The sequence below is a fragment of the Hydra vulgaris genome, chromosome 12 (assembly GCF_038396675.1).
Source record: "Hydra vulgaris chromosome 12, alternate assembly HydraT2T_AEP".
NCBI classification, from domain to species: Eukaryota; Metazoa; Cnidaria; class Hydrozoa; order Anthoathecata; family Hydridae; genus Hydra; species Hydra vulgaris.
Window position 1 is genome coordinate 21,742,326 of NC_088931.1, and position 72,089 is coordinate 21,814,414.

General features: G+C 28.0%; 3 protein-coding genes and 3 long non-coding RNA genes across 6 annotated transcripts in view; 2 read left to right on the forward strand and 4 right to left on the reverse strand.

Moving 5' to 3' along the window:
• Positions 1 to 10,253: 10,253 nt before the first annotated feature.
• LOC136088011 (uncharacterized) lies at positions 10,254 to 13,662 on the reverse strand. Its single transcript, XM_065811648.1, has 2 exons — positions 12,936 to 13,662; positions 10,254 to 11,032 (listed from the first exon to the last, which is right to left on the reverse strand). Exons 1-2 carry the CDS (start codon positions 13,660 to 13,662, stop codon positions 10,254 to 10,256), a joined length of 1,506 nt encoding a protein of 501 aa, XP_065667720.1.
• Positions 13,663 to 19,924: 6,262 nt separating this feature from the next.
• On the reverse strand, positions 19,925 to 22,338 carry LOC136088578 (uncharacterized). Its single transcript, XR_010642277.1, has 2 exons — positions 21,994 to 22,338; positions 19,925 to 20,110 (listed from the first exon to the last, which is right to left on the reverse strand). It is a non-coding gene; the product is annotated as an uncharacterized LOC136088578 (long non-coding RNA).
• A 1,123-nt stretch (positions 22,339 to 23,461) lies between these two features.
• LOC136088579 (uncharacterized) lies at positions 23,462 to 24,103 on the forward strand. The gene is made up of 3 exons (XR_010642278.1): positions 23,462 to 23,594; positions 23,764 to 23,844; positions 23,961 to 24,103. It is a non-coding gene; the product is annotated as an uncharacterized LOC136088579 (long non-coding RNA).
• Positions 24,104 to 39,517: 15,414 nt separating this feature from the next.
• On the forward strand, positions 39,518 to 40,435 carry LOC136088012 (uncharacterized). Its single transcript, XM_065811649.1, has 2 exons — positions 39,518 to 39,604; positions 39,656 to 40,435. Exons 1-2 carry the CDS (start codon positions 39,518 to 39,520, stop codon positions 40,433 to 40,435), a joined length of 867 nt encoding a protein of 288 aa, XP_065667721.1.
• Positions 40,436 to 60,681: 20,246 nt separating this feature from the next.
• On the reverse strand, positions 60,682 to 67,967 carry LOC100200746 (uncharacterized). Its single transcript, XR_010642279.1, has 4 exons — positions 67,847 to 67,967; positions 64,801 to 64,856; positions 60,918 to 61,005; positions 60,682 to 60,843 (listed from the first exon to the last, which is right to left on the reverse strand). It is a non-coding gene; the product is annotated as an uncharacterized LOC100200746 (long non-coding RNA).
• A 671-nt stretch (positions 67,968 to 68,638) lies between these two features.
• Positions 68,639 to 72,089, reverse strand: part of LOC100201820 (interferon-related developmental regulator 2) — a 34,103-nt gene continuing 30,652 nt past the window's right edge. Inside the window, exons 7-13 of the mRNA XM_065812553.1 lie at positions 70,394 to 70,444; positions 70,131 to 70,285; positions 69,436 to 69,676; positions 69,286 to 69,353; positions 69,145 to 69,205; positions 68,968 to 69,054; positions 68,639 to 68,862 (exon numbers count right to left, since the gene is read on the reverse strand). Coding sequence (XP_065668625.1) covers positions 68,779 to 68,862; positions 68,968 to 69,054; positions 69,145 to 69,205; positions 69,286 to 69,353; positions 69,436 to 69,676; positions 70,131 to 70,285; positions 70,394 to 70,444 — 747 coding nt within the window. The 3' untranslated portion in view covers positions 68,639 to 68,778. The remainder of the gene's footprint in view (positions 68,863 to 68,967; positions 69,055 to 69,144; positions 69,206 to 69,285; positions 69,354 to 69,435; positions 69,677 to 70,130; positions 70,286 to 70,393; positions 70,445 to 72,089) is intronic.

Consider the following 72,089-nt stretch of genomic DNA (forward strand, 5'->3'; position numbering starts at 1 on the left):
TGTCAATTGCAACCAACTGAGTATTCTAAAAAGAGAAAAAGGTTTTGTTTTTCAAAGTGTATATAAACTAAAAAATATATAGCTGATAAAATCTTGTAAATAATGTATATTTATCAAATGCCAAATGTATCAAAAAAAATTTTTTATTTTTTTTATTTTGTTCTTTACTACATGATTTAAAATACAAACGTTTAAGATACCAATATAAAAAAGAAAAATTACGCTTGAAAAAGTTTAGGATAAATATAAAGAACGCGGACACTCTAACAAGACCTTAAGGTCTTGTCACAGAGAACCGCTGTTGAAACTTAGACATTTCTTTCGTTATAGTTTTAAGTTACTTGGTTTAAAGGTGCTTGCAACGAAATTAAATAGCTTTTCAAACGACTCATGCGACTTTTGTCTGTGATTTTTAGATAAATTTTACTTTCTCAAAATCAAAATAAATGGTCAAGTAATCATTCAATGATTATTATTTGATATTTCAATTGAGTTTTTCTACTCCGTTTTCTATATTTACGACTAATTTCTCTATGTGTTGCATTTTTTTTCTTCTTCTTCTTTAAAGTATATGTACAAAGTCAACAATTATGATGTTACTTTTTCCGTTTTATAGTATTGATCTTTATTGTACTGATAAATATTGATCAAATACTTGTAATTTATTTTTTTAATTAACTTATATTATTAATTAATTATTATATTAATTAACTTATTTTATTAATAAATTTATTGATAAATAACATTATTAAGGTGTCTCACATGTAAAAAAAATTTCGAATAAAATATATTTCAATAGGTCATTTTTTTTTAAACAATAATAAAAATAATATAAAAATGAAAAACAAAGTTTGAAATAAATTTGTCTCGACTATCCATACTTTTTGTGCAATTTTGTGTAAAAAGATGAAATGACTACTGAAAAAGTTCACGGCAGCTGTTACCTAAATTATGCATACTATATTAAACTAAAGTTATGATGTTCTGAATTTTTGAAAAATTGCAAAAAAACAGTTATTGAGTAAATCAACTTTTATAATTTTTTTTAAATTTAAACAACTAGAATAAACAAATCAAAATTTTGTTCCAATTTGTTCCTTTTGTAATTTTTTTAAGATCAAAGTACCCTATTTTTACTGTTTGTTGAACTTTCCTTTGTTTTTCAACAGGTTGTTGAGAACTGCGTTCAATACATGCTAATCGTATAATATCTTGTTTTTTGAATAATATTTTGCTCTAGCAGCTATTACAGAACTGTAACACTCAAATAACTTTTTCCTCCATTAAAATGTAAGAATACAGAGCAAACTGAGATTTTAAATTTTTTACTGGTAAAAAAATCTAGTTATACTTTTGCCACACATGAATTAAGAGATTAATCAACTTGCCATCAGAGCCAGATTAGCCATTTCGTAGGTCTGGATAAAAACATAATTCTAAAAACTAATACAAATTAATAATTGTGTTATTAATAATTGTATATGAAGCTTATATTTACATTTTTTATCAAATCGTGTTCAATGCAGAGAAGAGCAAGTTATTAAGTTTTTTTTTTTCTATGTCTTCACTTCCAAAAAGGCTGCAGGCAACCACTATTAGAGTTGGAGGTTACTGGAAGAGAAAGATGAAGTTTATAGAGCAAGATAACGATTGGCAGACAAATTAAAAGATTGCAAATTTTATGAATCAGGAAAGCAAGATGAAGAAAGCGAATTCCAAAGAACTGATGTTCGAGGAAAAAAATTAGACGAATAAGAATTTATGGAGCACTTAGGAATAGTCTCAGTAAAAGAATGAGACTTATTGAATGACGAGTAACACGAGAAATAATTCTAGTAGGTGGCACAAGAGATGCTAGATCTTTAGAGCAGTGCCCATTATAGTATTTATAGAAAAGAGAAAGAAAAGCAACATTACGGCAATGTGATAATGATCTGAGGTTGGCTGCAAGAGCAGTTCCAAATATGTTTATAATGCGTTTTTGCACCTTGTCTAAAAGAGAAAGAGCACCATTGGAAGATCCACCCCAGCTATGGCAACAGTATTCCATACAAGAGATAAAAAATAGAATCCGGAGTAAGAAAGTGGCAAGCACGATAAAGAGATGCAACTTTAGCAGATGCTAATTTTGCAATCGATTTGATATATGGTTTCCAAATAAAGATCGGAGGTTAGAGTTAATTCTAGAAGATGAAGGGAAGATGATTCATCGAGTACATTACCATTCATAAATATAGTAAGATCTAGATTATTGCGAAAACAATTGGCTAAAAAAAATTTGGTTTTATTGGAATTAAAATTCACCAGCCTCTGTAAGCCCCATGCTGTAACAGAAGTAAGATCTTTTTCATGCTCAAATTCCCCCTCCAAGTATTCAGAGAGTGTTGGCTTCTTATTAAGACAAGAATAAATGGTAGTACCATCAGCGAACAATGCCAACTTACATGTGATAATATTTAGAAGATCGTTAATGTAAATTAAAAACAGTATAGGGTCAAAGATAGAACTTTAAGGAGCCTCTAAATTTGCGAGGATTACAACCCATTGTTATCCTTTAACAATTTTCCACTCTTTCATTGTTGAAAAGGAACGTTCTCCTTCACAAGAAGTAGCCAAGATGCTCAAATAAACCCCAAGTGCAATGCATACATTTGGGAAAGCAGTAGTTAAGCTTTTTGAAATTTTATGCTGCAACATTCTGATTTTTCTCAATAATATTTCATGATTGACGTACTATTGACTTCTGTCAGTAAACTGAATCTACCTGACAATATCTGATATGCCTTGCTCCTTCTTTTCATCCCCTATAGAAACCTATCAACTATAACAAGAAAATTTCTAAATTGTTCGCTAGCTGTCTAAACTACATCTGTGCCACTGACTTTACCTTCATCAAAGAACCTTGTATGCTATATCATTCTTGCCTCTTTGTAGTCTCACGAAACAAGTTGTTTTGTATTCTCCTGAAACAAGTTGTTTTGCAGTCTCATGAAACAAGTTGTTTTGTAGTCTCATGAAATAAATTATTTTGTAGTCTCATGAAATAAGTTATTTTGTATTCAAAAGAATTACATATAGTTTTAAAAAGAATCATCAAGGAAAAAGTTTCTAAAAGTCAAACATATTTCTAAACCAGGTTCTTTGAGTGCCTTGCTGACAATTTTAACTTTAGTTAAAATGTTATTCGATAGTCATTTATTCGATTATTTATATTAACCAAGGACGTTCATTTATTTGGTTATTATCAAAACACTGCTGTGCTGTTTTGGTAATAACTGAATAAATGAACGTCCTTGGTTTTCTGCTTCTGGTTTTGTTGAAAGACACTTTTTAATTGTTGAAAATGTTTCCAACACTTCTGAGTAGTTCAGTGCAAAGGCTTTCAATGCATCTGCACGTAAGGACCACCTAGTCTGTGAAAGACCTTTAACAACATACACCTTGTTATTCATGCTTGCAATAAATTTTGCCCATCTTTGTGGAGACGCAGACAAAAAATGATATATTTTCTTGATTGCAACGAATAATTGTAATACAACATCCAGCTGAAACTGACCCAACTAGATTTAAACTATGTGCGATACGTTGAACATAACCTGCAAGTGGATTTACTTCTAACACTCAAGCTTGTAGACAAGTGTATTTACTAGCCATATTGTTAATATCAATATCTATTTCGATAAATACAATAAAACGTTCAAAAACTAAGCAACTGGGCAAAGCATAATATAAAATCAAGGTAAGCTGTTCCATATGAGCTAAGTCAGGAGTTGAGTTAACACTCAACCAAAAATCTTTTTCTGACTTTACTTCTAATAGAATTTTATATTTTACATTTTCGGCTAGTAATTGAACTAAATCACAAACTGTTGATGAAAGGTATGATACGTTTCCTCTCCTTGTATTACCTTGAAGACGAATATGCTCCGCTCTAAAAGTCATGGAACTACGCAATAAGTTTCAAGCAACCAAAATAGTTGCCACTGTTGTGTGATTCTAACAATTTCGTATATCTATAAAAGGCCAGTCCATTTTCTACTAAAAATTGAATCAAAATAACTGTCAAAACATTGATCCAGTACAAAAGTTCGCTTTATTGTTGTTTAAGTAGCGCTGAGTCAATTCAAAAGCTTTTTTACTTTTCAATAAATTTGCATATGTTTCGATGGTGGTCTTTGCTCTTTTCATAACCTTGGATTACCCTATCTGAATGTTTCCAGTCATTATATCCTTTTACAAAATCTATATCTTTATCAGTAGCAACAGGATTGGAACAAAATAGCTTACACACATAGCAATAAGTGGCACCTGTAGAAAAAGAATATATTAACGATTTTCTTTCTACTGCTTCGCCATTATTTTTTTCACCATTGTCCTGATGAAAAAAACGTTGTCGTACATATCATCTCTTTGAACCTCCAAAGTTTCTTTTTGATACATGATGATTGTCGGCAAGAATACTTTGAAAAAAAATCAATTAGATCAGGCGTTATCTCCCAATTTTGAAGGATCACTATCACACACCTGTTTGCTTGTTGGGTTTTGTTACTTTTTTAACACCTTGACTCCCCTAGTGTAACAATGCCAGTCGCAGTCCAAAAAACTGCACTTTACAACATTAGTAAATGATAATGTGTTATGCGCATTGTTAAAATTGTTTCAACATATAAAAATATGTTGCTTTCAAAGAGATTTAATATTTGAATTTCAATTAGTTTGCAATGTTATAATCCAAATTTTATCCAAAAAATGTGCAGTCACAGCGAAAAGTTTTTTGTTAAAACGGCTGGTAGCGAAAAAACAGCATAGGTATTTTATTTTGATCTATTGTTTTTTTAACTTTAAACATTTTTTTTCATAGGTTTTAAAAATAAAATTTCGTGTTTTGTAGGCTTACTGTTTTTTGTAGATTTGAGGCAAATGCCTCATCTGCCCCATAGGTAATCCGGCATTGCTTTGCAATAAATTATGATTAAGTAAGGTTATTGATAAAGTTCATAGTATTCATTGGTATTTTAGCAGTGATATACAATAGTTTAAATTGAAAAAGCTTACAAGACTCTCTAATCAAAGATATTAAAAAATATGTAACTAAATTTAATCATTATTAGTGAATATTGTGTGCTTAAATAAATACTACATTTAGACTACAAACATTTTTTTAAATATTTTTATTTGGGCAACAAGTTCAGAATTTAAAAAAAAAAGTTCTTACGAACCACGGTCTCCACTATTGGTTAAAATCAAATATTACGTATTAATGATGCGGGTTAAAAATTAAATAAAATATTAAGTGTTAATGATGCGGGTTAAAAATTAAATAATTAGAGTAAAGATTTTAATTGAACTTTAACGTTTTAAAGCTTTATAAAGTTTCTATTTGTATTATTATTATTAAATTGAGTATTATTTACAACACCTTTGTATATAGGTGAGTTAAAAAAAACAACAAACAAAACAAATTTGAATATAAAAATAAGTGGTTTTTTAAAAGCATCTGATCCACGAAGTATTAAAATTTGATAAATCAAGCTCCAGAAATTTTCCCAATTTTTCTAATTCTATTATGAGAGAAATATCTCAGATTATATATTTCATCCTAATGCAGCATATAAAACCACTATCTAACAACAACTATGATGGTGCCATTCTGTCTATTTCTTAAGATTGTTATATTTATTGTACCTACTATTCTAAATCTACTCTAATCACACTGCCAACTTATCTAATTACACTACCCACTACTCTAATCCCACTACCAACTATTCTACCAGTAAAAGTATCGATGTGGCTACTTCTGTGGCAACACTGCGGCCACTTCTGAAGAATCGGTCTTGTTTATGTATAACAAGAGTTTATTTTAATTTCAGAAAACAAAGACAAGTTTCCAATTTTAGCAGTGCTTGCTCGCAAGTGGCTTTGCATTTCTGCGTCGTCAACGCTCTCTGAGCATACTTTCAGTGCCTCAGCCGACGTTTGTCATGACAATGTTAAAGAATTTTGAAGTTTCTTATGCATAACATTTCTTTATAATAGCAAATTTTTTGTAATGGTTTTCGGAATTCGATACAATATGAAACGCCACAAGCTTCTTAGCCCTGATTTTAATGACGTTGATGATGATAAAGATAGAACTGCTCATACAACTGTTGAGCCTATGACTCCACCAAGAAGAAAACAACAAGCTCCACTGTCTCGCAGCATTATCAAATGTTCTAGCACTCTTACAAGCGACCGCCAGCATGACAATTCAAGGAACATCAAAACAAACAAGAGTATATGAGTATCTTGTAATTCAAAAGGAAACGTAAAGCGGCACCAACCATCAGCAACTATAATCTGAACATAATATTGAGCCTCATATCATCACTTTTGGAGACAAAGAAAATGGTGTATTTATAGTTACCGTCAAGGGTGCCAGGCCAAGTCAGTCTTAAGCTCCATTATCTGGTCAAGCTGGTTTAAGTTAACCAAGCCAACCAAGTCAAAATGCATACTCACTATCCAAAATGCCCAAACTGACTCTGCAAAGATATGATAGCTAAATTAATGACGTGGAATCAGTAGCAAGCAGGCAAGACTAATTGGTGTGGAAACCAGTTGTACTTAAATAAACTCTTACAATATTTGTAATTAAATTAAACTTTGATGCTTTTACTTTTCTATTAAAAATTATTTAAAAAATTTCATTAAAAACCATTTACTCTACTTAATTATTTCTAAATTAGGATCTTGCTCGTTAATCGTTAATCGTTAAATTTAAGTCAATAGTTTAATTTTCTTTCCAAATTCTAAAACCTTTAAAGAAGCCTTTAAAATTTCTTGTTTATTTTTGGAAAATACTTTCAACTTTTTTCCTTTTTATAGAAGAATTTAATTTCAATGAAAGTAAACCCTAATTTGAATTTGCGTTGTTTCTTTTTAGAATGCTTTGTTACGTTAAAAAATTAAATGCAGTAACAGGTGCAGACTAGTTTACAATAGTTAAATTAAATTTACAATGGTTTAAGCTTGTTTATGATGATTAAAACAACTTAATATTTTTAAATGGTACTTAAAACAAGTTTACACATGTTAAGCAAGTTGACTAACCTATGGAATTGCTATAATTAACAGTTTTAAAGTGTGTTATAACCTTTATATCATAATTAACAAATCAACGTACCTTCATTAAATGCTATTAAGTCTTAAAAATTAACGAGCAAGATAGAGTAAATGGTTTTTAATGAAATTTTTTAAATAATTTTTAATAGAAAAGTAAAAGTATCAAAGTTTAATTTAAAATAAAATTAAAAAATCATTTTTCATATTTGGTTCAAATCCAAGAAATGCAACAATAGCGCAGTAGTTAGCGCGCTTGCCTCCGAAGCTAAAGATCCGCGGTTCAACGCCACCTATGGGCAAGCTTTATAACGTCGGTAAGGAAGGAGGCGTGAACTTCCTTTCAAATATTCGTCCGCGGTGCTCTGTGATAATACCGTAAGGACTTTTTGGGGCACCTAAAATAAAAAGATAAAGTAAAGAAAAAAACCATTCATTGTCGTCATAAAAACTATAAAACAATAACAGTTATCGTTATTTATACGAAACATAAGTTAGGTTAGGCTTTGATGAGAGCAAACTACCAAACTAAAAAGTCATCAAGCTTTTTCAATCTGCCGATGGAGCCTGCAAAAAAATTGTGACCTAAAAAGTGCTCGAAACTATGTAAAACTTTATATCTGGGTAATCCTGACATTTTCAGGATTTCGACGATGTAATTTTTAAACTAAAGTTGGTAATATGGACAAATTTGATCAATTTTAATTTTTTTTTCATTTTTTTAGTTTTGAAAATCTTATTGAAAAATATGTGTTTTTAAGCAGGTTTTTACGAAAAGTTAAATGATTTAAAAGTTTGACAAAAGTCAACCTACAAAAAGTCAATCTACAAAAAATCACTCACAATCACAATTTTTACATTTTTGTTGTTTATAAACAACAAAAATGTAAAAATTAATTACAACTTAAGTAAGTTGTAAACATAAACTTTTTGATAATTTTCCAAGAAAAATCGTAAAAAATATAACAAGCGGAAACTCGCAAAAATAATTGCAAAACTTGAAATTAAAATTGAAATGCGAGAGAACTTTTGAAAAATCGAATTCCAACTATCGTTTGCGAGAGGGGTTTGGCTAAACTCAATCAAAATATCTCAATCAAAATTTTGCGAGAGTCTTATGTTTATTATAACATTTTTACCACCTCATACGCCCGTGGGCTAACAAGATGAATTTTCTATAAAAGCATTGAAATAGAATATTACAAAACCCATAAATATTAGTGATTTTATTTGAAAAACTTCCCCCAAAAAATATAAAAACTATTTTTTTTTTTAAATTTCATAATATAGTGTAACTAGATCAAATTATACTTTTGAATAAACAAAATTTTAAAATAATCAAGTGGCAATAATTGCAAAAGGGTAGGGGAGAGTCGGGTATTGGCAAACATCTAAGCTAGAATGCAAATTAAAGACACCAGTTATACAAAATTGATCATATTTATTGCTTATCAATTAGTTTAACTATTCAGTCACAAACCCTAAAAAGCAACTTTTATAAATCTTTTTATAAAATAAAAATTTATGACAAAAATAAATCAATTGGTGTTTGAAATTACCCTACGTACGTGGGGTAATTCCGAGCACACCGGGGGGACATCACAAACACTGTTGTGTAATAACGAATAAAATGCTAATTGTAATAACTAAGTGCCAAAATTATATTATGCAGCAACAACAACAAAAAAGGACTGGTTTTATATCCATAGAAGCTACAACAGAATGTTACTCAAGAAAAAAGTTGCATAAAGTTGTCAGAAAAAGTTACAATCAAACTATAGTGAACATCAACCGCAGCTTCATTACACTACTACAAGTCTGGAACTGAGCATGGGATCCCCTCTAAGCAGGTAAAAAAGAAATAGTCAAATTTATTTTTCTGTAAGGCTGTTTTGACCATGTTCGGAGTTACACCGTGTTCGCCATTACCCCACTCTCCCGTATACCCATAAAGTACGTGCACAGTAAATTACTAATTTATGACCCCTCCCCTACGTTGCAGTTTTCAACAATCTCTTCCTATCTGCATATGCAGGGCCGCCGAGAACTTTCATGACGTCCTGGGCATTGTAGCAATTAGGCGCCCCTATAAGCATGTTTTTTTTATTTATTAAAAACATCTACAGTTAACAACTGTGTTTTTATTTCCAATACTGTTAATTTACATCCATGTTTTTAAGAAAATCTAGATCTTATCTGGATTAAATAACACTATTGCAACACATTCACTATTTAGGATTAATTAAAAGATTCTTTAAAATTAATATTGAAAACACTCTTTTTTGATATAAAATGAAGATAAAAGTTAGATAAGTGTTTTCTACTAATTTATATATATATTTATATATATATATATATATATATATATATATATATATATATATATATATATATATATATATATATATATATATATATATATATATATATATATATATATATATATATATATATATATATATGACTTGACTGACTGTATATATATGACTACCGATGACTTGCCTCTGCAACTTCCTCAGTTAGTAATAAATAACAATATAGTAAACAGAGTTTCATCACTTAAAATCTTAGGAATAATATTTGATGAACATCTTAATTGAAAAAATCATATTACGCTAGTTGAAAACAAAATTTTTAAAACTATAGGCATTATGCATAAAACAAAACACCTACTAAGTAAAAAATGTTTAATACATTTATATTACTCTTTTATCCATAGCTACATAAGCTATTGAAATATTGCTTGGGCAAGTACATGCCCTTCAGCATTAAAAAAATATATATATTAAGCAAAAACAAGCCAGTAGAATTATATGTAACGTGCATAAATACGCCCACTCCAAGCCGTTACTCTGGGAAATTAAAGCTTTTAATGATGAGAAATTTGTAAAAAATATTTTACACTTACTATAGGGGCTTAACTTCTGTCTTCTTCTTGCTCCTGTCGTTATTAATTTTTTATTTAAATCTTATTGATAAAAATTGTAAAACAAGAACGTTGTAAAATGTTTAATGGATGACGAATAAATGCTTCTAAAGTTCTAAAGGTTTATATATATATATATATATATATATATATATATATATATATATATATATATATATATATATATATTAACTGGATATTTAAATGTTTCTATTTTATTATAATTTTATTTAGAAAGGTTGATTCTTTTCTGAATATAGTTCTTAGCAGTTGTTTCAAGCTTTAATCTATCGTGTCCATTTTCTGCAAACATGTTCACTAAAAACTGTATTTCATTATTAAGATATTTTTTGGAACAAATTTTAACGGCACGAGATACAAAACCTTTAAAAACACCCATAACTATTTTTGGATTAACGTTTGATGTAGGTTTTATTTGTATATTAGTGATAGCCGATTTTCGATGGATTTTGAAGTTATAGTATGAGTTATTAGTATTTGTTACAGTTATATCCAAGAAGTTTAATTCTTTTTTATTGTTTTCTTTTTCCGAAGTATATTTTATTGCTGGATCTTGTTCATTTAACAACTTTAGAAACTTATCATGATTTTGTATTGAGTCGAATCTTGCATGACTGTCATCTACATACCTTCTGTAAGTCTTTTGCGAAAAATGACCAATCTCGGCAATAATAAGAGCTTTTGTTTCCAAATGCTGTAAAAACGCTTCTGCAACTACGACCATTAAGGACAGACCTATAGATCCCGAATTCGGTATAGATCTTATCTCATTTTTGTATAAAAAATAACATTGCTTAAGGCAGAGTTCAATCATTTCATGTATATCACTAAGAGTTAGTTTGGTTCTTTTTTTAAGATTATCAATATCGTTGTTTAAAATATCGATAATCACAGGAATCGCTCTGTCAATTGGAATGGAGGGATATAACGCCACCACATCAAAAGAGATTTGAATTTCACTAGGATCGATTAACCAAGATTTTGCTTCGTTGACAAACGAGGAGGAGTTTAATAATCTTGTTTTTGTTTAAGGTTGGTTGTATAATTTTTACAAGATGCTCTGATGATCCATATGGTGGGGTACCTATAGTAGAAACGACTGGCCGCATTGGATAGTTCTTTTCTGGCTTGTGAGCTTTTATGACTCCATATAAACGTGGAGGTATTATTATTATTATTATTATTATTATTATTATTATTATTATTATGTATTTCGCCGATAAGAAAAGTTTACAAGTTTATGCAATACAAATATATAAATACATGGCTGGGGCAAGAAGAAGACAAGTTCTGTCTTATCACCAAGCCCCTTTAAATAAAAATGTCAATAATAAAAATACAAAACAAAGTAACTCGTTAAATAAACGTTAAACAAAACGTTGCGTTAAAATAAAATAACGATAAATAAAAACTAAAAAACATTTTACGCTATATTACAGTGTAATATATCCAAAAGTATACGAAGATTTTTTAATTAATTATTTTAATTAAATTATTTTTTTCCTAACTGGTTTTAGATTTATAAACCTTTTAAAATCATAAAATAACAGATAATTAAATCATAAAATAACAGATAATACACGAAAAACAAACAAACAAACAAAAAAAAACATTTTTAAAAACATTTTAGTATCTTAATGTGTCTTTTATATGTGTAAAGTTTATTATATCAGATAAAAAACAACGTCATAATGTACAAATTGAAATGTATATAGAATATATATTTAAACCATATTTATAAAGAAATAGACAAACGTGATTACTCCTAATCAAAGGTTTCAGAAAAATTTTAATTCGTTGTCATTTATTAAAAGCTTTTGCTTAAGTTTGTTTTTAAATTGTTTAATAGAAGAAATAGTTTTTAACTCATTATTTAATAGCGTGTTCCAAAGTTTAGGACCTCTGTTAGCAATTGAGAACTTAGTAACAGAGTAATAGATTTTAGGTTGAACATAATTGTTATCTGAAAATCGTGTTTGGTATAGATGATATATTTTTTCCAAAAAAAAGTTAAATAAAATAGGTGCTATTTTTTTATTAACTTTGAACATAAAAATAAGAATTTGATAAAGATTTAGTTGAAATACATTGAGAATATTAAATTTAATGAATAGAGGTTTAGTGTGTGAGAAACGATCTACATTTCCAATAATTCTTAAAGCATGCTTTTGTTTAATTAATAGTTTATTTATTTTAGTTACGTTAGTGCTACACCAGGCAACGTTTGCATAACTTAGGTAGCTATGAATAAATGAAAAATAAATGTATTTTAAACAGGTTTGATTTAATAACTGCTTAGCTTTGTAAAGTAGACCAATATTTTTCGAAATTTTATTTAGAATTATATTTATGTGCTCCTTCCTACTCACATTTTCATCAATAACAACACCAAGAAATAACAATGAACGCTCTCTTATTATACAAGAGTTATTTACAACTAAAATTAGAAGATTTAATGGGATGAGTCTCTTTTCATGAAGACGATGGAAGAAAGTATATTTTGTTTTTTTTATGTTTATGGATAATTTATTTGCTATAAACCATTCACTTAGTTTTGCAAGCTCTTTGTTTACTGTTTCAAATAAAGAATTAATATCCTTATCAGAATAAAATAAGTTGGTGTCGTCTGCAAATAGGATTGAATTTAGGATACTTGAAAATTTATTTAAGTCATTTATATAAATGAGGAATAAAAGGGGCCCTAAAATTGATCCTTGTGGGACGCCGCAGGAAATTGTCGCTAAATCCGTTTTACTATCATTAAACGAGATGTACTGTTTCCTGTTTGCTAGATAACTTCTTAACCATGCTAAGTTATAACTTATGATATCATAATTTTTAAGTTTGTGCAGGAGAATATTATGATCCACCGTATCAAAAGCCTTACTTAGATCAATAAAGACGCCTAAAGTAAATTTGTTTTCATCAAAAGCTTTAAATATTTCGTGTACTAGATGAATGATTGCACGATCGGTTGAATGGCCAGATTTAAACCCAAATTGTTTATCGTAAAGAATTTTATTATTAGTTAAAAAAGAAAACAGTCTGTTATACATAACACGTTCTAAAATCTTGGAAAAGCAGGTAAGAATTGAGATTGGTCTGTAGTTTGAGACATCAGAAGGATCACCTGTCTTATAGATTGGTGTAACCTTTGCACATTTTAAGTTTTCAGGAAAAACTCCGTGTTTTAAAGATAAATTAAAAAGTGGTATTTTTATAAAACTTATTGGTTTAATAATGACAATACTACTGACATCATCAGCACCCGAACTTTTATTAGGTTTTAGTAAAGAAACTGAGTTTAATAATTCATCTTCTGTAAGTTCATGATTAGACATGACAGATTTATTTGGTGTTAGGTATGAACGAAAGATTGTCTGAGATGGTCCTATTTTAGAGGCTAAATTCGAACCTACATTAACAAAAAAGTTATTAAGTGTTTCTGCAACTAATGATTTATTTACAATTAAGTTATTATTAATTTTAAGATTAGTTGGAAGTGCATTTCGGTCCAGATTTTTCTTGCCAATTACCTCTTTAATAATGTTCCATGTTTTTTGTGTACTGTTGTTTTTCTTTAATTTTTCAGAATAATAGTTTTTTTTGAGCATTTTAGAACAGATTCAAATAAACGTTTATAACTTTTATAAACGTTTATTTTATAACTTTTATAAACGTTTATAACTTTTATAAAGTAGTTTCATTTACCAAAGTTCTTTTTTTAAGAAACTTACAATATAATCGTTGTTTAATTTTGGAAGATTTAAGGATTCCCTTCGTTATCCATGGGTTTAAAAGCGTTTTCGATTTGACTAATTTAGTAATTTTAGGGAATGCTTCATTATGGTACGCAGTCAGAAGAGTATATTTGAAAATAAGTCTTGTTAGCTAACTTTTTTTGTTTTCGTAACCTGCATAATACTTTCTGGAATTTAGTCATATGGGTTTAAGTCGGGTCATAAGTGATAGTTACTGAGTGTTTAACTTCCTCTTCTAATTTATAAAAAGCGTCATCTTCGTTTATAAGTACAAATCCTGTTCCTTTATCAAATGGATAAACTGCTAAACCATTCATTTTTTTCCTCAAATTATTTAAAGATAATCTTTGTTCTTTTGATAAATTATCGGGTAATCTATGTTTTATATTTTTAATAAGAATTTTACTCAGTTTAGTCGAATCTTTTCTGCATCAGATTTTTTACTATTTTTTTCTAAATGTAAAGCAAAAGATTCGATCGGTGTTAAAATTTCTATACAAGGCAACTTTTTAAACGACGGTGCAAAATTTGGTCCAAGATTCAGGAGATTTATTGTGGAGATGTCTAACTGAGTTTGCGATAAATTTAAGATTCCAGATTTAACTATATTTTTATTCAATCCGTTTGATAGTTTTTGTTTAATGTAAGTCATTTTATAAAGATTTTTAAATTTTTCTAAATTATAACAAATATTTTTTATAACATTCTTACTTGTAAAAAATCTATATTTTGCTTCGTTTCAAGCGTGTATCAATAATTTTGTTTGATATTGTTTAGTAATATTTTCTGCTTTTTTCGATTTAATTGGTGATCTTACTTTTAACGATGGTGGAATTATATGATTGGAAACGCACCTTTGAAGAAAGATTAATTGGTTTTTCGATATTGCATTTCTAATTTTTTGTTCTGAAGTTTTACTGTAGAATTAAATATCTCCTTGCTGTAGGAATTAGTAATAAAATATTTCAATGTCATATCTTGTTGTACTTATATATATATATATATATATATATATATATATATATATATATATATGATTGGTCAAATCCGAAAACTCTAGCAATAAAATTAGAGTACGATGAACGTAAAGTTAGAGAATCACTTGAAATTAATTACGCCTCAACATATCAAGAAATATATATATATATATATATATATATATATATATATATATATATATATATATATATATATATATATATATATTTCTTATATATTTCTTTATATATTTATATATATATATATACAACAACGTGAAGGATTTTTTTGATGTTTCACACATTGTGAAACAACCCCCTTACTTTTGTAATTTATAATATTTTTCTACAAAATTTAAAATCTGTTGATAAATTTAAATTTAGATTAAGATAGTAAAGATGTTAAAACAAATAAAAAAAGAAGAAAAAAATTCAAAAATCTGAAAACAAATACTGGAAACTATAATATATATGTCAGGAATTAATAAGATGTACTTTAGTTTACTGTTTAAACGATGAAATCCTTTTAAGGTCTTTAATTTATTTTTTGGAAATGATTCCATGTTGATGGACCATGGTTTGTAATTAGAAAACTTGACTGCTGTGATTTAATTCTCCTTAGGTGATAGCTGTACCATTTGAACGCAGATTATATTTTTCAGAAAATGATATCAAGGAAATATCTAAAAAAAATATTTGGTAGTAGATACTTTACAGATTACAGATATTAATTTTCATGTATAAGTATTTGGTACTTATACATGAAAATTAATATCTGTAATGTGTTTAGCTTCTCAATATCTTGAACCACCATGCTTTTCATCACTGGGGCCGAGTTTACTAACCTATTCAAATAATTAATTGCTTTGCAAGCATGGTTTTGCAGACTTTGCAATTTTAGCAATTTGGTTTTATGGGTTTTGGCCCATACAATATTTGCGTACAAAAGCTGACTATGTACAAGACTAAAGTAAAGCATATTACGTGATTTACTATCGAGAAAAGGTCTTGACTTATACAAAACACCTATTACAGAGGACACATTTGTTTCAAGAAAAAAAGTACTCCCAAGTAGTACTTCATCAAAAAGTACTCCCAAAAATTTTGTGTATTTTTCACGTTTAATTTGATTTTTATTAATAAACAGTTTAGGCAGCTTTAACGGAAGATTAATTGATTTTTTTTTATGAAATAGAGTAAAGCTAGTTTTCTTACAATTTAGGGATAATTTGTTTGCTATAAACCAGAGGTTGAAATTTTTGAGTTCAATATTCATAGTTTCAAACAAAGTCTTTGCATCAGGATGATTAAAAAATAAATTTGTATCGTCAGCATACATAATTGTAGATATTTTTGGGGAAGCTTTATGCCTATCGTTAATATATATTTAAAACAATAATGGACCTAGGATTGAACCTTGAGGAACTCCACACATGATATCAAGGGCTCTTGACTTTTCTAGTAGTACAAATTGCTTTCTGTTAGACAATTAGCTTTGAATCCACTTAAATGTTGAGTCTATTATACCGAAATATTTTTGCTTGGAAAGTAAAATACTGTGATCAACTGTATCAAAGGCCTTGAAAAGATCAATAAAAACTCCTAATACCAGTTCATCACTATCAAATGACTTACATATTTTGTCAGCAAGTTTAATAACAGCATGTTCGGTAGAGCAATTGCTTTGAAATTCAAACTGATTTTCGTATAATAAATTGTTAAATGTAAAGTAATTATTGACTCTATTTTAAACTACTCTCTCAAATACTTTTGAAAATACTGGAAGTAGAGAAATAGGTCGATAGTTAGAAACGTTATTGCAAGCACCTTTTTTGAGAGTCGGATTAATTTTGACTAAAAGCGCTGTTAAAGAACTTAAACTTTGATGAGAAAGCGTAACGGTACCAACGTTTTTTAACTTGGTTTTAAACATCTTTTTAAGTTCTTTAACAGCGTTTTTCTTTATGTTCGGGGAACTCATGGAAAAAACTGCATACCCAGGTTGATTGGGATTTTTCTACCATCATTCGAATCATCTGCACATCATAAATTGATATTTGGTTGAAGCTAAAGCAACAGCTTTAGAGCAGCAGTAATTTTCTGTAGTCATTTTGCAATTAGTTTTATAGCGGCAATCTGAGCTGAACTTCTTATGCCCGAAAGCTAATAAAGCATGATCTTCTATCTGGCTGGACTGCAGCTAAAACAAAAAGGTCTTAGATTTTTATTTATTAAAATAATTAATGAAACTTATATGTAAAAAGTTTAGTATAGATGAAGGAAATCAAGGTGTTCATATGCTGACGATTGATGTTGTTGCAGCCGAACAAGCATCATAAAAACTTACTGTTTAAATTCCTTTTACTGTTAACTTTTAACTGTTTTTAAACTTTTACTGTTTAAGTTTCTTTTAAGTTCTTTAACAGCGCTTTTCTGTGACAAGACCTGATGGTTATTTTAAAATAATTTCTTTCTTTGACAATTTATTAAAGAATTAAACTATTTAAAACTATAACTCTTTGGTAAACAAAGCAAGTTAATTGCTATTCACATCACCAAGTAAATTTATTTTTTACCTCATCAATAAAAACAATTTTTTAACTTTTTGGTAATTAAAATCTCATTATAATTGTTTTTTGTCTGTCTTTCGTCTGCTGGCGCCCCTAATCTTGTTGCAAGGAGCATGTGTGCTCCCTCTCGGCGGCCATGTGCGTGCGTACGCATTATTTATTACAAAACCAACCTCCTCCCCAACAGAATTTAAAAAACGAAAAAAACTTTCAGTTAATTCGAAATTTCTCTGTTACATAACATGTTCATTTTTTAAGCTTGTGAAATTGAACCTGTCACTTCGAAAAGGACACAAGTCCAAAACTTTTACCAGTTAGTTTATAAATTTAAATTAAAAATTCCTGTATGATTCAAGTTTTTTTTTATAAAAGATAAAACGTAAGTTATATACGTTCTTTATTTATTTACTCCTATGTTTAGTTTCTTTATCAGCGTAGACATTATTTTAATAAAAATCATGTTTTTGTTGATCTTGAAAAATTTTAATAAATGGACTTGTGTCCTTTTTGAAATGACAAGTTCAATTCAATGCTTTTGTAAAAAAAAAATTAAAAAATCAAGTGTTAAGAGAGATAGAGATCAAGAGACGCCAAACCGCGTACGTACTCGCTGTCTTTAAACACCGCCTCATCCCTCTCCCCTTTATTTTTACATTCGTAAGTTTTTAAGCAACTCTTCCTCCCCCCTTATCAGTGTATGTACTTTATGGAAGACTTCAAATGTAATACTTTGTTACAAATGTAATTACTTGTTTGATGAAATAAACTTTAAATTGATTTATTCAGCATTATTACACTTAAATTCTTTGATGATTTCAATTGTTAGACGCAAATATTACTTATCAACGATATTTAGTCGATTATAACGATTATAGGTCATGCCGACTTGCTTGATTTTGAATAATCGCTTTGAAACGTTTTTTCATAATTAACTTTTATTTAAAACCCGTTTAATACATGTTTGTTTTTTTTAAATATTTTCTTGACTTTTATTAGCGTCCAACATTATTATAGTTTTTATATAAAAAATCATAATACTTGACTTACATTAACAGTTTATCGCGAAATAAAGTTTAACTAGCGCATTTTAATAAAGTAATTCAAAAATCAAAAGGTATCGACAACAACCCTAACATTAAAAAAAAAACTAAAAAAGATATCAACATTTGGTAAATTTGTCAAACAGAACTGTTAAATCTATTTTTTTGATCAAGTATTTATATTTTTACCTTGTAAACAGGTGAGTAATAACAATAACAAATAAGCTCAGACATGACAGACAATTAATATTTTATTATGAAATGAATATAACTAAAGCACTTAAAGAATTTGTAATAATTTTAATTCTCAGTGAAATAGTCTTTTACTTTCAATGGTTTTAAATCGCTCTCCATCTGTAAGATAGAAATAAAATACACTCACATATATTTTTTTAATCAACTCTGAGTTCAACTCAAGTTTTAAAAGAGTAGATCAAGTGTTATAACAACATTCTAAAAAGTTTCCGGTAATGAATTGTTTCCGTTGAAACAAAACTGCAATTGATTTTGATATTGCAATTGCAATTGATAACGCTTTGAAACAAAAACTCAAATGCTTTTTTATAATTATCAATCAGTTAGAATTCTTCCATTAACGCACCATTAAATTTATATGAGATCATTTGCTCTTTCGCGCGGCGATTTTATTGTTAAAGAGCTATTTTACTCAGCGAAGAAAAATAGTGATTTCTGTATAGCTAATAAATTAAATTTAGTGATGCGCAATTTATGGACGATTTTGGTAATTATTATGAATTCGTCTAGATACAAAGTCAAAATAATTATTTGTTATAACGACTCTAAAAACGTTTTTAGCCGTTTCGTTTCCTTAGACTTTCTGGAATGTTCTAGCGAGTGTTCAAATGACGCATCACTGCTAATTGGACTCATCTAACTTTACTAAGAATCGTGTACTTACCTAATAACCATGACAAAAAAGAGCCAATGTATATTTTTAAGGATAGATTTAACATGAAAACGAAAAGTATATACTAATCATGTATTTAATAATCGATATCAAGTATATATTTAAATTTTTTTATAATGAATTTTTAAAAGAAAAAAGTTTTAGTATTTCGTCTGAAAAGTGCATGTTAGCAATATGAAAATATCAATTCTAACTTGAAAAGATTTAATACAACTTTATATTCATAAATTCCTTAGTTAGCTACTTTGAAGCAAACGATTTAGTAGTTGTAGTTGCTAAGACCAAATATCTTTTCAAGTCGATTATTTTCATTTTTTTATAATTTGAATTTTTACAAAATAGATTTTCTAATTCTTTGCTTCGACCTCTACCAAAAAAATAGTTTTCCTAACTTTCTAGAACTGTAAATGTCTTTTTGAAAAAAAAAAAAAAAAATCACTTTACTATATTCTTATAAAGTATTTTTGTTATGATGTGTGTTGAGAGATTTTTATAAGAATATCATTTAAAATAAAAATGCACAGACTAAAAGACATTCTTTCCAATAATAAATTTTTCAGAACTTCGTTAATATCAAATGCTTAGAAAATATCACATCTATTTATCTAACGACTGCTTTATTGATTCTCCAACAAAATGCTTTAAAATGCATTTATATAACAACTAAGGACTATGAAAAATTTAAAAAATCAACATATTGTATTTGTACTGAAAAATGCTGCAGATTAGAACCTAGTCCGCTACTTCATCTATTCAATATCTTCAACGATACTTTGTTACAAGTTTCTGGAAGAAAAAAAACAGCATTATTTTAATCTGGGATATGTTTAAATATATCCCAGAACAAAATATATAAAAATTTTAAAATATACTCATATTTAAAGAGAAAGAAATGTGATATATACATACATACATATCAGCGATGGATCCAAAAAATTATTATAATTATTTTTTGATTTTTTGGGGGAAGGGGGGGGGGGGGTTGTTGATACCAAAGCTTGAATAAAAAAAGCTCATTAAATTGACAAAAGGGTCAATAAAATAAAAAAAGGGTTTTTTTTAATTTTGGTGTGTGGGTATGAAGTGTGGGTGGTTACTGATACATATACATACGTATATAGAAAATCTCAACTTGTTTCTCCATCAGTAGATTCATCATATCGTCATATATACATATATATATGTGTGTGTGTGTGTGTGTGTGTGTGTGTGTGTGTGTGTGTGTGTGTGTGTGTGTGGCCATTTTTCCCTATCATCAAAAAAATTGATGATAGGGAAAAATGGCCAGATATTGGCATTTACTAACTTAATTGACAAATGCGATCACCTAAAAAGGGCAGTTGTTAGTCTTAAACTATGCTTCATTCAGAGAAAAACTTATTTTAACAGAAATTTTTTTTTTTTTTAATTTTTGGTACCAATTAATGGGTGGGTAGAAGAAATAGTAGCCAGTAAATAAGGAAACAATATCTTTAAGAGTCACTTATATTACCTAAAATGGATACTAAATAGGTAATTCAAAAATAAAAATATTATTTAAGATATTTTTTTATCACTTTAAGTCAAAAACAAGTTTTAACTTGTTAAAACTTGTAACTTGCAAATAATAATATATTTGTCAATATATGGGTAATAAAAACTGCTATATTATAGCTGATTTTGTCAATGTATTGATAATAAATATTTATCTATAAAATTACTAGTAATATTATGAAATGAAAGAAAGATTTTCTGATACTATAATCCAGGTTCTTTGATTAATTGAGATTATAATTTTTAATAACTTTGAAATTGAATTGAACTAAATTTTTTAGTTAACTTGTGTATCTCTCAAAACTAAGTTTTGTTTCTCTATTTTTTTTAGATAAAATTTGTATCTTTTTTGCTTTTGTTAATGTGCTTTTTCTTCTTTAGCTTCTCTTTTTTTCTCTTCAGTTATTTTATCTTTTTTCCTTTTCCATTTAATTTAGATTGCATTACTTTTTTTGAAGTTAATAAAAAACAACATACCACTATCATACTACATATGACAATACCAATTGTGTGTATTATGCATCATATGTATAATATCAACTTATATCATTAATAACATACCATTCCAAGAAACTATACGTACACACACACACACACACACACATATATTATCTTATATCGTTAATAACATGCCATTCCAAGAAATTATACACATATACACACACACATATATATGAACATTATACTAATATTATATATATATATTATATGTTACACAAACATTATACAAACATTGTTAAACACATATTTTCATATTATGCAATACACCTATTTTCTAAATAAATTATTATTTTATTAACATAATAGTTTAGCTAATAAATATTAAAATCGTTTAAATATTTACTAGCTATATACAAAATTAATGTTACATTAATATTATAAGTTATGTATATACAAATAGTTATGTATATAAATTTGAAATAAAACAGAAATCAATTATACAGTATAAAATACACTATTTTCTAATAACAGTCACATTGATGCCAAATAAAACCCACACCTCATTTGGTTAAATGTCTGGGTCTTGCAATGATTATTTGACTACATTAATGCCTCCATCTATCACTATTAATACCAGCAGTTTAAATAATCATATTATAGTCTTATACAGATCAAAATATATCGCAAACCCATACCTGAAAGAATATTGCACTAAATGTATCTCAAAGTTGCTTGAAAGAAACATGACTACTTTCGGTATAAATATTTCCTTATACTAACCTTTAAAAAAATAAGATTTTAAAAAAATTAAGACTGTCAGAAACATTTATAAAAGATAAAATAAACTGTTGATATATTAAAAGAACATAAAAATAAATAAATAATTAATTAGATGTCTCCCCAAATAGATAAATGCAACAAAAATGGACTTAAACTCGGATCTAATAAGACCTGGCTATTAGTAGAGCACTTTGCCCTAAAAATGATAATTTTTTTGCTGAATTATCACTCCTTCATATTTAGATACAACCTGCAACAACTTAAACTTACTCTAATGCCAAATGATTTTTACATTTTTTAAATTCAAGATAAAAAGAGAGATTTAAATGATTGTGAACATCAAAAATTACAATTTACAGAATTTATAGTTCTATATTGAGTTAAATACACAGGTATATATCAAAAGTATACACAATATATATATATATATATATATATATATATATATATATATATATATATATATATATATATATATATATATATTTGTTAGAGATGATTTCAAAAATCCCTTTTAAAATCTATTTTTAGTTGTAGCCTAATTTTCTTAAACAGGTCTGATTTTAAAAGACCGTTTAAAAAACAAATTAAAAAAAAAAACTGAAAAAAAAAACACAATTATTGCTTTGTTTCAAAATCATCAAAAGTTGAAGACATCGTGTTCAAAAATTTAATTATCACATTATCAATGTCTTAGTTACATTTTGTCAAGAATACATAGATCTCATGAAATTATAGATGAATTAGATGAATAAAATAGCTTGTGAATTTGCTCTGCTGGACTATAAAAAATTAAAAAAAAAACTGCTTCAAACACTAAAGAATAATGAACTTATATAGTGAACATTTATTTTGTAATAGCGAACATTTAATTTGTAAAAGTTACTTAACTAGCATTAAGTTGCTAAATAAATAAATAAAAAATTGATTGTTATATAAAAGAAAGTTAAAAATAAACCAAAAATTTAAAAAACAAATTAAATTTTATGAAAAAATGAAAAATTAATAAAAATAAATTTTAAATACTTTGAGCGATTCAGGAAATGTACTCTCGCTTAGTTTAGAGGTGAATTATGGCGAAATACTGGTAACAACAAGGCCTTACTTAAATTATAAAATAGTTTTCACTTAATAGCAATTTATGATAACATTATAAAAGTTTTAGAATTTTAGTTCAAATAAAATATTGATTCTTTAATTCAATTAATAGGGTATGAGGTAGATTCCAACATTTAAAATTTCTTTATCTACTGTTAATTTATTAAGACCAATTTAATCGCTGAAATACGTACATTGTTTAATAATAGATAACTTTTTGAAATTTCCAGAATTATTTATCTCCAGGGAAAACCTGTTTTAAACTAGTTTTTATTCGGACTGTGGTGTGACTATATTTGAATGCTATAAACTTTGAATTTTTATCCGTTAACGCACAATAATCAAGTCTTCTTCTTCGACGCTTGCAATTCTTATATTCTATCTAGTTTTCACAAATAATACAAAATGAGTGGCAAAGGTAATATTTGATAGTTTTTATTACTTACATTACTATTCTTAGTGCTTTTTGTTTTAAATTAAGTGCAACTTTATATTGTTCAACTTAGCTATATATCGCTCTATAAATTTCTTTGTTGCGACGTTTTAATTTTTTGTTAACGACGCTTTAATTTTTTTTTTTATCTTAGGTAAAGGTGACGCCAAAAAAGGTGATGCCAAAAAACCTGAAGCAAAAGGTGATGCTAAAAAAACGGAAGAACCTAAAAAAGGTAAATCACTCTTTGTTTGGTTTTGTTTTTGAAGCTAGGCATTGTAGTTTTTAACCTCTCAAGTTATATTTAAGTAAATGATCATAAGTTATAACGGCTTTATTTTTCTCTTTTAGATGCTAAAAAAGGTGGAAAAAAATAGAATGTACATCTCTCCAATATTAGTCTTTAGGGACGTTTCTACTACGATATTTTATGAAAAATCTATGTAAATTAGTCTGCTTTGTAATAATTTTATTTGACAATACACTATTGGAAATATGATTGTTATTAATTGTTTTTGCCCTTTTTTATTTCTGAAAGCTTTAATTTAGCTTCATTTTTCTTATCTTGCAACAGCGCTTAGGCTCTAAAAGTATCATTTTTCGTTTAAGTTCGTAATATAATGCTAATTCATAAAGTGTAAATTCATAGGGCTAAAACAACCACATCTTATATCTGACATTGTTAGGTATTTAATAACTGCACCAATGTTTACGCGAAACAAAAAATATTTAGTAATTTTGTGTGTAAAGTAAGCATAAGTAACTAGCAAAAAGCGATTCGAAATAAAACTCGTTAAACTTTTAGTCGGTTTTTCAGCAAAAAAAATTGCAACAACTTTTGCCAGACGACTCAGCAATGTATTGCGATTTAAAAAATGCATGCACGAACTTTGAAAAAAAATTTAAATCAATATATATAAAATTATATGAATGCAATCGTAAAATACCGCTCATGTACAGTTTGTAGCATTTAGCATCATAGTGACGTAATATATCGTACAAACGCGTAACTATCAACAATAATAAAAAATTTAATTAAAAATAAAAACATTAAATAATTTTAAACAAAAAATACGAAGATAATAAAATGAAGTATGTTAAGTTGGAAGTTTTAAAATGGCGCATTTGTTCACATCTAACCTTTTCCATTCAATTAAACATTTTTTCTTATTTTAAGACTCAAATTTAGATTAAAAAAACCGATATAAAATTATCGATGGCACATAAATGTTTAAGACGTAACAGTTAACTATATTTTTTATAACTTAACAAAAATCAACAGGAAGCATTTAATTAAAGATTATGAAATGAAAAATGTATTATGGCTACCAAAGCCTGATTTTCCATAAGGCCCGGGCCTAGGGCCCCCTAAATTTTGGGGGCCCCCTAAATTTCAGCTTTTATTATTATTTTAACCCATCAGAACTATTCTGAGGTAACAGTAGAATTTAAAAATGCTTATTTTATTTAAAAAATTTTTAGGTAAAAAAGAACTAAAATGTTTTTAAATGTAACCTCTATGTTTTACTCAAAATCTCAATAACCTTACGTTCTGTCGCATTTCGGAATTAAAATTATGAACATATAGTCCACAACAGTCCGAAAAAACATTAAAGTTATTTTATCAAGAGCTTTTGGCCTAATGTTTACTTAAAAAAGTATAACAGTTATGACTTATAAAGGTCGCCATTTAGCTGAATCAGAAATTCAGAACTTCATAGATGAGCTAGAAAACAGTAAAAATGAAGATTATGAAGATGATTTGTAGATTTACACTGATGGTATATGCATTTCGTTTATTTTTCTTGCCATAGGATATTTAAAATATGAATTTTTATGATATTTTAAGTTTAAGATTTAAATTTTAAGTTGTGATTTAATTTTTTTCTTTAACCTTTTTCTAAAAATAATTTTTTATGTGTAAAAAAGAACTGAAACGATTTCAAGATGATTTTTTTTTCGATATAAACGGTAAAATCTGTACATTCAGTAAACATATCATAATTTCTCTTCCGACGCTTATTGGCTTTTAGGATTACGGTTATCCTAAAAGCCAATAGGCGTAAGCTGTATTTCCGGCAACCCGATAACTTCTCTAGCCTTATGCTTTTTTCGTTCAACCAGAGAGCGAATATAAATTTTACTATTTTAATCCCTATTTTAATCCCTATAGATTCTATATTGAGCTATTGGAAATGTTTCCGAGAAAATATCCGTCTGGACCTTCTAAACGTAAAAGAAAAGAAGAAAAACTTGTCCAAGAAAAACCAAAATGCATGTCATTGGATAAATTTGTTGTTCGTAGTGCTCCTGATGAAGAAATTGCTCCTCATGAAGAAATTGCTTTTCATGAAGAAATTGCTCTTCATGAAGAAAATGCTCATCATGAAGAAAATCCTTCGGTTGAAAAAATTACAGATGAAAAAGATATTGCTTTAGAAGAAGTAATTGCGTTTGGAGATCCCTGTTCAATGAAAATTGAATATTCACCTGTAGCATTGCAAGATAAGCCTGATAACCTGGATGATCCTGCTCTCTGGCCTCCTATAAATTCAACAATTCGAAAATATTTTGGTCTTTATCCACCAAAGCAAAATGTAGAATTTATATCTGATTCGGGACGAAAAATCGGAGAAAAAGTTAGAATGTGTTCAAAGAACAATTTTTCCGCCTAAAAAAAAATGGTGAAAAGATTCAACGGAAATAGCTCATATATTCTCCAAGTTTAAAATCAGTATTTTGCTATGTCTGCAAGCTTTTTGTAAACAGCGATCAAGGTCTTTGTACCACTGGATTCAGGGACTGGAAGAATGTCACATCAAAACTAGTAAGTCATGAAACGTCACTTTTGCATCGTACTAGTGAGTGCCAACTGTCTCAACTTTCCTAAACCGCTGGGCGTATTGACACCCAAATGGCACAACAAAATCAAAATGAGCGTGCATACTTAATAGATGTTATAGTGCGTGTTGTTGAAGTATTAAAGTTTATTGCACAGCGAGGTTCGGGTATTTTTGGCGATAATGAAACCTTTGTTTGGGTATTTTTGGCAATAATGAAACGTTTGAACAAAATGGAAATTTTTTAGGTTTATTAGAGTTAATCAGCAATTTTGATCTTTTTTAAGAAGGCTTCATCGGTGAACACGGTAATAAGGGAAAAGGCCATGTCAACTATCTGTCCTCTCAGACTGCGCAAGGAATTTTAAAAGTAATGTCTTCTAAAGTCCAACAACATACTGTTAAATAAATTCAGGAGGCAAAGTACTTCGGAATCACCATAGATTCTACATCAGACATAACACACATTGACCAGCTGTGTTTGGTGGTGAGATATGTGAATTTGCAGACTGTTCCAGTAGAACAATTTCTGACTTTTGTTCCTATCCACAATCACGGTGCAGAACGTTTATATGAAGTAGTAATCAAAATATTTCAAGATTTTGGAATAGATCTCCAATATTGTCGTGGACAGTCCTATGACAATGCAAGTGGCATGACTGGAAGATACTCTGGATTGCAAGCAAGATTAAAAGCTGCATATCCTCTAGCAGGATTTGTTCCCTGCTCTGCTCACTCTCTTATTTTGGTGGGAGTGAATGCAGAGGAGCCGTGTAGAGCTGCAACTGCTTATTTTGGATTTGTGCAAGCATTGTACACATTCTTTTCAGTTTCTCCACGTACGTGGGAATTATTCACTTCCAACATAAAAAATGTAAACGGAGGACTATCTTTAAAATCGCAAACGGAAAAAGACAATACAAAATTTGAAGCAAATTGAGAAGTTTGAAATAGAGCCGTAATAAGTGTATAAAGTAGAAATATCATACACTGCATCTCGCACGAGGCGGATGCCTAAGTACAAAACTTTAGATGAAAGTCAATCTGAAGATGCTGCTGTGGCAAGAAATGGGAGGCAATCATTTGTATGTGACACTTTTAATGTTATATGTGATTTAAAAAGTCATTTGTGTAGAAGGAAAGAAGCCTATTCTGGTTTGGAGACAAGGTTTGGATTTTTGTCTGGCGCAAAAGCTTAACTTCAAACACCAGTGGTTGAAGCTTCATAAAAGTTTCGGAAGTTGTATGAAAAAGATGTAGATTACGACTTCAATGACGAGTTCTTGCACTTTACAAATTGTGTACCCAACATCAAAAACCCTAATGAAGTGCTGCAATTAATGAAAGAACAGTGGCATTTCGCATACACTTTCAAACGTGGAAATTGCTCTAAGGATTTTTTATCCATTCCCATGTCAAATTGTTCTGGCGAAAGATCATTTTCAACTCTAAAAAGGATTAAGAATAGGTTACGATCTTCAATGTCTAGTGAAAGACTATCTGGATTAGCATTAATGTCTATCGAAAGCGAAGTGACAAAAAGTCTAGATTTTGAAGAGATTTTGAATAAATTTATGTATGAAAAATCAAGGAAAAAGATATACTAATTTAGATACATGTAAGTTTTAACTGTCTAAATTCTAAATCCCTCAGGGTTCAATAAATGAGGTCACATTTATTCGTTCACACAATTTTTCGACACGGAGGCCCTCAAATTTTGTTGTGCCTATAGTCCGTGTTGTTCTAGATCGGGCCCTGATGGCTACATTTAATTTATCTAATAAAAAAACACTTAAAATCTGATGTTAAAATAAGCATAAAAAATCATTAGGCTGCTCAAACGTTTTTTGTTTTTTTTATAAACGCAATAAGGAATTTTTTTTAACGCGATAATCGAACGTAATTTTAAATTATCTGGCGGACAAAAATATTATTATCTGAAAATCAATTAATAACTATGTATGTTAATAATGCACTAAAAAAAAAACCAAAATACTTTTGGCTGCATAGCAAAGTACTTTCGGCAGCATTTGATTTAAAAACCTTTTTTTCAAATTTTAAAGAATAATACAAAAAAATGTTTTAAAAACGTAAGTTGATAAACATTTAAAAAATCGTGAATTTAGTCAACTTACGTTTTTAAAACAATTTTTTGTTTGTATTGTTTTTTAAAGTTTGTAACAATATTTGTGTACAAAATCAAACTACTTCAGAAAAGTTAAAAATGTTCCATAAGAAATTTAACAAAAATTCGGTCTATTTGTCAATAGATCCTAATTTTTTTTATTCTGATTAACTCCTAACAAGGCTGCAAACAACCACTTTTAAGTTGGGAGTTACTAGAAAGAAAAAAAAGATTTATAGAGCAAGGATACGGTTGACAGGAGACTTGAAAAGTTTTAGGCTGTATGAGAGGCTTAAAGAGTTGAAGTGCGGGGGAAAAAACGAGACGAATAACTGTTTTTAGAGCAAGCAGGGACAGATACAGTAAACGAATGAAACTTTGCTTAATGAGGAGTCAAGCAAGAATGAGTTTTAGTTGATGGAACTATAGATGATAGCTTTGAGCAGTGATTATGATGTATATGTAGAAAAGAGAAAGAGATACAACTTTACGACGATGGGAAAGAGGCTCAAGCTTAGCAGATAGAGTTGGTCCAACTACATTTAAAATGCGTTTTTGGACCTTGTCTAGAAGAGAAAAATCATCATTAGAAGAAACAGTTCAAACATTACAACAGTATTCCATTCAGAGACGAATAAGAGATTTGAGAATGGAATCAGAAGTAAAAAATGACGAGATAAGAAGTAATATAATGACGAGAACGATAATCCAAGAAGAGGTAAAGAAGAGGACTCAGTTAGAGGGTTGCTATTTATTAGTATAGGAATGTCGACAGTATTGCCATAGTTGTTTGCAGTAAATAACTAAGTTCTGTTTGAGTTAAAACTTATAAGCCACTGCAAGCACCAATCTGTTACAGAAGTGAAATCAGATTTAAGATCGGCTGCGTATACAGTTAAGTCATCAGCAAAAAGAGCTACTTTAGATGTAAGATTGTCAGGAAGATTATAATTTAGATGTCAGTAATGTAAATAACATAATGTAGATCACTTATGAAGATAACAAAACAGGAATAAAGATAGAACCTTGAGATACCCTAGAAGTTATTTGAAATAAAAAAGGTGTTGGCCTTTGAGGATAACTTTTATAAAGCGGTTAGAAAGAAACGGTTCGATAATTTTAAAAACTTTCCCAAATACACTATACTATATGAAGCAAGCTTATGGAGAAGACCAGCATGCCAAATCTTCTCGAAAGCTTTAGATATGCCAAGAGCAATAACCCTAGCCTCTCCGCCTCCATCTAACGCGCAATAAAGTTTTTCAATCACAAGACACATAAATCATGTAGTAAACCACACTAATTTACGAACTGGACCTGTATGTTTTTCTTTATAAGTATGTATATATATGTATGCATGTATATATGTATGTATGTATGTATGTATGTATGTATGTATGTATGTATGTATGTATGTATGTATGTATGTATGTATGTATGTATGTATGTATGTATGTATGTATGTATGTATGTATGTATGTATGTATGTATGTATGTATGTATGTATGTATGTATGTATGTATGTATGTATGTATGTATGTACCTTGAAAAGATGATTGACAACTCCTATAAAAAGATATAATTCCATCGGCGGGATTATTTTCAAAATCAGAACATTGTCAGGCCCACTGATGATTGGGTTTCAATGATTTATTCAATTTGTTTCTTAACTTTAGTGTCTTGCCAGTTCATTGAGTGAGAGGTTACTTTTGAGGCGGTGAGTTGGTATAATCCCTTAACGGAGTATCAACAATCCTAAGAAAAAAATTGAAAAAATCTTTACCATCATCATTTCTGAGCTTAACATAATATCTGCCAGAAATTTTGCGAGATTAAATAACATGATTCACAAGACTTGATAAATCATTACAGTGAGCAACAACCCGAACTGTACCAGAATCTCAGGTAATTTTTAAGTCTCTGCAGGTGAAGAAACTACTTAAATGTTGACCTGCCCTTAAGAAATTCTTTTGAAAATTTGGCTCTTCCATCTTGTTGCTTGATGTTTGATTAACAGTTCTAACCAGTTTCTTTAATCCGTTGCTTGATAGTCCCGTGTTTAGTTGTACATTAAAAGCTAGAGTGGTTAATTTTGAAGCGCTTGATAGTGACTGGGCACTACTTTAACCTGAATCTAAAACATACATGTTTTATCTTATATATTAAACTTTATTCAGAAAATTATTAAAAATATATTATTGTTTAAAACTTTCAAATTATTCTTTTTTAAAGTGATTAGAAACTTGTTAAAAAGATACTTCTCGAAAAGTGTCTTGTCTCTTTTTTTAAAGATTTTCTTTTAATATGTGTAAAAATTATTTGAGCATAAATATTTACTTGGGGTAATATCAAGTGGAGGCCGGTCAGATGCTTCTCAAGCCGAATAGTTCCATTAAGGGATAATTCTTTATTTGAATAACTCAAGATGCAATTTGTTTAGCTGCTCTAGCATCTTTTGCTACTAAAGATTGAAGGTTTTCACTAAAATTTATTTGAGAGAATTGGTGGGGCAAACCTTATCCTTAAGGGCAGAGGCATGTGCTGCAACGTACACTTGGTTTTTTCTCAATGGTGGTTCTTCAAGAGGATGTTTTTCTTGCAGCTTTGAACGACCAATTCGGCGGATTAGGTAATAACACATCGTGCCTGTTGTTTTAGATCTCACTTGTATTGAATTGAAGTTAAACAAAGAAGGGAGTACAGCTTCTTTACCCTCTTGTTTCATGCGCAAAATTATTCTACACGATTTGCAGAGTTCTTGTAGTATCCGAGAATCTTTGTCTTGTACAGTTGGCATATTAGAGCTGCTAGAAAAGGCACAAGCTGCCTTAAACATTTTTTTAGACAGAGCAAGCACACTAACTTTTGACTTTTGACTCATTGTGATCTTGCTTGATTTGGCATTGTGACAATTTATTAAATCCAACTTTACTAAATTAAATGATTCTTTTTACAAAATTTAACCTGAATTTATATTGGATAACAATCAACATACCTACAAATATTAATTATTACAAACGAGTCAAGTCAAGAAAATAATTACTTAAATTACAGGGAAATAATTCTTTGCTTTAAAGGAAATAATTATTTAAATTAATGACATTTGTCATACTTATTGACAATTTAGATTAAATTTTGATGACACATTTCTTCAAAAGATTTTTACTGCTCCTCAAAAGGATATTCTCTCTTTCTTAAGATTTTTCTCTGGCTGGCCCTTGGACAGCAATTCAGATGAAGACGCCATAATCAGTTTTGGAATTTTTGTTGTGATTTACATTTTTTTATTCAGGTGCCTCAAGAAGTCCTTACGGTCTTATCACAGAGCACCGAGGAAGAGCATTTAATAGGAAGCTCACGCCTTCTTCCTAACCGATGTCGTAAAACTTACCTTGAGATGGGGTTTGAACCACGGATACTTTATTTCTGAGGCAAGTACATCGTCTAAAAGAGAATGAACGTCATTAAGGGAGATCACCACCCAAATTTAAATATAGACAATAGAAGAAAACTTTTAAAGTAATCTAACACACAATATAATGAAAATAAAAAATTTAAATTTTTTTTTTGGTCAACGATTGTTGCATTTACCCCAAAAAACCCCCAAAATAAGCAGAAAATATGATTTGCGCCGGCCAAAATTCAGCAAAAACTATTAAAAAAGGCAAAGTGAAACTTTGGTATTACATTTAGAATAGGTGCTTGAGTGTTTTAAATGGAACAGGTTTGGAAAAAAAAATTTCCGATAAAAATGGTATTATAAAAAAGGTCAATTTTTGAAAAGGTAAAACAGCCATTCTAGTTTTTTTCTAGGAATATCAAAATTCTGTTCCATTTAAAACACATTTCTTATTAAAAGGAAGATATGCTGAAAATTTGAGACAAAAAGCTTAAGCTTTACTCTAGCAACATTAGCCGGCTTATTGAAAAACCTTAAACTAAGAAAACGCTAAAAACGTAAAATTATTCAATAAAAAAATCTCCAAACATACTAAATATCACATATAAGACTCTAATTTAAATTAAAACCCTCCTTTTTCATATAATTTGCTTTCATTTTCTTAGCTTTTGTCACTTTTCTTCAATTTTTTAGCCCATTAATTTTTGACGACGCAATTTATTATTTGGCTTTCCTCGATAGATTAACCGTTTAGGGTGGATTTTGTATATTGCATTTTAACCGCTTATTGTATAAAACCCAGGAATCACGTTAAGATTTTCATAAATTTGGATTGACGATTTTATTCCAATATTAAAATTAGCTACAGCGTCGTAGACACCAAACTTTAGCACTGTAATGGTGGCAAATTTTGTTTTCGGTATACAATTCCAAATTTTTCCATTAAAGGATTCATTTGTACTTTGTGTTTTGCCGTGAAGACATTTTTAAGCTCATCTTCTTAAGTGAGATCCTCAAAAACAGCTCTGATCTTGTATGCAACTTCTAAGGGAAGGCCAGGGCCTGGCTTTGTTTCTGTTGAATTTACATCAACTACTTGCACCCTTTAATATGCTTATTATAAATTTCTAAGCCTTTATCCACCCACATTTTTTGACACTTTCTTTTTTTAAATCCTTTGGATCCATGTAAATTTGAAGAATTTTTAAAGATTTTATTTAAAGCATTAGCAACATCAACTCCAGTTTTACTTTTCAATGGAACGATCCATCCATACTTAGAAAAAACATCTATCACCATTAATAAGTATTTTATACCGTCATTGAATTTGGAGAAAGATTGCATGTCAACTAAATCAGCAGCCCATATTTCATCAATTCCATTTACAATCACTTTTCTTTTTCTGAAATGTTTTACAACGGGTCTATGAAGTTCGTTTGCAAGTTTGTCAGTCCATTTCGGATCCATAAGAATTAAATCCTTTGGATCCATATGAATTAATTTTTTATCCTCTTCTTTTTTACTGATCGTTTGTAGTTTTTTTGAGTAGTTTCAACACCCAATTCATATGGGTCTGAAAGACCTAACCCAAACTTTGCTTAAGATGATATAATAGGTTTTATAATACCTCGTTCAATTCTTTCACGTATTGTTGGATTTTTTATAGCACCCATTTCTTCAATCATAATTTTATCAACTAAATTTCTTTTTGCGGTATCATTGAGGTATTTATAAGCAAGATCGTGATGGTAAGCTGCATTATCAACTCTATCTATAGGTTTAGTCCATTCTTTATATGCGTAAGTAGAAGTTAATCGTTCATCTAAATCAGTGCCAGGACCTGCAAAGTTCATTCCCGGTAAATGCATTTCACCTGAAAACTTTGACCATGGTAGTTTTATTTTACGTGTTGCTGAATTAAACAAACTCACTAAATCTCCTCCCTTTTTTGATGATACAAATTGAGTTTTTAATTTTCCACAAATAGCGCAAGTTCCACGTTGCATATTTCTATTGTTTTTACTCACAACATTTTGCAAGTTTAGTGTATTTGTTTTGTTTCTACATTTAACGCAGTACATTTTTTATATATATAAACATTTTTTTATATAAAAAATTAAAATCTTGTATATAAAAATGGACATTGAACGTTTGTCATTGAATGAAAATGAAAATAAGCGAAATAATAGTAAAATGTTACCAAAAAGTATAAGAGGAATTATTGTTGGAAAGTCGTGTTGTGGAAAAACTAATTTATTATTAAATCCACTTTTAAGACCTGGTTGGTTAGATTATAATAATTTACAAGTTTTTGGAAAGTCTCTTTTTCAACTAGAATACAAATTATTAAAAAGATCTTTTGAAGAAAAATTACCAAAAGAAGTTAATCTTAATCTATTTAGGTTTTACGATGAAATGCAAAAATCAAATGCAAATCCAAATTTTGTAATTGAAGAAGTTTCAAAAACTTTGAAAGATAAAGCAGATATGGAGGGTAAGTTTTTTGAAACAGATGAAGATGTACCAAATCCTGAGGATCTTGATATTAACAAGAATAATTTGATGATATTTGATGATCTACAGTTAACAAAGGAAAATAAGTGTGAAAAATATTATACAAGAGGAAGGAATAGTAATGTAGATTGTTTCTATCTTGCACAAAATTATTTTGAGTTACCTAGGAGAACTATACGAGAAAATTCAAATTTCATATGTTTATTTCCTCAAGATTCAAAGAGTTTAAATCACATTTATTATGATCATGTTTCAAGTGATATGACAAGAGATGAGTTTAAAGATTTTTGTAATAAAGCTTGGTCAGAACCTCATGGATTTGTTGCTATAGATTTATCTTCTAAAAAAGATAATGGAAAATATAGAAGTGGATTAGATAATTTTTATTTTCCATCTTAAGTTTAAAATAATTTTTTTGTATATAAAAAATGTATATAATATTGAATGATAAAAGTAGTCATATAAAAGAGAAGTTTGCTGCTATTATACAACTAAGTGAAGATAAAGATTATGAAATGGTATTAGTTGGTCTTCATACATTCTACAGTTTTCCAAGTGTTGATTCTTCAAATAACAATTTTAGATATAGTTCAGATAACGGAGCGACTTGGATAGATATAAACATTTTAGAAGGTAGTTATGAGATTGATGATATAAATAAGTATATTGTGGAAAAAATTATTGAAAATAGTAAAACTATTAATGGAGTTGAAACTAGTATTATATTTTCAGCAGATAATAACACATTGAAAACAACTTTAAATATTGAAGCTGGTTATAAAGTTGATCTTACACCTATAAATTCAATTAGATCTATTCTTGGTTTTAACAGTCAAGTATATTCAACTGGATCTCATGAATCAGATAATATAGTAAACATTTTAAGTATTAATAGTATAAGTGTAACAAATGATATAATACCATCATCCTATGTAAATAAAACAACATTATATATTCATTTTCCCCAAGTGTTGGTCCTGGATATAAAATTATTTAAGAACCATTAAACTTAATTTACTGACCAATAACACTAAAAACAATTTCAAAGATGGAGACTAAATTGGTTGATCAAGATAGAAATCTGATAAATTTACGAGGTGAAAAATTAGCTATTAGATTTCATATAAGAGAAAAAAAATAATCTATTTTTTTTATAATGCATATAAAAACAAAATGAGTAAATATACTAATATTAAAGTAAATCTTTCACAAAACCAAATAGAAAAAATTAAAAATGCAATTAAGTGTGGTATTAGAGTATTAAGTTATCACATTCAGATTTAAATGGTGAGCATGTATTAGCTGTAACAACAACACAATTGAATAAAATTACAAAAGCATATGAAAAAGGTACTGGTGTATCAATTACTTTAAGTAAAGCACAATTAGTACACAGTTCTAAAATAGAGTACACAGTTCTAAAATAGAGAATAGAGCAGCCAGATCAACTTTGATTAATAAAATTGCTGGAAATGGTATTGTGTACATGAAAAAGAATGGACAAGGAGTTAAATTAACATGTGTAGGATCTGGTTTATAATTGAAACCATGGAGTAAAGGAAGTTTTGTAGGTGATGGTCTGTACTTACGTGCTGAAAATTGTTATACTCCCACAGGTTTAGGTTTATTATTAGGACCAAATTCTCCATTTGCTAATATTCCATTTTTGAATATGATTTTGTAAAAACTCAATATAAAAATTATAATAAAATTTATAAATAATAAAATGTCAAATAGCATGCCAGTGCATAAATTTATAAACAAATATAAAAAACCCGAACTATTTCCTATAGTTTTTAAACCACATAAAAATTTACCAGCAATATTAATAAATGGAAGATATGATGTATTTGCGCAACAAGACATTAATATAAAATTTTTATCACAGCAAAATGTTGTTTTAAATTTTGGCTTATTTGTAAGAAAAGGTGTTGCATTAGTTTCATTAAAACATGAACTTAGATTAAAAATGTTAAGTTTACAAGATTGTGTAATAGCAGAGTCTGTTGATGATATTATAGTAACAATTGTAAATAATTCTTATTCTGATGTGTTAATAAAAAAAGAAGATTTTTTCTGTTAATCTATTGTGTTAATTTTTATTTTTTTTTATTAAAAATGAAATACAATAATAAAATGTACAATAACATTTATTCAACTCTTTCTAATGTACCTGAAGAAAAATCTATTAAAAACCAAGATCAATCATATCGGTTACAAAAAATTGGCGAGATTCAAAAGGAAATAGAGCGTGAGAGAGAAAAGAGAATAACGCTGAGTAAAAAATATCATAGAGCTACAAAAATAATTTCTGCAATTGATAATTAACTATCATGCACTATGGCACTTGGAACTATTGGAATTGGTTTTTTATCAACAATAATTGCAGCACCAGTAGTTATTGCATGTGAAGGTGCAGCATTAGGAGCAGGTGTGTTATCAATAATAGGCGGACAAATTAAGAAAAAAATGAATTTAAAAGCAGAAAAGCATGAAAAGATTAAAGTGCTTGCTGATTCAAAACTAAATACAATAAGCAATTATATTTCTAAAGCTTTAATAGATGGGCATATAGATGACAAGGAATTTGAGTTAATACTTGGTGAACTTGAAAAATTTCAGACGATGATGGAGCAAATTAAAATAAAAGTTAAAAATGAAATTAATGAACAAACAAAGTTGTCACTAATCGACCAAGGGAGAGAAGAAGCTATTAAAGTAATTTATAGTAGGTTTAATAAAAAAATAGTCACTTAACATTTTATTGACAAAGAATAAGATATGCAACATTTATATCCGTTCTTTTTAGAATGTAGTAAACGTGAAAGAGATTTGAATAAAAAAAAAACATTTAGAACTTCTTGGATTTGGAAAAGGTTTGTTGATTCAGGAAGTCACTCTATATTTATCAATGATTATGGAAACTTTTAGATATCATCAACTTATAGTGATGATGAGAGAAATAAACTTTATAAACTTATCTGGAATGAAGATAGTGATTTTTATTGTGTAGAAAGAGACATTAATGAATCACTTAAACAATGGAATAATGTTAAAAAACAGGATAAATTAAGAATAATAGATAAATATGTACTTCAATTAGAGTGTGATTTCAAAGAAAAAAAAAAAAAAAAGTATTTTATCAATGGCACTTATATTAAAATTATTAGAAACAAATGATATCATTTATAAAAACTTTGAGATTAAAAATAATTGTGGAACGTTTAATATTGATTATTTAAATAGTTTGCTAAAACGTAAAATTTAAAACGTAACGTAAAACATAAAACGTAACGTAAAACGTAAAACGTAACGTAAAACGTAACGTAAAACGTAACGTAAAACGTAACGTAAAACGTAACGTAAAACGTAACGTAAAACGTAACGTAAAACGTTACGTAAAACGTAACGTAAAACGTAACGTAAAACGTAACGTAAAACGTAACGTAAAACGTAACGTAAAACGTAACGTAAAACGTAACGTAAAACGTAACGTAAAACGTAATGTAAAACGTAAAACACAACATAAAATTTTATGTTGTGTTTTTAATATTTTTTATATAAAAACAAAACGTCATTTTTAAAAATTACAGACACTGAAAGGAGAGATCAAATTGTAAAAGAATTATCAGAGAGTAAAAAAAGAATACAGCAGAATGATCTTAGTGAAAAGATTGGAGATTCTAATTTGCAGATAGACTTGTCAAAATTGTACAAGCCATTAATTGATAGTCAATCTGGAATAAAGGAGGATATATCTAAATTGCAAGATCAAGCTAATCAATTTGCTCTCGCCAAATCTTTTCAAATGCATATCCTGAAATACTTACTTATGGATCTCAAGAAATAATGCCTTCTGATTAGAAAAAATTTTTAAAGTTGGGAAAAATTGCAACAGACTATCTTAAGATGTATACTTATAGTAAAAAGTCTACAGACACTAGATTTGGAATACATTCTAAAGAGGGTTAATTTTTTACAGGAAAAGTTCCAATATAATTTAATAATGATGATGTAGATATAAATGGAATAAAATGAATTGGTACTCCTGGTCTTTGGGAATTACTAACAAATTCTAATCCTAATAAGGAAATATATAATATAGATGATCTTCACAATTATTGAGATACAATAATACAAACAGATGCAACTACTACTGATTCAGGAAAACCAAAGTCATCTCGGAGTGAAAAATACAAAGAAATAATAGCCGCCATTTGGAGATAGTTAAAGAGAACTAGAAAGCTTGAATCAAAGGGAACAGGAATAGAACCAATAATTCTCCCTAGCGATCCTAATGCACTCCTTGATAGGCTTGAATTATGTATAGCTGCACGGAGAGCAGAAAATACTGGATCAAGAAATGAAGCTGTTGCAATTTGTGATGAATTGTTAAGACAAGGTGTTATGAATAGTGATCAGTATAAAGCAATACAAAATAATCTAGCAATATGATAATATAAATATGATAATATGAATATGATAATATGAGTAAAAAAAATTAAAAAAAAATTGCGTACATAAAAATGCTATTTGTTAAAAATAAGAGATATGTTAAGAAGCAAGTTGTTGGAGGAAGTGGTATATTTGACAGTTTAATAAATTTATTTAAACGAGCAGCATCATCAAATGTAACAAGAGTGTCATCAGCTATGTTGAAGAGGTTAGCTGCTAGCGATTTAGGAAAAACTGCAATAACTGCTAAATCAGCAGGGAAAGAACTTTCAACATCAGCAATAGAAGCTGTTAAAGATGTCGCAGTTGAAAAAGGAAAACAATAAATTAGAAAAGCATCTTCTAAAGTTTCACAACCAAATACAGTCATTAATAATAAAATTAATGAAATAATCTCAAATTTAAATAAAAAAGCTGATGAAGTTACACCAAATATAAATAATATGATGGGGTCTGCAATAAAATCAACAGCTATAAGGATAGAAGATCTAGTAAAAAAAAGCCGCGGTCTTCGATTGGCTAAATTTTTTTATATTTATTTTCCATTTAAAAAAAAAAAATTTTATATAAAAAAATGGCAACTTCTGATGTATTAAATTTTACAGAAATCCCAACTTTGGATGATGGAATTGAAAGAGTTGAATTCCATGAATATGAACCAGTAGCTCGCACAAACCTAAATAGCGCTTGAGAAATAAGAATTAACATTGAGCAACAAGATCTGTTCACACTTCCATCTGAGGCTTATCTCTTGTTTAAAGGAAGACTTCTTAAACTTGATGGGACAGCTTATGTTAATGCAGATGTAGTGTCACTCACAAATAATGGTATTATGCACATTTTTGGATTCTGCGATGATTACAACAGAGTTATTTACGAATTTAAACATACTCTAACTCTTGTTAGAAAAGGTGATACCGAAGCAATTTTTAGAAACGCTATTGCAGCTGCAGGAAAAGTTAATCTTGATAAAATATCATTGTTCATGCCACATGTGATTCCATCAGATATAGAGACAGTTAATCTTTATAAAAGTATTGAATCAACAGTGACACTTCCAGTAACTTTTCGCGCAAGGCAGTGTGATACTATAACTGTTCCACAATCTACAACGTTTTCTTGGAGACTTAGCGTAAAGACATCTCAAGAAAAACCAAGATACATCATTGTTGGATTCCAAACAAATAAGGATGGAAATCAAGAAGTTAATTCTTCCATATTTGATCATTGTGACTTGAAAAATATATACACTATGCTTAATCAAGAAAGATATCTAGCTGTTGACTATAAATTATCATTTCCAAATCATCAATTTTTAAGAGCTTATAGAGATGCATCTGTATTTAGTGAAAAATTTTATGGAATGAACGATTTGATAACACAAAGCAACATAACTCCTTCAGACTATAAAGATTTATACCCACATATGGTTTTTGATGTTAGTAGAGAATCAGAAAAATTAAAACCATTAGCAGTAGATACACAAATTTAAGCAATATTTAATGCAGCTGTTTCAGCAGATACTGAAGCGTTTGCTGTTGTAATATCGGATAAGTTTTTACACTTTCAATCAGATGGAAATAAGTTGAACGTTGTTTATTAATTTTTTTTGAATTGATTTAAAAATTTTTTTATCTTTACATAATAAAAATGTATTTTACAAGAGAAAACTTGCAGAAGTTGTTAAAATAAAATAACATTTCGCAAGCATCTAAAAATTATGGGTTGATAGATAAAGAATCAATCATATCAAAAGCAACAGAAGCAACTGATGAGAAAAGACCAGTTTGAAGACCTAGAATACATCCAGTAAAAGAAGTAAATGAAAAAAAATCAGTTGGAAGACCTAGAATACATCTAGTAAAAGAGAAAAAAGAAATAGATTCAAAATATGAAAGATTAAGAACAATTAAGAAATAACCAGTCACTATTAAGTTAACAAACATGGAAACAGGAGAAGAAACAGTATATAAATCCTTATATAGTGCTATGCGTGGAACTGGGCATGGATATAGATATCTTGAATTGCGTGATGGGAAGATTGATAATGGATTTAAGATTGAAATATTAAATTCTGAAAAATAAAATTCTGAAAAAATTAAAAAAAAAAATCTTTATATATAAAAAATGGTATCTAATAATTTATTTGCAAATCCAAATGCAGTTAAAATATTAAAAGATAATTTAGATAAAGTAAGTTGATATGAGTTATCTGCAAATCTTAATGCGATCGAAATGTTAAAAGGTAATTTAGATAAAATTAATTGGTATGCTTTATCTAAAAATCCAAATGCAGTTAAAATATTAAAAGATAATTTAGATAAAGTAAGTTGGTATGAGTTATCTGCAAATCTTAATGCGATCGAAATGTTAAAAGATAATTTAGATAAAATTAATTGGTATGCTTTATCTAAAAATCCAAATGCAGTTAAAATATTAAAAGATAATTTAGATAAAGTAAGTTGGTATGAGTTATCTGCAAATCTTAATGCGATCGAAATGTTAAAAGATAATTTAGATAAAATTAATTGGTATGCTTTATCTAAAAATCCAAATGCAGTTAAAATATTAAAAGATAATTTAGATAAAGTAAGTTGGTATGATTTATCTGCAAATCCAAATGCTATTGAAATATTAAAAAAAAACTTAGATAAAGTAGATTGGACAGAATTATCTTCAAATCCTAATGCGATTGAATTATTAAAAAATAATTTAGATAATGCAGATTGGACAGAGTTATCTGAAAATCCAAATGCAATTGAAATATTAAAAGATAATTTAGATAAAGTAGATTGATTAACTTTATCTTTAAATCCAAATGCAATTGAAGTATTAAAAGATAATTTAGATAAAGTAGATTGGTTTATGTTATCTAAAAATCCAAATTCGATTGAATTGTTATCTTACATATATACAAATTCTGAAAAATTAAAAAAATAAAATCTTGCCATATAAAAATGGATATAGAGTATCTACTAGATGAACCTATTCCAGATATAACATCTTCAGAAATTTTAACCCATGAACCTTTTATATATTATTATAGAATGAGAAAAGATGATCTCATTACAGAGTTATCGCACACACCGATGCAATCAGTCGAACAGATGGATACGAAGTATCTACTTGATGAGCCTGTTCCAGATATATCATCAACAATTTTAGCTCCGTCACCTTTTCAACCTATTACACAAATTAGAAAAGAAATAAATAAAAAGATTAATTCTCTTGCAGATTGGATTGTATCATATGTTCCAGAGCCAATTAAAAAGGTTGTGAATAAAAAAGTTGATGAATTTTTAAAAAGTTTTAAATTTGTATCAAAAATTTGGAATTAGAAATCCGATAGAATTTAAATTATCACAATCAGCTGTTAAGAATGTAACAAATCAGTTTTCAGTTAAAGGAATAAAACGATATGATGCTTTATCCTTCATAAATGCTGCTAAAAATAGTGCTATTAAATTACTAAACGAAAATAGAAATGCAAAGGTTTATATAGTTCTCTATTGTGAAATGGAGCGTACTGATATTAAAACAGGAGAAACTATAATCACATCTGCTCCATTTAGAACGAATAATCAGGTTGTATTAGAAACAAAAGATTTAGACAAGTTTTATGAAATATCAAAGCAGAAAATTTTAGAATCATTATCATTATATCAACAAGCAGGATCAGGTTGGAGATTTGTTTCTGTTAAAATATGAATATAAATATTATTGAGTATAATCCTATTAAAGCTAAATCATACATTCCACTTGATAAAATTTAGCAAATAAAAATGCGATAATTAATATAAAAAATGAAGATAATCAATGTTTTAAGTGGTGTATTGCAAGAGCATTAAATAAAAAAGATAATCATCCTGAAAGAGTAGATAAAGAGCTTAAAGATCAAGCAGAAAAAATAAACTGGGAAAAAATAGATTTTCCAGTATCATTAAATCAAATCACACAATTTGAGAAGAACAATCAAGATATCAGTATCAATGTATATGGTTATGAAAACTCAGAAGTTCATATTTTGAATGTATCAAAGAATAATGATCGCAAACATTTAGATTTACTATTAATCTCAAATGGCGAAACGAGTCATTACTGTTTAATAAAAAATTTAAGCAGATTACTTTCATCATAAACATCTAATAAACATTGCAAAAAACACTATTGTAGAAATTGTTTGTTAGGATTTAATTCAGAAGAATCTTTATCTAATCATAAATTGTATTGTGAAACACATGATTCAGTACGAATCGAACTTCCACCACTAAATTCAACAATGCAATTTACTAATCACAATAAATCAATGAGAGTTCCGTTTGTAGTATATGCTGACTTTGAAAGTTTTATCAAACAAATTGACACTTGTGAACCAAATCCGAATGAATCTTATACTAAACAATATCAGAAACATATTCCAAGTTCATTCTGTTATTATATTAAATGTTTTGATGAAAGTTTTTATCAAAGCAGTCCAGTCACATTTACTGCAAGTAGTGAAACTGATGATGTTGCACAAATTTTTGTTGATAGTTTACAAGAAGATATCATAAAAAATTGTGATATGAATAAATTTCCAAAAAAGATTATATTTACTCCTGAAAACAAGCATGATTTTGATGCAGCAACACAATGTCACATTTATGGAGAAAAACTTGGAAAAGATAAAGTACGTGATCACTGCCACATTACTGGAAAATATAGAGGTGCTGCTCATCAAAATTGTAATTTAAGTTATAAAATTCCAAAATTCCTTCCAGTACTATTTCACAATTTATCTGGTTATGATTCTCACTTATTTATAAAGAAATTATCAGGAGGAAAATTGAGTTGCATGCCAAACAATGAAGAAAAGTATATTAGGTTTTCTAGAGAAATTAAAGTCGATGAGTATATTAAAGAAGGTAAGAAAATTGAAATTAAACGTGAACTTCGTTTCTTAGATAGTTATAGATTTATGCCTTCTAGTTTAGATGCTTTAGAATTTAGCAAAAGACCAGTGTAAAAATATCGGAAAATTATATTCAATAAAAAAATTAGATTTGTTACTCAGAAAAGGTGTATACCCATATGATTGGGTTGATTCTATTAATAGATTAAATGAGACACAATTACCACCAAAAGAATCATTCTTTTCAAAATTAAACGATGAAGATATGAGTGATGATGATTACTCACATGCACAAAATGTATGTAATGAGTTTAATTGCAAAACATTTAAAGATTATCATGACTTGTACAATGTTTCAGATGTGCTTTTATTAGCTGACGTCTTTGAAAATTTTAGAGATGTTTGTATGAATTGTTATAAATTAGATCCTGCTTGGTATTATACATCACCAGGATTAGTTTGAGATGCAGTATTGAAAAAAACAAAAATAAAATTAGAATTGCTAAGTGATTACGATATGATACTAATGATAAAGAAAGGCATAAGAGGTGGAATTAGTATAATATCAAGTAGGTTAGGAACTTCTAATAATAAGTACATGGGTGAGGAGTATGATCAAAGCAAACCATCAACATTCATCCAATATTTAGATGATAATAATGTATGAATTTCATTATGATTACATAAAGAAAAAAATATGCTGATCGAGTAAAACTATTGATGATTGACAGATTCTTTAACATACGAAATTAAAACAGAAGACTTTTATTCCGATATCTCTAAAGATATTGAAAACAAATTTGATACAAGTGAGTTTAACCCAAAGCACCCAGCAAATAATAATGTTGATTTTAAAGTTGGTCTTAATAAGAAAATAATAGGAATGTTTAAAGATGAGACTGGAGGAGCACAAATTGAGAATTTGTAGGACTCAGATCAAAGTTGTATTCTTACAAAGTACACGGAAAAGATAACAAAAAATGTAAAGGAGTAAAGAAAAAATGTTGTTAAAAAGTATATAACCATGAAGATTACAAAGATTGTTTATTAAATAAAAGAGATCTTATTAGGAAAATGAATGTAATAAGATCATATTCACATGAAATTTACACAGAAGAGGTCAATAAAATAGCATTAAGCGCAGAAGACGATAAAAGAGTTATTTTAGAAGATGGAATACACACATAAGCATATGGGCACTACAAACTAAAAGTAAATAATTTATAAGTCAAATAGGTCAAAGAGCCCAAAGGTCAATTAGGCAAAGAGGTCAATAAAGAGCCCAAATAGGTCAAAGAGCCCAAAAATATAAATATCTATAAATAAAAATGAAAAATAACAATTATAAACTTATCAATGTTGAAGGAATAATTCTACCTAATGAATCTTTAACAAATTTTCAATTGTTAGAAGCAGCAAAAAAACTAAAAATAAAAAATTTTTAAGGTGTATTTGTAAGAGATGAATTACCTAAAAATACACAAAGAAAAGAATGTGGAATATTAAATACAGGAGATTCAAGTAGACAGAGTTTTCATTGGATTTGCTGGTACAAAGACGGTGAAAAAAAATTAAGTTTTGACTCTTATGTACAACCCCCACCTGTCGAAGCTGTTAATTATTTAAAAGACTCTGTTTATTATAATAGTGATAGAGTTCAGTTTGGAAATACTTCATTCTGTGGACATTTGTGTCTCTATGTTTTAAAAAAACTAGATGAAGGATATGATTTTCAGAATATTATTAATAATCTATGGTAATTCAATATATAAAATGCCTGTTGATAAATTCGGGCGTACAAAAATTAATTCAGCTGCAAGTCGAGTGGTTCCAAATGGATTAACAGCATCTCAAGCTAATAGTTTGTTTATTAGAAGAGATGGGCAAAATAATGCAACTAGTGATATTGACATGAATACAAACAAATTAATGAATGTAGCAGAACCTACAAATCCAAATGATGCTGCTACAAAGTATTATGTTGACACAATAATACCTAATCCTAGCGATTTAGAAATAGTACCAAATTCAAGTTTAACATGCATGGGAGTAAAATCCCAGACTCTTGAACCAAAAACAAGTACTGATGGAACAGCAATTTTGATTCAAAATAGTGGTCCTGGTATTCTCAGAAAACTATGGTTAGCATTTAAAGGAACTATTCCTAATGGAAGTGTATCAAGTAACGTATTTATTAGGATATATGCAGATAATACGCTTTGCATAGGAAGTATTGGAATAAATACTATAGGTTTAGCTTGTGATTTATTATTCGCTCCACTTGGTGGACCATTTTATACTAACTCTTTACAAGGTTGTAATATACATTCTAATATTGAATTAGGAGGATACTTTACATTTGATTTACCATTTAGAACTAATTTAAAAATTGAATTAATAAAACTGGAAATCCACTTACATATTGGTTGCAACCTTTTATTACAATAAGTTCAACACAACAAGCAAATATTATTTCATTAATACCCCCATTTATTTCAGATCTTAAACTATACTCATCAACATTTAGATATTTGGACACAACTTATGGTAATGAATAAATATTATTGAATACTGCAGGTAATAGAAATTGTGTTTATTTAAAATATATTAGAATGCATATTATCGGTAAATCTGGAAGTTGGTGGGTATCAATAGTACGCATGTATGATGCAATCAATTCTCCTAAAAACAATAATTCAGTTATACAACCTTGGACACCCTATAACTATAGTACTTATACAATATTTCCTGGATATGAAAGTAATAGCAGATGTATATACTGCTCATCGGGTTTAGTAGATTTTTATCTTTATTCGTGGAATGGCTTTCATATTACCTCATTTGCTAATAGATCATCTCGACTATTGTATCAATCAAAACCAAAAATTGATTCTAGAACTACTATCTCTTTTTACAGAAATTTTGGTAAAAATGACTCCATGCCTAGCGTTACTAATGGTAGAAGATTAGTAGTAACAATAATCTCTGGTGATGAACAAGTTGGGAAATCTGGAAGTTTTTCTGATTTAAAAGGAGTAATTTACTATTATGCTTGAGCTAGATTTCATTTATGCTTAGAACCTCAATGAGATTTCAATTATGAAATTATAGCTTGAAAAATTGATTTAAAATTAAAATAGCTCAGAGTTTGTAAGAGAGTTTGTAAGAGAGTTTGTAGCCATAATATATTAATATATTATGGTTGATATATTATTTTGGCTTAGTTGAAATGACTTAATATATTAATATATTATGGTTGATATATTATTTTGGCTCAGTTGAAAGCAAGGTTTTGATTTAAAGAGCACCCTCTGCAAAATCGACTCATTACCTCAACATCTAAAACTTTTCCACTGTCCAATGAGAGTGCAGCAACCACACCATTTAATGAGGAAAATCCCCTACGCTGCCATGTCCCATCACACGATACACCAATATCAAAAATCTCATCTTCATTTTGACAATTTTGTTTTAAATTAGCTACAGCATAAGCCATTGTTTCCTGTACAACTTCCTCTGTAATGTTAGTTATTTTCAAAACAAGTTTATCAAGTTTTTTGACGTCATTGGTTTTGGCATGTTCATGAGGGTTGTAAACTTTTGAATTCCAGAATATCCTATTCCAAGAGTTCTCATTGTGTATATTGTACGTGTGTTTATATCAAAGATTCCTTTTTAATTTAATAATTTAGAAGTATAAAAATTATTTTGATATTTACGTTTTGAACAAAAAATTGAAAGTTCACATGCAAGTCCTCGCTTTTTGCTAATGTTTTCAGTTATTGCTAAAGTTGTTTAAAAGCAAGTGGGACAACTTAAAACCTTAAAACAGCATCTGACAAAATAGAACAGTCAATTATTCTATTACCTATCACATCTTTGTTTTGGACGTAAGCATTCTTTTGTGGTGTATTCAAAAACATCAATGACAAACATTTTTATAAATTCCTTATTTTCGACATCGTTGACTTTTACCCTTCTATAAATGAAAAGCTACTTACTGACTCTATAAACTTTGCAGAACAATACGTTTCCATTGATGCTGATCATAAATCTTTAATTCTCCACGCGCGTAAGTCTTTATTATTTACCAATGATCAAGTTTGGATTAAGAAATCGAGTGGTTTGTTTGATGTTACCATGGGTGCATTTGATGGAGCGGAAGTGTGTGAGTTAGTTGGTATTTTTCAAAATAGTTCAAAATAGGTTGAAGCTTGCGAAAAGAAGAAGTCGATGTTTCAAAGATGTCTGTTTGTTTATTAACAAAATATTCAATATTATCATTTAAAGGGTGATTTAAATTATTTAAAATTTCACTGCCACGTAACATCTTTCCATTAAAAATCTTTTTTCTTTTTACTGCTCGTTTTGTTCTTGCTTTAAATCTACTTTTACCATGTTTAAAAACTTTTAAAAAATTTATTTCTGTTGCGATAAAAGTTGAGCTAAAACTAACTTAAGAACTAATTTTTCTTACTAATAGTTTCATAAATCTAACAAGAAGCTCTTTAAATCTAACAAGAAACCAAATAAGATTTTTAGTTGCGAATTTTATCTAAATTTTCATTGCATAAGAAGTCATTTATTGAGGTGTACTACTAAGTGTAAATTTATATCTTTTGAAAAACGACATTGTTACTACTTGAAAAATGCAAAATTTTTAATACTTAGAGGAATTTTCAGACATAGCCACTACGATTTTTGAAACCCTCATATATTAATGTATCTAAAACAGTTAAAAAAAAATTTTAAATTTTGTAAATTTTTTTGGGGGTGTATCTCCCTTAAGGGGGAACCCTCTCTAATTTTAAAATCAATTTTTAGCATATATAAAAAAATAAGAAAAAAGTACAAAATATAAAATAAAATGGTAACCTGTTGTTATGGAAACCATAAAAAATTATCAAAAAACAGCAAAAACAGGTTTCACTCCGGCCAATATTGTGGGCAGGGAACAAAATTTTTATATGGTGTTTATATAGAGTAGAAGAGTGTTTTAAGTTGAACAGAATTTTTTTTACAAATATAAAATCAGGTATTTTGAAGTCAAAGTCCAATATTCAATAATATGGTACTAAAACAGCATAAACAGCAGGTGTAAAAAAAAAAAAAAACTATTCAACTTAAAACACTCAGTTAATAAACACCCAGTTAATAAACAACCCAGTTAATAAACAAAACTTAAAACATCCAGTTAATAAACAACCACTGAAAATTTTAGAAACGGCTCTTGAATGGTTGGCGAGCAATGTTGGCCGGCGTCTTAAATACTTCATACTGAAAAAAAAACAAATTAACATTTTTTTTATTTAATAACACCAAAAAAGTATTAAAAAGCAATCATTAACTTCATTAAATCTAAAAAATAGTATTTAAAATCCTCCTGGTTCATATGTTATACCCTCTTTTTCCAAATTATTGTCATTTTTTAAAATTTTTTATGCTCTATTTAACTGTCGCCTCAACTTATTCTTTACATTCATTCTATAATTAGATTGTTTTATTCTTTTGTTGTTTATTTTATTGGAACCTTTAACCATGAAAGCACCTGGTAACATATTTCATTATTCAAAAACTAACATGAAGCTTTCATACCAATATTAAAATTTGCTACCGCATCGTACACACCAAATTTCAAATTATCGAGTGACACATACTTGGTCTTCGGTAATCGGTCCCAAATCATACTGTTGAACAATTCATTACCGTTTTGAGTTTTCCCATGTAAACATTTTTTTAGTTCTGAATCTTTGCTAAGATCCTCAAAAATAGGTCTAATTCTAAAAATTATGTTCATTGGAAGACCTGGACCTGGTTTGTAAATGTTGGTTTTATTTGCTTTATCAAAGTTGAACTTGCACCAACTATTGATGCCGGTAGGACAGTGAGGAAAATGCAAGTTGTTTGTTTTAGAAGATGCAAAATGAAATAATGTAGCCAATACGCTTGCCTTCATTCCTGCTAAGTTTCCAGCATTTTGCCTTACAGCAACGCCGAAGAAATTTTGCAGACGATTGATTACTGCATCTGTTAGACAACCACGCCCACCGAGACCTTTTTCTCTTTTCTTTAAATTTCGTAGTCGTGTACCAACACATTTTTGATAGTGTTCCACACATTCTAACTTATTAACTTGAATGCCAGGGTAAGTATCTATGACATTATTAAAACTTTAACTGCCCCAGTCTCCTAAAAAATTCACATATCGCAGTTTGCCAGTAGATCTTAAAAATACATGTTTTGCACCAGTGGTCTCCATACCGCTTGCAGGTCCTTTGTAATCATTTTTACAAATGTGAGAGTTCCTCCATTAGACATAGGCTGTAGGGTTTGTTTTTAAAAGATCTTTCTTTAAAAAGCAACCTTTGCAGAACCTGCACATTGGTTCGACATCCAAAACCTTTCCAGTGTCCATTGATAACGCAGAAAAGATACCGTTTAATAATGAAAAGCTTCTTCTCTGCCAAGTACCATCACACCACACACCAATATCAAAAACTTCATCATTAGCAGCATGTTTACGCAATTCTGCTACTGCATCAAACATGGTATCTTCAGCAACTTTTTGTGTGACAGCATCAATTGGCTTTACCTTCTTCACAGATGCAGATGTAGAAAATAAATTTAATTCAGATTCGTTATTTACAGAGTTATTATTACACCTGCGGCATGGTAAGAGCAAGACGTGTTTATCAAAAAAATTTACTATATGGAAGTTACAATGATAAATATTGAAAAACTTATAACCACAAAACTGGAAGAACAAAAAAAAAGTATTCTTAGTGAAACTATCAACCTTTTAAATAAACAGGAAAAGATATTTAGCGATATCATAAGTGCTAATCTAAAAATAATAACAGATCGGCTCGACAAACTTGAAAACGAGTTCAATAAAAGCAAATTGAAGGTTATAATAATTGAAAAAGACATTAATGAAATAAAGAAAAGTATCAACTTTCAGGAAGAAAACTACTTAAAAAAAATTTCGGAAACTAACAGTTTGATGGCCATGGAAATTAACAATTAAAAAAAAAAAATATCGACCTTGAAAATCGTTCACGCCGTAATAATCTAAGGATTGCCAAGATTGCGCCAAGAGTTATTACCAAGAGTAATTTTATTTTTTAAATTTGTATCTACGTAAAATTATATTTCTTTTAACATTGAAAAAAAGTGGCTTTACGTATTAGTTTTCTTAATAAAACTTGATACATTTTTTCATATATTTCTTTAGTTTCTTTTCATATATTTCTTTAGTTTTATTTCATATATTTTGTAGGATTTTTTATTTACGATTTTATTTTTTAGTTATGCTGTTATGCAGTCTTATAGTAATGATTTTTAGTTTTTTCGCGTATAAAGTTTTACTTATTATTTTTTGTTAATAATTTATTGTTTTATTTTTTAGTTTAGTTTTATTTTTTAGTAGTTTAGAAGTTTATTTTTATTTTTTATTTTATTAATTATCTTTAAATACAGTTCTATATTATTTGTTTTTATTTTCATTTTAGTCATTTATTATATATGTTTTAACATACGCGTATTATCATTATATTGTTTTTCTTTTTTTTTATTATTTTTAATTTTATTTTGTGGTTTTTTTGTTGTTGTTTTTTAATATTTTTTTGCCAAAAGTATATAAGGTAATTTTTTGTTTTGTTTGTAATGTTTGTTGTAACTTTTATTTTGATTTTCTCAGTGTTTTTCTGTTTATATTTTATTTATTTATTTAGTCTTACTATTTGCAATATATTTTGGTTATTATATTATAAGAACTATGATTAATACATTTACTAAATCCTTATAAATTTTTTTAGTAATAGTCGTTTTTATGTCATCGTTAGTTGTTACGTTTTGTCAGTTTATTACTGTTTGTAACTGTAACATTGTATGTATAGACGATTGATGTATGGAAAGTTATACCGATTTATTTAAATTATTATAATTACTATATTATTATTATTACCATTGTTTAAATAACATGTTATTATTATTATTAATAATAATAATAACAATAATATAATATAATAATATAATAGCAATAGCAATAACAATAATAATAATAATTTATTATTATTATTATTATTATTATTATTATTATTATTATTATTATTATTATTATTATTATTGTTATTGCTATTGTTATTATAAATATTATTTTTATTATTATTACCATTACTATTTTAATCATCGTCATTAGGTGTTTACTTTATATTAGTAGTTTATAGTATTTGTTAACAACCTTGAAATCTAATACCAAATATTTCAGAAATATATTGATTGATTGATTGTTTAACTGAGCTGCCCTTGGAATCTTGGAATGACTGTTCAAAGAAAGTTAAAGATCTATTTAGAAACAAACTGGGAATCTCTGAAGACGTAATCATTGAAAGAGCTCACCGCATTGGGAAAACTAATGAAGATAAATCTCCAAGAACTATAATTATTAAACTACTAGACTTTCAAAACAAAAGTAAAATCTTAACGCTATCAAAAAAACTCAAAGGAACCGGAATATTCATTAATGAAGACTATGCGAACGAAACGATGGAAATAAGAAAAAAGCTTTGGGAAGATGTAAAAAGGTTTCGAAAGGAAGGTAAATTTGCTATTATCAAATATGATAAAATATTCGTCAGAGATTTTCGTAAATAATTTTAATTTTTAACTAAGTCGAGATATGTGAAATAGTTCTGTACATTTTTTATTATGCTAGCACGTTTTAATTTATTGCACTTTACACAATGACTAATTTAATTAAGTTGAAACATCTGGTATAGTATGTAAACTTATCCTCTTTCTTATAATAAATTACAATATTTCTAGGAGTTATATATACCCTCGTTATTCAAGTAATATAAAAAACCGTTAAGAAAACAAACAAATAATAAAACTTCAATGTAATGTGTTCTTGCGTCTTAAAAAAGAAAAATAAGGTTTCCAAAACGACGATGTGAGGTAATCACCGTCGTCTTCATTCAAACCGCCTTCACCCGGAAAACACTGGTGAAACTGTATTTCCAAGGACTCTCTCACTTTTCTCTTAAAATAGTCTTCTACTTTAACAGTGTTGTTATTATTCCAGCCAAAGGCACCATGGCAATTTCTGGAATGCCCCGCTACGGCTGAATTTTTCCATTTTCCCTCAAAAGTATGTTTTTGATGTTGGCAAATGCGAGTTGAAACCTTGAGTTTTGTTTCACCTACATAGAGCTTTCCACACGAACACTCCAGTTTAAAGACTCCTGGGTAAGAGTTGTTGGGGAGTCGAGGCTTGTTTTTTTGAGTTATTAATTGTTGAAGGTTTTTTGGTGATTTAAAAAAAATTTAAAAAAATTTAATATTTATCGTGACGCCACTCCTCCACGATTATATGGTGTCATCAAAGCACACAAACCAACTAATAACTACCCAATGCGAATTATAGTAAGCACAATAGGATCACCTACATATAAATTATCAAGCTATTTAGTAAATCTCATCCAACCTACCTCCAATCTTAACAAAACAAAACTTCTAAATTCAAAACAGTTTGTTGAATGTGCTCAATCATGGTATATCGATCCTGGTGAATTTCAAGTTTCCTTCGATATTGTTAATCTTTACCCTTCAATACCAGTTAAAGAATCAATCGATATTTTATTAGAACGACTCCGTAACAGTCCTGTCTTTAAATCAAAATTATCTTTTTCAGAAATAAAAATACTTTTAGATTTGTGTTTGTCAAATTGTTATTTTTTACATGAAAGCAACACTCACACATTGGAAGATGCTGGTCCTATAGGTTTATCATTAATGGTAGTAATGGCAGAGAGTTTTCTACAACATTATGAAGAAAAAGCGTTACTACAGGCACAATATCTTACACCACCAATATGTGTAAAATCATTTAAAAGGTATGTAGATGATATCCATTCCCGTTATATAAATGAGGCAGAAACAGAACGTTTTCTTGACTTAAATAATCAACACACAAATATCAAATATACGATTGAAAAAGAAAGTGATTCACACACAATAAATTTTCTCGATCTCTCAATAACAAATAACAAATCCGGAACATATCTTTTTAATATCTATCGCAAAGATGCAATAACTAATGTGTAAATAAAGCCGCATTCTTGTCACGATCCAAAAATAATTTATGGTGTATTTAAAGGTTTTATCCAAAGAGCTTTTGCATTATGCAGTAAAGAACACATAAATCATGACTTAAAGTATCTAACAGAAAGGTTTACAGAAAGTGGTTATAATAAAAAAAATACTTCAAAACATTGTCAAAAAAATAAAAAACAATGAGCAAAATAATCAAAATAGTCAAGGAAACAACAACAATAACATTAAAAAACTAGAACCAAACTATATTTTTCTACCATGGGTACCAAAATTAAGTAATCAATTAAAACAGATATTTAAAAGTGTAGGCTATACTACAGTTTTTAAATCACCAAAAAACCTTTAACAATTAATAACTCAAAAAAACAAGCCTTGACTTCCCAACAACCCAGGAGTCTACAAACTGGAGTGTTCGTGTGGAAAGCTCTATGTAGGTGAAACAAAACTCGAGGTTTCAACTCGCATTTGCCAACATCAAAAACATACTTTTGAGGGAAAATGGAAAAATTCAGCCGTAGCGGGGCATTCCAGAAATTGCCATGGTGCCTTTGGCTGGAATAATAACAACACTGTTATTCGAAACTTTAAAAAACCGTTTTTTAAAGCTTCGAATATCAGTGTTGTTATTATTCCAATAATAACAATAAAATAAAATAATTCTAATAAAAGTAGAAGACTATTTTAAGAGAAAAGTGAGAGAGTCCTTGGAAATACAGTTTCACCAGTGTTTTCCGGGTGAAGGCGGTTTGAATGAAGACGACGGTGATTACCTCACATCGTCGTTTTGGAAACCTTATTTTTCTTTTTTAAGACGCAAGAACACATTACATTGAAGTTTTATTATTTGTTTGTTTTCTTAACGGTTTTTTATATTACTTGAATAACGAGGGTATATATAACTCCTAGAAATATTGTAGTTTATTATGAGAAAGAGGATAAGTTTACATACTATACCAGATGTTTCAACTTAATTAAATTTTATAAAAGCTTATCTAAGATGTTAACTTTTAAAAACGATGACTTTGGAAAACAAAAACAAAACAAAAGATTTTGAAACCCTGCGTTGCAACGTCTTCGAAACTGCTAATAATATTTTAATAAATGATTTTTACGACTATGATGCGCAAATTTTTCACAGAAATAATTTTGATTCGAAATGCTTTGAAATAGAAACTTTTAAAACTGAACTCGAAACTTTAAAAAATAATTTTACTGCAATACACATAAATATAAGAAGTATAAATAAAAATATTGATAAACTAAAATACTTTCTAATAGATTGCAACTACTCATTCAGTATGATTTGGATAACTAAAACGTGGTGTTATGATGAAGTGCGGCCGTGGCGCAGTGGTTAGAGCGCTTGCTTTAAAAGAAGCAGGAGATCAAGGTTCGAAACGAGCACTGGACAAATTTTTGCGTCACGGTAAGGAAGGAGGCGTGAACTTCCCGGTTAAATGCAATTCCGCGGTGCTCTGTGACAAGACCGTTAGGACTTCTTGGGGCACCTAAAAATAAAATTAAAATAAAAAAAAAAAAAAAAAATCATTTCAAACGAACACAAATTTTCTAATTCCAAATTATAAACTAATATCTTTTGAAAGAAAAACAAACAAGAGGGGAGGAGGGATCGCAACGTATATTCGAGATAATCTAGTGTTTAAAGTAAGACAAGACCTCTCCATCTCAGACACTTATAGTGAAGTCTTTACTATTGAGATAATGGGTAATAAATCAAAAAATATTATAATTTCCACTTGCTATAGACCTCCAGAAGGTGATATAACTAAATTTTCAAATTTTTAAAATGAAATTTTTCTTAAAATAAATGACAAGGGAAAAAATATTTTCTTTATAGAAGATTAAAATATTAACAGTCTAAACTAGATAGAAAACGCGGTTACTAAACTCTTTTTTGATAATCTGTTTCAATTATGTATCCTTCCAATCATCAACAAACCTACTCGGATAACCCCAACCTCCGTCTCTGCAATAGACAATATATTAACAAATACGTTTCTTGAAACTTTTTTAAAAGCAGGAATTATCAAAACCGATTTATCAGACCATTTTTCTATTTATTTTTCATTATCTCAAGATTTAAGAACCTATAACAATCCTAAAACTAAAGTATATAAAAGAAAAATCAATCAGTTCTCTATTAAAAATTTTAAAGACTCGCTATCGGTAGTAAGTTGGGATGAAGTGTATCAAGAATGTAACCTTGGACGCACAAATTCCGCATATAATTTATTTATAAATATTTTTCTAGATCACTACAATAAACATTTCCCTGTTGAAGAGAAATAAATAAAGCTAAAGTATCTAAACTGCCCATGGATAACTAAGGGGATTAGAAAATCATCAAAAAAAAAGCAAAAACTCTATATCAAGTATTTAAAAATCAGAAATGAAACTTCAATAGCTTTTTTGCAAACATAGGCCCTAATTTGGCTTCAAAAATTCAATGCACTGATATCTCCTTCGAAACCTATATGACAAACCAACATTTCTGTTTAAATATTTTCTCTGGACTAAACCATGAAGAACTAGAAATTGCAAAAAACTCGCTTAAGACGAATAAGGCCCCTGGGATAGACGACATTTGTAGCTATATAGCTGTAAATGTGTTTCCAAAGATAAAACAACCAATTTATGAAATATTTAAATCTTCAATTACTACAGGATTCGTACTGAATAAATTAAAAATAGCTAAGGTAATACCAATATTAAAAACCGGTGATGCATTTACACTAAATAACTACAGACCTATCTCAGTGCTACCTGTATTTTCAAAACTTTTGAAGAGAGTAATATACAATAAACTGTATAAATATCTAACAAATAAAAAAATCCTAAATGAAAAACAGTTTGGCTTCCAAAAGCAACATTCAACCGAACACCCGGTTCTTGATCTTATAAATAATATAAATGACTCCTTTGAAAACAAAAAATACGTCCTTGGAGTCTTTGTTGATTTATCTAAGGCATTTGACACGGTAGATCACGCTATCTTAATTAGGAAAATGAAAAAATATGGGATAAAAGGTGTTGCACTAAACTGGTTCAAACATTTTTTACTAGACAGAAAACTATGCGTTATTGCTTTTGGAAAAAAATTTCAAAATTATTCAAAATAAAATGCGGTGTCCCCCAAGGTTCCATTCTTGCACCTCTTTTGTTTTTATTATACATAAACGATCTTCCTAAAGCCTCGAGAAAATTAGTTTTCATAATGTTCGCGGACGACACCAATTTATTTTATGCATCCTCATCAATTACAGAACTTTATGAAACTACAAATATTGAACTTGAAAAAATAAACAGTTGGTTAAAATCTAACAAATTATTGCTAAACACAGAAAAAACCAAATACATTCTTTTTCATTCTAACTATAAAAAAATACCACCTGATTTACCTTCGCTAAATATAGATACTAAAGAAATAGAGAGAACCCAAGCAACTAAATTTCTTGGGATACATATTGATTAGAACATCTCATGGAAATCACATTTAGATATATTAAATACCAAAATGTCAAAAAACATTGGTATCCTCTACAAAGCTAGTTCTATACTGTCTCCTGATAATTTAAAGTTTCTATACTTCTCGTTCATACAGAGCTACTACATATACGCTAATGTTGCATGAGCGAGCACTCATAGATCCAAACTAACCACACTTTATCGAAAACAAAAACATGCTGCAAGAATAGCTTTTAATAAGGATAGACTCTCGCATGCTGAGCCACTTCTAAAAAATTTGAAAGCATTAAATGTATATCAAATCAATATATTCCAAAATTTGTTATTTATGCTCAAATATAAACTTGGACTTGTTCCTTCTTACTTTTCAAAGAGCAAAAATAGATACCATACCAGAGAAACGGGAAACTTTAACGTACCTTTTAAAAAAACTAATCTCTCGCACTTTTCCATGTCGTACCGTGGTCCTTATCTATATAACAAATTAATGTCAAAAAATACTCAACTGGAAAAATCGAATAACTTAAATACTATGAGAACGTTATTAAAAGATCTCATTTTAAACACTAACAACTTTATGAATTTTTATTAACCCAAAAACATTTAAAACTATGTATATAACTAACTTTGTTCCGAAACTAATGTAATAACTAAAAAAACTCTAAATAACTCAAAAACAACAGAAATGACAAAAACACAAAAGCAAATAATAGGCTTGTTTATCAACACTCGAACGACTATATATTACCTATTTAGCAAACCGTGTACCTACTTATATTAATGTGTATTGAAATAAAATTAAAAAATTAAAAACTTCTTTTTGTCTGTATTCTTTGTTTTTTGCATTTTGGATTTTTATTCTCATTCTTCCGAAAACCGATAACATTTTTTTGTTTTGTTTAAAAAAAAAAAAATAAACTTATTTTAAATAAAAGCATCCAAAAATATTAGTAACGCATAGCGGTTTCTTGATGACAAGACCGTCGGTCTTCTGCAAGTTTTCCGCGTTCTTTGAAGTAATTTCTAATACTTTACAGCTTTACTTTCTATATTTTTTTGTATAACGTAACTTTGTAATTTTTTTTTTTTTTTAAATTTTACTCTGTAAAGATTCTATTATATTTTACGAATTTGTAAGGTTTAAAATAATTTGTCAGTATTTTAAATGACTATCGTTAAAATTATATTGATACTATTTACTTTCTTTCTTTAAATGTAAATATTTATGAAAGTTTTTTATCTTTTTATTATATTGGAACTGTACATAGTATTTTTAACAATCTTATTCTATTTTAAACTTGTAAAGCCCACATAGGGGCTCTATGAAAAGATTGTGGTGACTTTAGTCATCCATATCTTCTTTGAGCCCCTGCCTGTTTTTTATAAATCGACTTTTTTTTTTGTATGTAAATGTTTCTTTGTAGCTATATTTTCTTATTATATAAACAGCAAATATATATTTTGTAAAAAAAAAAAAAATAAGAACAAAAAATTGAATAAAAAAAAAAAATTATTGACAGTTGTAGTAATCAACCAAAATTGTTACAAAAGGATTATCATTTAACTCCATTTCAATATTTTCTTTGTCAAGACTGTTAAATTTCTTCCCTAAGAAACCTCTCCTCTTTTTTTTAATTATTGTTCTTGATTTTATTCTACAACATTTTCTCATTTAAAAAAAAAATTAAGAAAATTGACAACTCTAAAAGCTTCAGAATGAAAGAAAACTGTTATCTGACGTGATAAACCAGAGTTTTTTCGCTCGCTGGATAAGTAAAGAAGCCAAACCAAGCATTTTACTGCAGCTACTTAAAAATACACATTAGTTATTAGGATTAATCAAACGCTACACCGTTGCTACTGTATAAATTTTGAGGTACCTTAAAAAAAATGCTAAACTTAAAGGATTTAATGATTAAAATCAGTAAACGAACAAATAATTTTGAATTCAGCATACATTAAAATGCATAAAAAAGTAAAAATTTTTTTTATAAATTTTGGGTAAACTTAGAGGGGGTTTCCACCTTAAGAGACCCAGCCTAAACATGGTAACAATATTCCATAAAGTAACGAATAACAGATTGGTAGATGTAGTGATTAAATCGGGAGATAAAACGGCAAGTAAATTAAAGAGAATTTTAAAAATTTAATAAAACTACAACTAAATTGAAACCGGTCTAGATTCTTATTTACGATTAAACTAAGATTCTTATCACAATAAATTCTTATAATGATTCTCTACAATAATTCGTTTATATCGATGATTTATTTCATGATTTTTTATTTGATGAGTTGAAGAGTTAACTTATCTCTTAAAAAAAAAAAAAATCAAAAGTTCTGGATGATATAGACGAAAACATTACTATAGATTCCTGAGAATTTTAGATATGTTCTTTATAAAGTCTTAAGAGAGTCTATACATCAAGGGGTACTCTCCATTAAAAAACCCCGAAGTTACTCCAATTTAAAAAGACACCAAAAAGCCAAAGTAATTATTGACCTACCTCCGTCATTTCAACATTAAAAAAAAATTATATTCATCAGAGCATACAACTAACCCTAATTTAAATGAGCTTCTATATAAAAAGTGACTCGGTTTTTTATTTTTGAATCATTTACAAGTCTTTCAACTTTTGTAAATTTAAGAATAGAACACATTTAGAAAAACACAAGAATAACTTCATTTCCTGTTTACTAAATCGCTCTAAGAAAAGTCCTTACAAAATGGTCTTACGCTCCGCAGTAGAGCATTTAAATAAGAAATTTCTTATTTAAATGCTCTACTGCGGCGATGAGAAAAACGTCACCGCAGTAGACGTTTTAACTTTGCTCTCGTCTTACGCAGTAGGACGAGAGCAAAGTTCGCATCTTGTAAAATGATAATAAAAGCCGTTTATTTTGAAAGTGGCTTAAGTCACTTTTTCAAAAAAATCAAGTTTTTGATAACAATGATTACATAGTAACGAAAATTATTGAGATATTTTGGAAACAAGTTTTGCTAGTTAGCGGTATATGTTAAAACAGAAACCTTAAAAATTCTTAACAGTGACTTATGCCACTTTCAAAACTGACGGCTCAAATATTATCAGGTATTGTCTCTCCCCCTCCCCCTCCAAAGTAAATAGTTTCAAACTGCCTACAAAATTCTTGCTTCTGACACAGTTACATGTTAGTCCAGTCATAACTAACAAGTAATTTTTTATTAGAATACTTCGCTTAAAATCTTGCTTTAAAAAAATAACACATTTTAAGCGTAACGGTAACATTTTTTAGTTCTTAAAACAAGATCTGAATTCGTAAAAATCACTATTATTTAGGTTTTAAACCTTTTACTAGTTTGTACAATTTAAAAAGCATCTATTTTGCCAGGAGTTATTTTTTGCCAGATTTCTTTATTCCTCCGGTTGCTAAATAAAAAATTATACAATATTTTTCAAATTTGACAAATTAATGTAAAAATCAAATTCAACAATGAACTTACCTAAGGGGCCTTTAGCAGCCGCTTTCTTTTTTAAATCATCTAATTTCTTTTGCTCTTCTTTTTGCTTTTGCTTAAACGCAACATCCTCCTAAATAACATGCAAATATATATGATAAACAAAAAACTCTTTACGCTTCCACGTTAAGTGACTCAGTCGAGCTTTTCTTTAAAGAAATTGATTTACAATGTTAGGAATATGAAATCTTATAGGTCGATCTGTTCAGCACCTTAAAATGTCATGTTTTCGTATTATAGAGTTCACCATATATCGCACCTCCCCCTCCCGCTAAAGCAGACTGCATCAGGATATGAAACGGATTTATACATTAATTTCTTATAGGTTAATATAAATTAATTTCTTTTAATGAAATATGATTTAAAAACTTATTTTATTGATTTTTAAAAATGTGATTGAATAGCCTAATAGTAGTTACAATTTTTCATTTAAAGTAAATAAAATAAATGAAACTCATTGATACAAACGAAATAAATGAAACCCTTTGATACAAACTAAATAAATATAACTCTTCGATACAAACTAAATAAATGAAACTCTTTGATACAAACTAAATAAACTTTAAAAGCCAATAATATCGACTTAAGGTTACAGGAATAAGGCAATTTAGCAACTACCTAACCCTATGTATGATTCAAGAGCCAAAAAGCAAAAAGAAACTGCAAAACTGTTTCAATCTCTTTTTTGAAAATATTTGTGGCAGTCAAAGTAACTTTTCATCCATCAAATCTTATAACTTTCATTAGACCTACTTGCTCTTTGTAAGACGAATTTAGATATGGCTTTTTCATGTTCACCTCAGTGTTTATGTTATTATTTTCTAGGCTTTTCCATAAATTAAGCCTCGCTATAGAGGAGAGGGGAGGGGTTAGTGGATTTGTGATGACTCGAAAAAACAACATACATGAACATTAAAGAAAAAAGAAGTTATAATGTAAAACATGTTTTAGTACTTTATATGGATTGCTTGAAGTTTTAGAAATGCCTCTATTCTTTATATCATTGAGACAGTAAACGACTCAATATTTGAGGGTTATTTTATAACATCATGCTTTTATTATATCTTTTTTTAAATCTATTAGTGAGTTTGGGTTCTGTTTAGAAACTTTTGTTTTCAATTTTATTGAACAGTTTTAGACGGGTTTAAATCAGGTGAATAACCCGACAAGGCAAAAACATTCGATGCATTTTTTTGTAGTCATGTCCTGGCAATTTTGGTCTGATGCAAGTTGCCCTACTGTGCATGAAAATATCAAACTTTCTAATTCCAAACCAAATAGATTATTTTGTTCAAAATTTCTAAATTCACAGAATGGACAGCGTCACAGTCTTAATTGATGCAATGAATTTTAATTTATATTCTTTAACAGTTGTTTCAGACATTTTCAAACGTGCATTAATCGTTCGTTTTCACTTGCTGTCTTTTTAAAAATTATACTTAAGTACGTTTAACAACTCTATACATTATACATTAAAATCATTTGTAATTCAATCATTATAATCTTATATACTATAAGATTATAATGATTGAATTACAAATGATTTTAATGTATAATGTATATAGATCATATAAGTTATATTTCTATATAAGATATTTTCCTATTGAATGATAACTACAAAACAACTCACGCAAACGAGTGATTGTTTAGTGTTGTAAGTACATTTTTGGATTAATAATTAAATATTTATAAAAATAAGTAGCCAAATCATTTTATAGATATAACTGTAGTTCACTTTGTGATTTGTTTTCCAAACAACCTAAATCACTTAACTTTGCTCCTTGATATTTATCCTGTCTTTGACTATAGCTTTTGCTTAGTTTTTCATCATTCTCCTCTAGTTAGTTCAGACCATGCTTCTCTAGTTAGTTCAGACCATTCTCCTCTAGTTAGTGCAGACCATTGGAAATTTACGGCCATTTTTTTTCCGCATCAAATTTATCCAATCAACCTAATTCTTACAGCTACTATAAAACTGTCAATATAATTCTTACAGCTACTAAATAAACTTTTTTTTTCTTGTATTTTTCGGGCTGTTGTCTATAACCTTTTAGGCAAAAATTAAATTTCTTTGAAATTTTTAGGTATAATCAAACATTAAGGTCCATTACTCTCATTTTTAAACCATGTATTTCTTAGAGTTAAAGCTCTAAACTCTTTCCCAGAGTTAGAGGTCTGAAAACTATTATAAAATCTTTAGTAGAGTTAGTAGTACATCTATATATTTTATACAAAGGTAAGTCTAATATTACATTTCTCATATTTGACTGAATTTATTACCTTTCCAATAGATAATGCAGAATTACTTGCAAAGTTCTATTCTTCTAATTCATCTCTTGAATTTAATGACCACACGCTTTCAGACATACCATTTTATTATGCATTAAGTAAATTCTGAGCTAATGGTTTTGACACATAAAAAACTTTTAATAAAGTCTGACATGCAGGCCTTCAACATAAGCTGGATTTTTAATAACTCCCTTTCATTAAAAAAGACAAAAACATTATGTAAAAGTAGCTGGAACTGCTTTAGCAATCAAGTTCGAGTTTTTGCTTGAGGTCCTATTATGCTCTGTAAGTATGATCTCTTGTTTAAAAACGCATTGAAAAAACGAAGAGAAAATTTAAAATAAACAAACCATTAACTAAAAAGAAAAACAAAATCTTAACAAATAATAAAAAGATAAAATTTAAAAAAGTAAAACAACTATATTTTTTTAAATTTAGAAGTCTAAAAATTAATAGTTCAAAAGCTTTCTCAATTAATTATTTAAAGCTAACAACTTTTCCTATACATTAGTATAGTTCTTATCACAATTTAAGGTTTTGTTTACGAGGCGTACCTGGCGCTACTGTTAGTTTGGTATTGGATAAGGGGTCAAATCCATTTATATATATATATATATATATATATATATATATATATATATATATATATATATATATATATATATATATATATATATATATATATATATATATATATATATATATATTATAAAGATAATTTTTTTTTAATATTTTATTTGCCTGGTAGACAAAATATCAAAAGTTTCAAATTTTTCAAAAAAAGTTTCAAATTTTTAAATAGTTAAGTTTGAAAGTAACTAAAGTAAATTTTGATCTTTTCTTAATTCTATAAAGCAAAACACTTTTAAATATTTTTTTTAAAAAGACATTAATTTTATGCTTTGATTTCATTCTGGTTTATCCTTTATTTATTTTATCATTATCCTTTATTTATTTTATCATGTTAGGATTTTCTTGTTTTTTTAGTTTGGTTTTGTAATTTTTTTTTAGTTTTTCTTTTTCTTTTTCAGTTTACATTTGTTTTTTCAACGCATTTTTTAAACATGTTAATTTTTAAAACTTGCAAAGAGCCATGGCCTAGTTATCAAAACAAAATATTATATGTGTGGTCATACAAGACATGTGACTGCACTCAACTTACTAAAAGCCCAAATATATATAAAATAACTTTGAACAAAAAAACAAAAACTCATTTAAAGAAAAGAAAAGATTCAGATTACTGTCGAAAAATTCATCATCAAATTACAACATCATCAACATAACAAAATACATCATCAAATTACAACATCAGTCATTATCACCATCAAATTACAGCATCATCATCATCATCAAATTACAGCATCAATTACATACACCTTTCATCTCCAGAATTTTCTTTAAATGATGACAACATTGCCAATAATTACTGTTTACAAAACTGCTTATAAAGTACTTTTATGTTACTTCAAATGAAATTTAAAATGAAACTTTAAAATCATATAAAAAGCACTAGAAATTACATAAGTTATTAATTTTAAATGTTGTGAATTTCAACAATTTATGCAGACTAAAAAAATACCTCCTCTAATTCATTTTCTTGCTTTTTGGGGGCTTTTAATGGCTTTTTTTTTCCACCTAAAAAATGAAAGCAATTGAAATGGATTGCCATATATTATGTAAATATACCTAAAAAATGAAGGCAATTGAAATAGATAGCCAAATATATTATGTAAATAAAACCTAAAAACATTTTCTAGATTGTTATAAATGAATTCTAAAATCTACATTTCATTGCTAACAAAACATTATCTAAGCACCATAGTTAACATAACATCATTATCTACTCATCATTGTTAACATAACATCATCAACTCATCATTGATTATCTTTATATCGTCATTGTCACTCACCATAACATCATCATTAATATGTCACTGCTAAGACAACATCATTTTTTACATGCCAGTTAACACCTGTTCGCAAGAAAAAGCTTTGAAAATGTGAATATACAGTAAAGCAACCATGCAAAAATTTTTTACTTTTTTAACTTTGTCCAAAAAAAATAATTCAATATTTTATTAAAAAAACATCCCTAAAAACAATTTTAATTATCATTAAAGACTAATTCTCATAGATTATAGAAATAAAGCAAACAATATATAATTACCATCGGTAACAGTTACTATTGACATTAATTTTATATTATTAACAGTAATTATTTATAATTTGCTATATAACTATAAATATATTTGCTTATAACTATTTTAAAATGTTGAATTTACAAATAATAATTTTTTTTAAGGTTAGTTTGACCACCATCCTTTCCGACTCTTTAATTACTTCCTATATTTGAAAAAATGAATTAACATGCAAATAATGCATATAGCATAAATGCACAATGTAAATGAATAAATTCATTTTTATACAGATTTTTCAAATTTAAGAAGTAATAATTAAAAAAAAAAAAGTGGAATTAACTTATAATGTATCAAGTATAATAAAAAACGGATTATTTTTTACTTTTAAATTTCGATAATTTCACTTATAATTTGCACATAAGTACAAATTTATGAAGTATTAGCATTTTATTGTTTGTTTATTACAATGATTGTTAGGAATAAATAAGCAAATAAAATTTTAATTGTAAATAACTATTAATTTATTTTGTAAAACATAAAAGTTACAAATATATATATATAAAAAAAAACATGTGTAATCCTTCTACAATGTTAGACAAAAGCAAGAGACTGAGCTGCAAACCTAAACATTCAAATGAAACTTATTAATGTTGGTCAATATACAGGTAATAATGACCAACATGAATAGTAATGACCTGATAAAGATTTTAACTAAGCAGAATCGTAAAATTTGCAGTTTTATCCTAACCTTGCTTCATTATTTTCTAGTAACCTAAAGGTTAAATAGTGGCTTGCTTGAAGACTTATTTGGAGTGTTGTTATACCTTTTTTAAATAAACACGGATTTTATCTATTGTATTGTTATGGCTTACATATATATTTTACATTATAAAACATATCGTATTATAAGAATATAAAAAGAAACCAAACCAATATATTCTAATTACTCCCTTCACATACCAGTCATTTCACTTTCTTAAAAAATAAATCACTTCAAAACATGAAAACTATATTATACATGAAAAACATAATATGAAAAAATAATATACAAGAATATTCATAATACTTTCAAACTATTGTTGATATTATATTGTCTTACAGACTTTAGTGATTGCATATAAAGGTATAAATATAAAATTACATTCAACTGTCAGAACCAACTACAAAAATCTCTAACTGAGATCATTACATATATAAAAAAAGTTTATAACTGAAAAGCATATAAAATCAACACTTTAAAACTGTATTATATATATATATATATATATATATATATATATATATATATATATATATATATAAATATATATAAAACTTATATTTTGTGTTTAGGTCAGACACCATACTGGAATATGCTACTGCAGGGGCTTCAGTACATACATTGACTGACTAAATAGAGATCAGTAAGTATCACAGATAGTGCATCAACTAAGGGTTTTGGAATTGGAACCCCAACTATAAGGGTTCTGGAACCCCTATTACAAAACAGGGTTAGGTAAACCTTGGGGTTTTAGAACTCCTAAGGCTGGGTTTCTGAATTTAATCCTTTGTGTAAAAAAGGGTTTAGAAACCCAAAGAGCTTCAGAGCACCTCTTAATCTGGTTTCTAAAACCCAATTATAACGTAGTGTGATGACAGGGAGAAAGAATAATTTTATTATTGACTTAAATGGCAAATTTAAAAACAAAAACATTTCAAAGTAAATAAAATCCTAGAGCAGTTTTAATTTTTTTAACACAGAAACCTGGTTTGAAAAAAGGTTTGGAACCCTTTAAGAAAAATAGGGTTTTAGAAATCTTTTGTAGATGAAAAATTGCATAATTTTATGATTACATCATCAGCATATTCAAGAAGTTGATTTAAAAAAAAAAGAAAATTATTAATTTAAAAAAAAAAAAAAAAATTATTAATTGGTTTTATATAATAATAATTAATTATTATTATATTAAACCAAAATAAGTTTTTGTAAAGAAAAAACCTTTATATATATAAAAAAATAAAACAAGTTTACAACTCATTAGGGAGATAATTAGAAAATAAAAACGCAACATTCTTTGATACTACAATGACACTTACTATGGGTTGCTTACTTCTAGTATTAATATAAATTATGAATACAAATGTGTATTCTTGTAAACAAAAAGAAGAGATTAAGGTAGAATAAAGTCCATATAGTTAACACATTTGCAGAAATATTAGTATTAAAATGTTTTTTAAAAGTTTTTTAAAGTTAATGCAATGTGGATCAAAATCCAAAATAAGAATTTTTTTTTTGAATAAATTTCTATTGATTTTACTTTTTGCCAAACAAATGTTTAAAATATATATCTTAAATAATTTACTATTAAAAACTGACAAAAAAAGTTATTTAATTTTAAATTAAATAACTTTTTTTGCTAGTCTCATTTTTTTGAAGTACACTACTCATGGTTGTTACCATGACTACACATATCATATTTAAAAAACAAAAACAAAAAACAAACAAACCTTGTCTTCCACTCATTTTATAGAAGTACTATTTAACTTACTCTAAAAAAAAAATCTTTTATACTTAAAAAACAATTAATAGCAATTGTATGAAACTCTTTTATTATAATAGTATAAATTAGAATTATAAATAAAACAACAATTAAAACATTACTATTTATATGCTACTATTAAATAGTAATGTATATAGTAACAAAGATCTTCTAACAAAAAAAAGTCTAATACTTTATATTTCCACACAAAAAAAAAAAAACTATTCGTGATATAAAATATATATTGTAATATATTTTATGTACAATGCAAGTAATAAATGCCAGTATTGAGGTATTAATAGTTTTTGAATTTTGTTAAAATTCAATAAATTTTAGACATTTTTTCATATTCCAATATTTTTCTCTAAATACTATCAAAAACTGTTGTCTTTCAAGTTATTTTTAAACTTAATCAAGGTTTATAAAAAAACATCAACAAAAAAAATATAAATAAATGCTAATAAACAGCACAAAACACCTGTTTATAAATACTATGACTCTGTTCAACCATACAACATGATTTTGAAATAAGATATATTTTTACTAATTAATAAATGCTGCATAAATAATACTTTATATTTGAACTAATTCTATTATAGTTTTTAAAAAATTGCGGAAAGTGTATAACTTTATTTACTAATGTAGAAGTTTAATAGAGATAAAGAAATTCAGTTAAAAAACATTTAATGCTCACCCAGTTAAAAAACATAAATCTACGTATAATAAATACAACATCTAAATTGATTAAATAAACCACAAATAAAGAGTTATTTGTTACTATATTATATTGAAAATAATTGTGTAAGTATTAAATTTCTATACAAAATTTTCAAAATAATTTAAAGTGGCCAGCCACATTGTTTAATGACATCATTAATCAAAACAATTCATCAATTAAAATCAAGTTAAACCAGAACGTTTGTTGTCGCGTTTTAAACCTCTAGCTAGAGTACGATCCTTTGAACATGCTTCATTGATTAATTGCTAAAAACAAGTTATTTAAAAAACAATAATGGAAAATTATTTTAAAACAAGCTTCAGATTTTAAAAATTATTACTTTTTTAAATATTAAAAATAAATTTTTTTACCCTTTCATACTTCTCGTTTTTGCTCAGTTTTATTTGATTAGTAATTGGTAAACCAAGATCAAAAATTTCTCTCAGAAGACTATTATACTAAATTAAAATTAAGAATTACTTTTAAAAAATAAATAAACAACCTACAATTACAAAAAAAACTTAGAAAAAAAATAAATAAAAATGAACCTTAAGATGAATATTAATGCCACAACCCAAGGCATCTTTGAAGGCATTATAGCGCCGTACCCTACATATATTTTATAGATATTTTAAATCAAAAAAATAATATATATAAAAAAACACTTAATTTTCAACTAATAAACTGACCATATCCATGATGACATTTCAAGATATTCTCCCCCAAAATTGATGGTTTCTGTTGGGTTAACTCCTCTCTTCATATAAAAAATTTGAATCGCTTTAATAAGTTTTAAAAACTGATTTTAAAATTTAAAAAAATATATATATTAATAATACCTCAATTGATTTTAAAAAATCCCGGAAACTGGCTTTTTGCTGCTTTTTCTCTCTCTTTCCTTTATGGCGACCACTTTCATTTGCCAAGTCTCTTAATAATGAATAAAGAGTAGGTACTGGACCTTGAAACCTTATATTAAAGTCTCTTGCCAGTTCATAAATTAGAGCCAGCGTTTCACCTGCAGCTATTCGAAGATTTAAATCACCAAGCTCAAGAATTCTGCACATGACAGAAATACAACTAAAAATGAAGAAAAACTTACAAATAAGAATATAATTTATAAAGATGTAGAACTAAAGCAAGAAACAACAATTTGTAACTGTACATGTACAATTTGTAATTGTAACAATTTGTAATTGTAAATGTACAACAATTCAAAATAATTGAATAAATTGCAAATAAAGAAAGTTATAAAGTTGTAGAAATTTTAGTTTAGTATTAGATTAGTTTATTAAACAAAAGATAAAAATAAAAGTTTTTAAATAAATCTTAAAAAAATCATCATTGCATTTTCAAGCAACGGAATAATTTTTACAAAAAGTAAAGTAGTAAAGTTTTACATAATAGATGACCTAGAAACAGTTATATGGTAGACAGCCTATGGAAACAAGTACTTTAAAAAAAATTCCAGATTAACTAACATTTTAAAAGAAATAACAAAAATAGTAAACACAGTAAAAAAAAACATTCACACCTAGATATATTTTCTTCAACGACTGAAGAAGGTACCACTGTAAGTAACAGACTCCACGATAACAAAGAATTTGCTATTGGAACATGATGGCTAGTATCAGCAGGTATTTTTTTCATAAAGCTTGTTTTTAAAGCATTAAGACAAACTACTGTATCCTAAAAAAATAATTACATAAAATTTTATTTACAATCTGAGTTTGTTTCAACAGCAACAACAAAAAAGATTTAAAAAAGGTATTACACAGGTACAAATGTATTTATTACCTCAGGTTCTTCACAACCTATAAAACATACTATTCCAAGAGCTGATGCTGCCTAAAAAATATACATATATAAAATTAGAAAAGTCAATAAATAGTAAAATCAGAAAAAAAACTCCTAATACTAGGACTTTAAAATATTTTTTTAACTGTTTTGAAACATAAAAAGTTGAAAAGGGTTTATCCATAAAGCACACATGTAAGTACAAGGGTGGTTTAGCTAAAAGTGTACAAGCCATGGCTAAATATAGTGGTTAGATACTGGCACCTAAGACCATTCTCAAGGGTCAAATGTCTGATAAATGCAAGAATGTACTAGGAGAGAATGTGTTACAAGTCAGTGAGTATATACTATTTTAATTTCAATGATGGAAATATTAAAACATGTTTGAATAATTTAAATATTAAACAATAGTTAGTTACATAATATACATACATGGCTTCTAGAGACAATTGTTTGTATTATTTTATCAAATTTATATCATGACTGTTTTTAATGCTTTGAATTTTTACAGAATTATTAATTTTGTATTAGATAATGCATATATATAAATAGAATTTTTAATTGAAAGCATCATCTGCATATAAATGGGTCCCAAAATAGTTTTAATTCTATCTATTAATTACATGGGTTTATTTGCCCATATTACAGAGACTTCGTACAGACATAAAAAAAATTCACTTTTTGAAAAAAAAGCATGAATAATTAATAGGGCTTTGAACAAAATTTTTTGGATTAGGTATTTAAAAGATTAAGTTTTATATTCCTACCAAAAATATAATGTTCTTTCAATCTGAAAACATATTTAAAAAAAATTGATCTAGTTACATTTTGCCAATTAAGACAAAGTAGTTATTGAGTTTAACAGCATATTTTTTAACTTTCTGGGAGCAACACTGTTTTCTGCTGTTTTTACAGTATAGAACTATTTATAAATCTTTCAACATAGCATTTGCTATTAATTATTCATCTCAGTTACTAGTTTTAAACTTTTTCTATTGACTTAAAAAAGTCTTAATTCGAGGTGTATCCAGTTTGCTACCTGGCCAGAAAACCTTTTTTTTTCCTAGCTGGATAGTTGACTAATCCATATGTCAGATACTGCTATCTAAGGCTTTTTCTCTAGAAAATGTTTACAAAAGCTAAACAGCATTCATACAAGTCTATAACAATATACGATTTTTACCCCTAAATAACTGCAGATATTTTAGATAAACAATTGAATTTGCAAAAGCCACACAGTTATTCCTGAAGAAACAACCCGTATAATAAAACCTTGTCAAAAAACCTTACTTTATTTTAATAAATAATCTTGGAAAAAGAAAAACATACATGGCTGCTTTGATGTAACAATGGGCAGTTATGACAGCAGAAACTTGTGAATTTGTTGGACAATATATTTTAGATTTATTAAGTAAAATAAACATTATAAATGATTTAGGCCTTTATTGTGACCATGGTTTAACAGTAATGCGTAAAAAATTGGTTCCACAGCCTGATAAAATTAAAAAAAGATATAAAATTTTTTAAAAATATTGGCTTTCAAATCGAAATAAACATAAATTGAAAATGAACTATCTTAACATCACATTCAACCTCCCTGAAAATTCATATAAGCCTTTCAAAAAACCAAACAATGAACTATTGTATATTAATATTAACACAAATCATCCACCCCAAATTCTAAAACAGATTCCGA

Coding starts and splice junctions, on each gene's coding strand:
- LOC136088011 (XM_065811648.1), bottom strand. CDS start 13,662: ATGCTCAAAAAAAACTATTATTCTGAAAAATTAAAGAAAAACAACAGT. Junction 11,033..12,935: donor AGGCGTCTTTATTGATCTAA/GTAAGGCTTTTG, acceptor TTGTCAACGAAG/CAAAATCTTGGTTAATCGAT.
- LOC136088012 (XM_065811649.1), top strand. CDS start 39,518: ATGGCAACTTCTGATGTATTAAATTTTACAGAAATCCCAACTTTGGAT. Junction 39,605..39,655: donor AATTCCATGAATATGAACCA/GTAGCTCGCACA, acceptor ATTAACATTGAG/CAACAAGATCTGTTCACACT.